This window comes from Scardinius erythrophthalmus (genome assembly GCF_964197995.2).
Source record: "Scardinius erythrophthalmus genome assembly, chromosome: 3".
Taxonomy (NCBI): Eukaryota; Metazoa; Chordata; class Actinopteri; order Cypriniformes; family Leuciscidae; genus Scardinius; species Scardinius erythrophthalmus.
This window is the reverse complement of record NC_138223.1, coordinates 60447078-60511853: the sequence shown is the minus strand read 5'-3', so window position 1 is coordinate 60511853 and position 64776 is coordinate 60447078. Positions and strand designations below refer to the sequence as shown.

The 64776-nt window shown below is 42.2% G+C and overlaps 5 protein-coding genes across 5 annotated transcripts in view; 4 read left to right on the top strand and 1 right to left on the bottom strand.

Annotated features, from left to right (window-relative positions):
• Window positions 1–5076: 5076 nt before the first annotated feature.
• On the top strand, window positions 5077–9503 carry LOC308688005 (uncharacterized protein; the record flags this gene model as incomplete). The annotated part of the gene is made up of 6 exons (XM_081360824.1): window positions 5077–5136; window positions 5503–5527; window positions 5745–5793; window positions 8908–9027; window positions 9111–9323; window positions 9486–9503. The coding sequence occupies exons 1-6, from the start codon at window positions 5085–5087 to the stop codon at window positions 9501–9503; spliced, it is 477 nt and encodes a 158-aa protein (XP_081216950.1). The 5' UTR covers window positions 5077–5084.
• A 435-nt stretch (window positions 9504–9938) lies between these two features.
• LOC308688004 (uncharacterized protein) lies at window positions 9939–25827 on the top strand (the record flags this gene model as incomplete). Its single annotated transcript, XM_081360823.1, has 38 exons — window positions 9939–10031; window positions 10180–10254; window positions 10362–10606; window positions 10704–10788; window positions 10888–11031; window positions 11145–11347; window positions 11453–11553; window positions 11639–11748; window positions 11917–12093; window positions 12188–12219; window positions 12295–12386; window positions 12541–12563; window positions 12663–12684; window positions 12774–12801; window positions 12890–12965; window positions 13127–13285; window positions 13374–13585; window positions 13670–13755; window positions 13914–14032; window positions 14166–14342; window positions 14865–14896; window positions 14987–15084; window positions 15202–15236; window positions 15412–15433; window positions 20745–20772; window positions 20862–20937; window positions 21099–21257; window positions 21346–21557; window positions 21642–21727; window positions 21854–21972; window positions 22100–22273; window positions 22504–22535; window positions 22621–22718; window positions 22802–22830; window positions 22928–22949; window positions 23061–23248; window positions 23341–23517; window positions 25698–25827. 36 exons carry the CDS (start codon window positions 9939–9941, stop codon window positions 23090–23092), a joined length of 3513 nt encoding a protein of 1170 aa, XP_081216949.1. The 3' UTR covers window positions 23093–23248; window positions 23341–23517; window positions 25698–25827.
• Window positions 23105–28605, top strand: LOC308688003 (uncharacterized protein; the record flags this gene model as incomplete). Its single annotated transcript, XM_081360822.1, has 12 exons — window positions 23105–23248; window positions 23341–23517; window positions 25698–25894; window positions 26046–26146; window positions 26266–26378; window positions 26848–27024; window positions 27105–27136; window positions 27310–27407; window positions 27532–27554; window positions 27643–27664; window positions 27886–27913; window positions 28446–28605. The coding sequence occupies 12 exons, from the start codon at window positions 23105–23107 to the stop codon at window positions 28603–28605; spliced, it is 1272 nt and encodes a 423-aa protein (XP_081216948.1).
• Window positions 28606–28625: 20 nt separating this feature from the next.
• Window positions 28626–45643, top strand: LOC308687686 (uncharacterized protein). The gene is made up of 31 exons (XM_081360398.1): window positions 28626–28776; window positions 29007–29215; window positions 29295–29398; window positions 29476–29588; window positions 29676–29831; window positions 30283–30491; window positions 30573–30658; window positions 30730–30857; window positions 30973–31098; window positions 31196–31389; window positions 33366–33454; window positions 33546–33673; window positions 33805–33923; window positions 34407–34524; window positions 34609–34824; window positions 35963–36133; window positions 36210–36359; window positions 37497–37546; window positions 37635–37764; window positions 37849–37931; window positions 38020–38149; window positions 39080–39270; window positions 39795–39885; window positions 39959–40091; window positions 40223–40410; window positions 40509–40664; window positions 40808–40944; window positions 41839–41987; window positions 42098–42192; window positions 43100–43343; window positions 45410–45643. The coding sequence occupies exons 2-31, from the start codon at window positions 29046–29048 to the stop codon at window positions 45502–45504; spliced, it is 4149 nt and encodes a 1382-aa protein (XP_081216524.1). The 5' UTR covers window positions 28626–28776; window positions 29007–29045; the 3' UTR covers window positions 45505–45643.
• A 3601-nt stretch (window positions 45644–49244) lies between these two features.
• Window positions 49245–64776, bottom strand: part of LOC308687553 (NACHT, LRR and PYD domains-containing protein 1 homolog) — a 206430-nt gene continuing 190898 nt past the window's right edge. Inside the window, exons 8-12 of the mRNA XM_081360156.1 lie at window positions 60151–60197; window positions 58002–58584; window positions 54898–55829; window positions 49590–49865; window positions 49245–49423 (exon numbers count right to left, since the gene is read on the bottom strand). Of these exons, the coding sequence (XP_081216282.1) occupies window positions 49383–49423; window positions 49590–49865; window positions 54898–55829; window positions 58002–58584; window positions 60151–60197 (1879 nt within the window). The 3' untranslated portion in view covers window positions 49245–49382. The remainder of the gene's footprint in view (window positions 49424–49589; window positions 49866–54897; window positions 55830–58001; window positions 58585–60150; window positions 60198–64776) is intronic.

The window sequence follows — 64776 nt, the reverse complement described above, 5'->3', positions numbered from 1 at the left end:
CAAGTCATAGATTCACATGTTCAGCGTGAGCCTATAGTGATCTCACATCTGTAGAGTTTTCACGTGTTATAAGTTTATATAAATAAGTTTATCAGTTATGTGTGTGAACATTAAACCATTAGGAATTATATTTGAATCACATAATAGTTTCCACATTTACAAAACAGAGAATTAAAGGTTAAACAAGAACACGTGGGGAACAAAATCACCAAAATGACGATTTAAGTCTTGCAAGTTTTAGTTGTTTTCCTCGTAACGTTGTGAATGTGCAGAGCTGAAAATAATCCTCCGGGACAGTAGTGTGCAACAGTGACGTCCAGCCGGAGGGAAAACCTCTGTTCAAAGATGATTATAAATGTGTTTGCAGTCGATTGTTTTATTTGTGATAATAACACAGTGAAACATGACAAATTGTGTGACATCATTTTTGGCCAGACTGCCACACAAAGAAATGATGAACACAAGCAAAAACAAGAAAGAACCAATGAAATATTAATAACTGATTAGGATGTAATCAATGTTTGCATATAAATCAAACCTGTAGTTTTAGGGCCCTATAAAATCCGTTTTATTTTTTCCCAAATTCCGTTTTTTCCGTTTTAATTTTTGGGAATTCATTTTTTTTTTACCCTTTACTGTTATTTTAGTCGTAAAAATAGTGTTTTTTAATGTTAATGATTGAAATGTACACAAATAAATTAGGAATGACCCTAAATTTATTGAGGTAACAAACAAAATTCTCATTTTAAGAGATGTTAAATGTGGTTTTGTTTACATTGTATGTAATTAGGCTAACTAACATGAACCACGAGCAATACATTTGTTACTGTATTTATTAATCTTTGTTAATCTTAGTTAACCCTAACCCTGTATTTTTATTGTTACTTCACACAGTACATTAAGCTAACTAATGTTAAATTAAATAATGTAGGCTACTAAATGGTGAAATTAACATTAATAAAGATTAATAAATGCTGTAGAAATGCAGTTTATTAATAGTTAATGTTAACTGATCTAGTTAACTAGAGTTTAATAAATGGAACCTTATTGTAAAGTGTTACCGATTTTGTTATACACCGATTCAGTGTTGGACAGGGGTGCGTTTCCCGAAAGCATCGTTGGCCAACTATGGTCGCAAGTTCCGTCGTTACCAATAGAGTTCAATGGACATTGCGATGAACTTGCGACCATAGTTGGCCAACGATGCTTTCGGGAAACGCACCCCAGATCAGTTGTTTACCATTCATTAAAGTGAATCGGTTCAAATGAGTCATTAGTTCGCGAATCGGACGTATCATTAGCAGACTTGTACGCGTTGTGTGATTATCCCGGCAGTTAGGACATCGCACAAGATTTGTCAACACAGAAAACATTTCATCATTGGATAGGTTTTGTTTAGTTGATTGAAAGTGTTTTTTATGTCAGCTGAATGGGCGGAACGCTTTTCAGAGAAGAAGGCAAGGTAAAAAAGTTTTTTTTTTTTGCACAATTCACACCCAGCGGTAGCCTAATTCAGGAAACAAATATCCGAATGCTCCAGGTGAAACTTCGTTCTTCCGATCTTTTACCATTGTGTACATTCTCAATTGATTTAGATTAATAAGCGCGAGGGAGTGAGAGAGAGCAGGACAGTTTGAAGACGCGCGCGCGACCGGCCTCTCTCTGCTCGTTCTTTCAGTAATATGCGATTTTCCTCAGACATACGGTTTTCTCCCACACAAAAACAGAATTTTATTCCAAATATGCGAAATTCCGCGTTGACACTAGATTCCGCGTTAATTTGCCAATTCCGCGAGATTCCGCGATCGCGGAAATTATAGGGCCCTATAGTTTGCCTTTTTTGTCCAATAATTTTGTTAGATAAATACCTTAACCGAGTTTAGTGTTTTGTTCTTCTCTCGTATTTAAAATGTTTTCAAAATAAATAAATAAACGTCCTCATATTTTGATGGTTTAATGTAACTTGTAGGCTCATTAAAATCCTCATCACAGTTTCAGCCACTACTGTAAATCAGTTTACAGAATGAGGATGATCTGTCCACATATCGTCTTTCCTTACGGTTTATAACGATAACACTCTTCCTTTTTCCTTCCTTTGTCATCTGATGTTTTATATAAAGTGATGTGTTTTCTGTCCATCAAATCTAAAGATTGAAAACATATTTTTAGGAAATTATAACAAACTTTATTTTCCAGAACGTCACTCTATTTTTCACGTTTGTACCTGTAAAGTTTCATTTCTTATTCACGGTTTCCTTCCATCCCAAATAAACACGGACACTTTTATGACATGTTTCATGTGTCCGTCATGAGAAATCAAGAAAAGACATTGCAATTTTTGTTGTTGTTATTATTCGATAATTTCATTATACAGTAATAATGGGTAATACTGTACACCTTGAGGCCTGCTAATGTTAGCAGCTTGTGAAGTGTTCGTGTATTCCCTGAGACTGAGACCTAATGTTAGCAGCTGAGTGTGTGTGTGAAGTGTTATAGAGTGTTCGTGTATTCACTGAGACTGAGACCTAATGTCAGCAGCTGAGTGTGTGTGTGAAGTGTTATAGAGTGTTCGTGCAGTGTATTCCCTGAGACTGAGACCTAATGTTAGCAGCTGAGTGTGTGTGTGAAGTGTTATAGAGTGTTCGTGTATTCCCTGAGACTGAGACCTAATGTTAGCAGCTGAGTGTGTGTGTGAAGTGTTATAGAGTGTTCGTGTATTCACTGAGACTGAGACCTAATGTCAGCAGCTGAGTGTGTGTGTGAAGTGTTATAGAGTGTTCGTGCAGTGTATTCCCTGAGACTGAGACCTAATGTCAGCAGCTGAGTGTGTGTGTGAAGTGTTATAGAGTGTTCGTGTATTCCCTGAGACTGAGACCTAATGTTAGCAGCTGAGTGTGTGTGTGAAGTGTTATAGAGTGTTCGTGCAGTGTATTCCCTGAGACTGAGACCTAATGTCAGCAGCTGAGTGTGTGTGTGAAGTGTTATAGAGTGTTCGTGTATTCACTGAGACTGAGACCTAATGTCAGCAGCTGAGTGTGTGTGTGAAGTGTTAGAGTGTTCGTGCAGTGTATTCCCTGAGACTGAGACCTAATGTCAGCAGCTGAGTGTGTGTGTGAAGTGTTATAGAGTGTTCGTGCTGTGTATTCACTGAGACTGAGACCTAATGTCAGCAGCTGAGTGTGTGTGTGAAGTGTTAGAGTGTTCGTGCTGTGTATTCCCTGAGACTGAGACCTAATGTCAGCAGCTGAGTGTGTGTGTGAAGTGTTATAGAGTGTTCGTGTATTCCCTGAGACTGAGACCTAATGTCAGCAGCTGAGTGTGTGTGTGAAGTGTTATAGAGTGTTCGTGCAGTGTATTCCCTGAGACTGAGACCTAATGTCAGCAGCTGAGTGTGTGTGTGAAGTGTTATAGAGTGTTCGTGCAGTGTATTCCCTGAGACTGAAGACTGAGTCTGACTCATGTGATGATCATGCTGAATGAACACCGCGCGGCCGGTCCGACTGGCTCTATTGTGTTGCAGTGGAATGAAAGACAGAGATGTGTGTGTGTGGGAGAATCTTTTGTGTGTGAAATCCAACACTTGATGCCGGTCCGCCCACAGCTCCACATTACAACACACACTTCAGCTCTGATTGAGTTCTGCCTGATATGCATATTAACAGCTGGAATGCATGCTTTCAAAATGCCCTTTGAGTGCATGTGTTTGATTCGGCTTGACTTGTTGCGTTGGTTATTACTGAATGGATTTTAAATATAAAGGGCCGTGTTTTAACGATCTAAGCGCATGGTCTAAAGTTCACTTAGGGGCGTGTCCAAAAAGGGTCCGAAAATCCTAAAAGGGTTGTTCTATTCTCTTAATGAGTTATGGGTGTGTTTTGGGATTTACGTGCGTTAAACCAATCAGAGTCTCATCTCCCATTCCCTTTAAAAGGTTGTATTTGTTAACATTAGTTAATGCACTGTGAACTAACATGAACAGTTGGATTATTATTAACTAACATTAACACATATTAATAAATACTGTAACAAATGTATTTATCATTGTTAGTTCATGTTAGTTAATACATCAACTAATGTTAACTAATGAACCTTACTGTAAAGTTGTACCCAATTTCTTTATGCTTTTGAAAGAGTCTCCTCTGCTGCATTTATTAGATCAAAAATACAGTGAAATATTATCATAATGTAAAACAGCGATTATATGTGAATGTGAATATATAGTATAGTGTAATTTAAGTGTAAGAAACATTCATGATTATTATCAGTGTTGAAAACAGTCGAGCTGCTTCAGGCTTTTTGTGGAAAAACTCATACATTTTATTTTTCAGGATTCTTTGATTCTTAGAAAGTTGAATTATTAACTAATATTAGTATTAGTAAAGTATTAATTTCTCCTCCCTTTTTTATCTTACCACAAATGTTTTGAATGCTGTCATTGTTTACAAGGCAAGGCAAGTTTATTTATACAGCACATTTCATACACGATGGTAATTTAAAGTGCTTTACACAGAAAGGAACTAAAATAATCACAAAAAAGCAAGAACAATTAAAACAGTTAAAATAATTAAAAGAGAAAAATCTGCAGACAATTTCCAGAAAAACTGTTTTCAACATTGATGATAATCATAAATTGTTTCTTGAGCATCAAATCAGCTCGTTAGAGTTAATAAGAGCATATCCTAGAGGTGTTAGTTTTACATAATATTTCACTGTTTTTATTGATATTTTGATCAAATAAATGCAGCTTTGGTGAGCAGAGGAGACTCTTTCAGAAACATTTTTGTAATGTTTTCAAACTTTGGCAGGAACTGTATTCATTTATAGACCACATCCTTTTCATTTTACTGGGCCGTAGTGTGTGTGTGTGTGTGTGTGTGTGTCAAGTCAAGTCATCTTCATTTATATAGCGCTTTTAACAATGTAGATTGTTTCAAAGCAGCTTTACAGAGATAAACGTATAATTTAGGGTAACAGAGATTGTTTTGGCTTTATAGCGGTTCTTACATTGATCTGGCACTTTGTTTGTTTCTCTCAGAGTTTAATATATTTTACATGAACGTCTTCAGAGGAGAAGAACTGTCCTCATGAGAACGCCTCTTATTTTCCCACTCCTGTGTGTGGGAGTGATGGCTTTCGGTGAGTCCACAATCGTCATTCATGTTTAAACTCGTTGATTAAAACGACACACTAATCAAACAGGTGCATAATGTTCATGTCTGTGTTAGAAAATGTACAGGAAGACTTGATTGTGATTGGCCAATGGTGTCATTCAAATATTTAAGTATAATGAATGTTTAAGTCATTTCCTCTATAGCTGTGCTAGTTTCATGTGTTGTATCGCTCCATACTCTCTCTCTTCTCACAGAATAAAATCATACAGACTCAATATTACATGTGCTGATTTTACAGTAGGCATGTGAAATGCAGGTTAGATGCGGTGATCTCTCCATCAGACTGTACTTCACCATTGTAGATGATCTCTCTCTGTCTCTCTGTTTTCAGCCAGCACATGTTCAGCAGTACAGACGTGAGTGAAACTCTTCAGATCTGCCCATTATGCAACCTAAAGAAACTTTTGGGACAAAGGAACCCACCCAGAATGCAGTCTTTCCTGTGCTTTATGTTGTTGTTGTGAAATGACTTTAGCATTTCTGGCTTTTGTTAATCAGTGTGACCTATAGCTCACTTTCCGTTCACTCTCCCATTTCTCTCTGTTAACCTCCTTACCATTTGATTATTCACAGTAAAACCTGTGGAACGAGTGGTGGACTTACAGCAGAACAATGCACTGATGTGAGTTCACACACATACACACACACAGATATTTTTAGGCTGTTCTTTGTTCGAGAATTATGTTTGTTTTGGTAAGTCAGCAGCTAAACACACAAACTCAACATGAACTAAGCAGTAATGTAACATGAGCAAAGCAACATATTAAACTCATTAAAATAACTAAAATGACTCAATCAAAGAATCAAGGCTCTCAGAGGATCTACAAAGACTCATCAAAACCATCAACAAGATACATGTAAGAACAGACAAACACTGGAGACAGACACGATCAGACTGATTAGACAACAAAACTCCAGACATGAAACATGAAACCAAAGGGAACACAATAAAAGTACCCTAGACAAAAACAAGATTGAAACCTCACCAACCCTAACAGTCACTGGGGAAAGTCTATGGAACGTGTTTTAGACTTTAAACCCATCTAGAGAAGCTTCTCCTGTCCAGCATGCCAGGTAATGTATGAAACAGGAATTACAGATTCTGTTGAATTTGGAACAGTAGTCCTCCAGTTAGTCAGTTGGGATGATTGATGTCTGTGTTCAAGCCCTGAGACAGGCAGGAGCTCAGGGGCCAAAAACAGGAACCCAGTGGGTAATCACAGGAACCCTTGGCTTAGGAGAACACAGGCAGAGGAGGAAACACAGGGAACCAGGGCAGGGATAAATAACTACAGGGATCAGGACAAGGATAAATAACTGCAGGGATCAGGACAGGGATAAATAACTACAGGGATCAGGAAAGGGATAAATAACTACAGGGATCAGGAGAGGGATAAATAACTACAGGGATCAGGACAGGGATAAATAACTACAGGGATCAGGGCAGGGATAAATAACTACAGGGATCAGGAGAGGGATAAATAACTACAGGGATCAGGACAGGGATAAATAACTACAGGGATCAGGAAAGGGATAAATAACTACAGGGATCAGGAGAGGGATAAATAACTACAGGGATCAGGAGAGGGATAAATAACTACAGGGATCAGGACAGGGATAAATAACTACAGGGATCAGGGCAGGGATAAATAACTACAGGGATCAGGGCAGGGATAAATAACTACAGGGATCAGGACAGGGATAAATAACTACAGGGATCAGGAAAGGGATAAATAACTACAGGGATCAGGACAGGGATAAATAACTACAGGGATCAGGGCAGGGATAAATAACTACAGGGATCAGGAGAGGGATAAATAACTACAGGGATCAGGAAAGGGATAAATAACTACAGGGATCAGGAAAGGGATAAATAACTACAGGGATCAGGGCAGGGATAAATAACTACAGGGATCAGGACAGGGATAAATAACTACAGGGATCAGGAAAGGGATAAATAACTACAGGGATCAGGGCAGGGATAAATAACTACAGGGATCAGGGCAGGGATAAATAACTACAGGGATCAGGAAAGGGATAAATAACTACAGGGATCAGGACAGGGATAAATAACTACAGGGATCAGGACAGGGATAAATAACTACAGGGATCAGGACAGGGATAAATAACTACAGGGATCAGGAGAGGGATAAATAACTACAGGGATCAGGGCAGGGATAAATAACTACAGGGATCAGGGCAGGGATAAATAACTACAGGGATCAGGAAAGGGATAAATAACTACAGGGATCAGGACAGGGATAAATAACTACAGGGATCAGGACAGGGATAAATAACTACAGGGATCAGGGCAGGGATAAATAACTACAGGGATCAGGGCAGGGATAAATAACTACAGGGATCAGGACAGGGATAAATAACTACAGGGATCAGGAAAGGGATAAATAACTACAGGGATCAGGGCAGGGATAAATAACTACAGGGATCAGGGCAGGGATAAATAACTACAGGGATCAGGACAGGGATAAATAACTACAGGGATCAGGACAGGGATAAATAACTACAGGGATCAGGGCAGGGATAAATAACTACAGGGATCAGGGCAGGGATAAATAACTACAGGGATCAGGGCAGGGATAAATAACTACAGGGATCAGGACAGGGATAAATAACTGCAGGGATCAGGGCAGGGATAAATAACTACAGGGATCAGGGCAGGGATAAATAACTACAGGGATCAGGAAAGGGATAAATAACTACAGGGATCAGGAGAGGGATAAATAACTACAGGGATCAGGGCAGGGATAAATAACTACAGGGATCAGGACAGGGATAAATAACTACAGGGATCAGGACAGGGATAAATAACTACAGGGATCAGGGCAGGGATAAATAACTACAGGGATCAGGGCAGGGATAAATAACTACAGGGATCAGGAAAGGGATAAATAACTACAGGGATCAGGAAAGGGATAAATAACTACAGGGATCAGGAAAGGGATAAATAACTACAGGGATCAGGACAGGGATAAATAACTACAGGGATCAGGACAGGGATAAATAACTACAGGGATCAGGGCAGGGATAAATAACTACAGGGATCAGGACAGGGATAAATAACTACAGGGATCAGGGCAGGGATAAATAACTACAGGGATCAGGACAGGGATAAATAACTACAGGGATCAGGACAGGGATAAATAACTACAGGGATCAGGACAGGGATAAATAACTACAGGGATCAGGGCAGGGATAAATAACTACAGGGATCAGGGCAGGGATAAATAACTACAGGGATCAGGGCAGGGATAAATAACTACAGGGATCAGGACAGGGATAAATAACTACAGGGATCAGGACAGGGATAAAAAAACTACAGGGATCAGGGCAGGGATAAATAACTACAGGGATCAGGGCAGGGATAAATAACTACAGGGATCAGGGCAGGGATAAATAACTACAGGGATCAGGGCAGGGATAAATAACTACAGGAATCAGGGCAGGGATAAATAACTACAGGGATCAGGGCAGGGATAAATAACTACAGGGATCAGGACAGGGATAAATAACTACAGGGTTATTGTAGTCCCATGTAGTCCTCTACGACACCATCGCTCTGATGGAAAGACCGCTTTCTCTGTAACACAGTAGCTGACTGAACTGCAGTACAGGTGTACACACCTTGGGGAAGCTAGCAAAAGTCTTAAGTCAGCGCTATAAAGAACTGAACCGTTGTAAACTCATGTTCTCAACCGTACTGTTTCTGTCGCCTCAGATGGACGGCCCCACGCAGAGATTCCTGACGTGTGCTGGCATCCCATCAGAGCCTGACGCTGACCACATCATGAACCTGAAGGGCCTCATCAGCGCTGCTCTGGACGTCTACTCATTCATGGTACGCCAGAACACACACACACACACACATATCCCATGAGCCTTCGCTGCTGTGGTTCTGCTGTGACACGGTCTGTCTCACAGCGCTCCAGTGTGACCGGGGTTCCAGTCGTGGATCTGTCGGGAGGGGTCAGCATGAACGAGGATCACGTGATCAGAGCGTGGCTGGACATCAAGCTCACTCCTCTGCTGTCGACCATCTCCAGAAGCTTCCTCACATGTCTCAGCAACAGGAACTTCAGCTGCAGCGCCTACCAGACTGTGTACGGCAACACAAACGAGCACTGGTGGAATACCGTGAATGACTTAAGTTCATTGTGCATGTGTGTGTAAATGACTGTGTGTGTGTGTATTGTTGGGTGTATATAGTGTCAAGGAGTTGAGTCAGCATTTCTCCGGTCTGGATCCAGGGAGACAGAAGTGGATCTATTCTTTCTTCATGTACCCATTCCTCTCTAGGAACACATCCTCAGGTAACACTTCTACTTTAGGGTGGAGTGTTGGTCGTCAGGTCATGCTGTGTGTGCTCTGTGAAGGTTTTGCCCATGTTTGATTGTATGTTGTTGTAGGTTGTGTAGATCCAGAGGACAGCACTGAAGACTGGCTGATGAAAAACTTTGGCTCGTTCGCTGTCGTGGCTCAAGTGCGAGACTTCTCGTCCATCAACATGCTCTTCAGCGGGGTAGGAACACTGCACCTCCTGCATCTGAGGGTCATTTGACAGCCCCAGTTTCACTTCAATACTATGTTGATGGCCTGGAGATATTCTGAGGTTCTTCCCTGTCTTGCCAGTTGGAGGTTTTGCACCTCTTGAGTCCTGAACAGAAGGCAGAGCTTCTCCTTCACCCAGAGGTGGTCGGCTTGACCGACAGCTCCCTCGGCCTGGTGTATCAGAGTTTGCTATCCTCTCTGATGCCCTCTGAGCATCCATGGACCTCAAATAACAGCAACACGTATTATATGAGCACTGTTCCATCCTCTTCACCGCAAGACCCCCTGGGACAGGCAAGAAAGACATCAATCACAGTCTCATGGATGTAGTAGATGACTAAATGTGTTGCAGTACTTTAAGAACACTAGTAAAGTCACCCAAATATGCTTATCTATTGAGATATTGAATGATTAATTTAGAACGTCTGATGTGTGGTTACAGGCAGTGAATGGTTTCATGACGGCATTTAGACCTGTCGGGAGTTTTGTGAGAGAATTTGTGTCCTTGACACAGCAGGTAACGACACACACACACCCACACACACACACTATAGCATTACAAACCTAAACACCATGTCCTGAGTTTGAGGAATTCTTCTGTCTGTATCTGCTCTCTTCCTGAAGCAAAACTTGAGCGGCATGCGGAGCGCCACACTTTTGCAGGCCGTGATAAACCTGACACTCGCCGAGATCGCCGCTCCTTTCAAGCAGAACACCACCCAGCAGCAGCAGGTGGACCTGGGTACTTTTGACCCCATGGATGTTAACGACTGGTTCACACATGTGGTCTCTCCCATACTCCGGCGATACCTTCCTGACAGCCAGATAGAAATCCACCCCAACCTCACGGCTGTCTTCCATAACCAGTTGTGAGTTTGCCATGCTAGAATTGTCACCGTTATCCACAAAACACCTCGCATAGAGTAATGAATGTTCTTCTGGTGTGGTTTGGGGTCTTTTTTTCAGCTACATCGAGACAGGGATGGGATCTGGAGCCCAGAATGAAAGTCAGGACATCTGCAGCGTCGTTATTGATAATAGAACATGTGGGGTGAGCTGAAAGAATTTATTATTCCAAGTATCTTCTCTGCTGGGATGAAAATATGTTCTCATATTGAATCTCACACAATGTGTGTATATGTCTCTCAAGCTGACTGACTTGGTGGAACATGTGGCCACTGTCCTGCACTGTGCAGCTCGCTCAAACCTCACGCTCAACGAGGAGACGCTCTTGAATGTTGTCCTGCATCTCTCCCAGAACCTCAACGCTCTACTGCAGCAGCTCTCCATGACTGTAGGAACCAACAGATTTCACATCAGTGCTGTATAAACCAGTCGGTGCTCTTGAGGAGGAGCATTGTTTAAGCCTAATTTCTGCTTGCATATTGCTTCTTGCCACTCTCCTAGAACTTCAGTTCCCAGAGTTCCCCCTTCAGTGACATCCTGGACCAAATCGTTGATGACACCTTCACGATGAGCAACTTGCAGGATGCGTCGTTTGTTAGATTATGGTTCCAGGTCAAGTTAAAGCCTCTGCTCTCCACACTGACTCCAGAATATCTCACGTGCCTCAGTCACAAAGAGTTCAGCTGCCAAACCTTCCAGATACTGTACGTCCACGGCACGCATTCTCACCTCTAAACGTTGATCTCATGTGAAGACCTCTCTTGTTAACTGACCTCCACTCTCACCTGACTTTCATTCATCACTTTCAGTATTTCAGAGCTCAGTGACAACATGCTCCTGATGTCGGAAGGAGCGCAGAACGTTTATAAGTATTTCATCTTCTCCTTCCTGAGCCGACAAAATGTTTCAGGCACGTCTGTCCATTCGTCCATCTATCTTTTCATCCATCAGTCTATCACTTTAGCTATAAAAATATGTTATCAACATGTTTCCAGGTGGCTGCCCTGCTGAGAACAGCAGCATCTGGGTTACTCTGAATCTTGGCAAATTTTCCCAGTTTGCAACATTGAGGGAAATGTATCAGCTGAACCAAGACTTCAACGCTGTGAGTTACACACATTCCCACTGTCAAGAACAGCTACTATATTTCAACTTGTTTTATTATGTTTCTGCAACAGAGATTCAACTCTGTGTGATTGATGAATTGGATTTTATGCATGCTCTGCACTTCAATGCTTGTCTGTTAATGAAATCTTTTCTTTGTGTATTTCAGATAGATGCACTGGTGGCTCTTTCCCCCAGACAGACAGCTGAACTGATAGTTGAGGATTTTGCAGGTCTCCCAGAGAAAAGCGTCACCATAAACATGGTCTTTGATCATATCTTGGTTTCTCCTGAAGACCGTGGTCTACTTGAGATGCTCAGTTATCTGATCATTCTCGCTGGCGAGGTAAGACTGTCTCTGTCTGTGGAGAGATTGCAGTACATACAGTATAAAAGGTTTGCAGTAAGTTGAGTTGTTTCATGTTTTATTTTGATATCAGATGGGTTTGGAGTGCTCATCATACCAGCAGATGTGAGTAATACACATAAGCTAATGTTCCACGGTTTCTGAACTGCTTCCGTTTCACATAATTGCTCTTTCTTTCAGAGTTCAGAGACTGCAGGAAGCTGTGGTTCCTCCACTTATGATGCAACCCATCAAGGACGACGTGAATCAGCTGGAGAAGATGGCACCTCCTGGTACGCACACATTTAAAAAAAAAAAACAATGGCGTACTAACTAAATATCTGAGGAGGTTTTTCAACATTTTAGTTTCTAAAGAATAGTTAGGATTCACAGACACACCTATTTCTAAACAACATTTTTGAAATTGTACTATTGTGTTTTTAACAGGCTGCTTTCCTCCACTTGTTACGGTAAGAAACACAAGTCTATTTCTCATGTTTTTTTTTTTTTTTACAAACATGAAAAGTTGTTCATAATCTACTATTGTTTTGTGGTCATATCCTTTCCAGTGTATTTCAACACCATTCAATGGTGAGTGAAATATGGAGCTGTAAAGTACTATAAAATATGCATATGTTATTATCTGTTTTTCTTAATTTCCTTTTCTTTTACGTTTACAGAAACAAACATTTGTGATGGAATCAGCAGGTAGTGTTAATTTTAGACTTTTTACTAAATGAAAATAAAACTCAGTCAAGTAAATCAAGTTAATGAGGAAAGTTTACCTACCCCACAGTAATGAGACTCTGCTGTCCGCTGGTCTCGTGAGCGCCCCCTGTAGTATCGACCTGCTGCAGTACGCTTGCTCTCCGGTAAGAAGACGACAAGCAGAAAACTCTTTTACACTGAGCTGATATTGATGACTTTCTGGGGATCCACGTCCCTCCAGAGAGCAAATGTGCAGCAGTTTCTGGAGTCATCATGATATTTCCTGAACTGTGATCTCCACTGATGAAGTCCTTTGTGTTCGTAGCTCACAGGCTTCACTGCTGAAAACCTGGCTGGACTTCTGAAGTGTCAGCTATCCAGCAGCAGCAGTTACTCCAAGGAGATCTGGAAGCTGCTCTTCACCAAAACAAACAGTGTTCTCGATGGAGCCCTCAGCATCTTTTCCAGCACGGCAGCAAATGTGGTAAATACGCCTTGTACAACTCTGCTCTAGTGTTACTTGGAAGACTGACTGGGAATATGGCAATAATTCCTGCTCATGACATCATCAGTCTCAGCCAATCAGAGGTGATGTGGTGTCCCAAGTGCTGGATGTGATTGGGGAGCTGAGACTGGAGCGCATCAGGCCTGACCAATGGAGTGACGTTACGTTCATCAGCATGTTGTTGGGTCAATATCTGAAGCCGCTTCTGCCGCTCGTGTCTCCATCCCTACTGCAGTGCACTAGCAGCAAAAACCTCAGCTGCCAAACTTACCAGCACATGTAAGAAAAGCAGTTCCTCAACAATAGCTCAAGACTATCCTTGATAAGATGCTTTGTTCAACATTATTTCCAACCATTTCTCAGTCTGGCAGAGTTCCCGCTCATCAATGAGACGCAAGGAAGGAACATGGTGGAGTTCTTCATCTTGCCCTTCCTCAGAAACGCAACAGGTGAGGTGGAGGTGTGCAGTGGTCTGAGGCAGACTGTCCCTCATGTTGAGTTTCTGGAGTTCATGAAGCTGATGTGACTGTGTGTGTGTGTGTGTGTGTGTGTGTGTGTGTGTGTGTGTGTGTGTGTGTGTGTGTGTGTGTGTGTGTGTGTGTGTCAGATGCGGGCTGTCTGTCGAGTGCCAACACCAGCACTGAGTGGCTGCTGAAGAACTTTGGCTCGTTCGCTCAGTTTGTGTCTCTCACAGAACTGCTCTCCATCAACGCACACTTTGATCCCGTATGTATCTTCACATGTGATATAATCAAAAAACACAGACCACAAGAAGGTTAAATAACCTCCAACATCATCAGTGTTGTCTGTAGGACTTTTCCACTCAGTGTTGCCCTCTTGTTCTTCTGTGTGTCTTTAGTTGGAGACGCTGGCCTATCTGTCTCCAGTGCAGATGGCTGGACTGATGGTTGTAGATCTGCCTGGTCTTCCACAGAAAGAAGTCATCATCAATAGAGTGTTTGATCATCTGCTAGAGTCTCCTGTGGATCGAGGACTTCCTGATGTTCTTCAAAACCTGCTCTTACTCTCACAGACGGTAAAACTCACTGGGATGTTTTCAATGGCTCTGCTTCAAACCGTAGTGAGATGGCCATCCAGAAGGCAGTTTTGGGCATCATGGGTGTGATTGTGACGAAGTCATTTCCAAACAGTGGACAGCAAAGTTATGAGGACTCGTCCAATATTATAACAGAATTATGTGTCTCGTTAAACAATCCCAGAATACATTAAGGCAAAATTTTTGCATTTTTTTCAACTAACGGACGTTATTCAGGGTAGACACCTTATTTTATTTTTCCACAAATGAAAATGAGGTTTTGTGGGAGAGACGTACAGTCTAATGCGACATTCAAAATGACTTATTAAAACAATTCCGGGTGACAAAAGACTCTTGAAAACATGTTGTGAAAATGAAATATTACACACAAGTCACCCGGCCCTAAATCAGAGCAACCCAAACAACAGACTGAGATGTGATTGTAGGTTAAATACGCAGTGGTCAGAGTTTGATGAACCAGATATGTGATGAAGGCACTGACGCCTGTTTGTGTTTCCTCAGACCGTAATACAGTGCAGCTCCCTCACACTGATGTAAGTGTACTTGAGCCTCTCCTGTCATGCTCTTGAGTCTCTGGTGTCCCTTGTGATGAAATCTCCTCTAATCCTGTGTTTCTTTCTCAGCTTTGAGAGGCTGTTTCAGGCTCTACCTTCCCTGCCGTCAGACATGCAGACTCTGGTCTTCCACACAACTGGAGAACTCAAGAAGAAAGCGGCGCCAGGTGATTCTCAGTCTTGGTGTCTTCATCATCTCTCACTGTTGACTTCACTGGAAGATCAGCATGTTTCTCTGTATTTCTGATGGAATTCATGATCAAATGTGTGTCTCTTATTTACAGACTGCTCACTTCCTGAACCTCCACCTGCTCCAACAGTAAGAGATTGTTTTAACAAAAGTTTCCTTCTGAATCTCTTACAGTCCTACAGGATTCCTTTCATTAAATCACTCTTTAAATCCTCTTCACAAAGCTACAAGATACACAGTACATAAAACATTTTTCATTTACATTTAGTCTTTTATCTTGTTTTCCTGTGTTCATCTGTTTCAGTGTGTAATCACTCCAGTGAATGGTAAGTGCATCTATACTCTAAGTTTGTTTCTAAAGTAAACTATTTTACTTATTACTTATGTGAACTTATTACTTTTTCTTAACCTTCTTGATTGCGCATTCGTCGCGTCTGAACACGTTGTTTTCTTTGGAGCTCCATCGATTTGATTTATAATTCTTGATTTTACTCTTTAAACTTACTTACAACGAACATTTTCTACTTTTCCTCACTGAGAAGCACTACTGCTCAAACCTCATAGTTACAACGCGGACTGTTGAGCAGACGCGTCTCAAGCCTGTTAGTGATCCAACGCTGGATACTCTTATAGGTTACGTCCGTGGATCACGGCTGAACGCGTCTTCTCAACACTCACTTACAAACATTTTTTCGCCTATCGTGCGTCTACTCTACACCCGTACCACTTAAAAGATGGATTATATCCAAGACTTCAGTCATAAATTTGTATTAATATTGATAGCATCACTGGTGGTGTCGTTGCTAACTTAACTTACTGTCCATCTGTTAAAATGGCGAATATATCAGATGTAAGTAGTCTACCTTTTGGTGCAGGTGAGGACACATTTGAGCTGCACGCGGTACAGTCTGAGCTGGAAGCTGTTGAGAAACAGATCCACGACCTTTTAGTAAGACAGGCCGAGCTGATAGACCGGCAGTTAGCTCTTGAAACATCGCGCGCCGATGCACACAAATCAGAGATTAATGTTACTAACCCGCTGACTCCGACCTCGTCTACTCTGTGCATTTCTCAACATCGGTCCCGAGCGCCAAGGTCGCGATCAGCCATGTTCTCGTTCACTCCGGCTCCAACACGCCACCACGAAGCCTGGATATTTCCGCAGCGGAAGACGCGAGTCAGGTCTAGACCAAGACCCTCTCCGACCCTCCCGGTTTTCAAGTTATCCACACTAAACCGCTTCTCCCCTCCCGCGAAACAGAACGCGATGCTTTGATCATCGGCGATTCCATCATTCGACACGTACACGTTACGTTAAATAAAAGTAAGGTGCACAGTCACTGCTCTCCTGGGGCTCGTGTTTCTGAAATCGCTGCTCGCGTTCCCGAGATTCTGAACGGTGACGAGCGCGTCGGAACTTTGGTATTGCACGCGGGAGTGAACGACATCAGGCTGCGCCAGACGGAAGTTCTGAAGAAAGACTTCAGGAATCTGATCGATACGGTACGCAGCACATCGCCCGAAACAACGATCATCGTGTCAGGACCGCTTCCCACGTACCGACTAGGTCATGAAAAGTTTAGTAGATTATTCACGCTAAATGAATGGTTAACGTCATGGTGCAATGAGCAGAAACTGCTCTTTGTAAATAATTGGAATCTGTTTTGGGAGCGTCCTAGGCTTTACCGTGCTGATGGCTTACACCCAAGTAGATTCGGATCGGATCTTCTGTCAGATAACATCTCCAAAATGTTAAATACCGTTAGATGACTAGTTACCAAAAGTCCAAATCATAGTCTCTGCTGCACCAATTTAACTGATATAAATACTAGTGTAGAACATTGCATAGAAACTGTGTCTATTCCTCGTTTAGTGAGATCAAATAATAAATCTACTGCAGGATCTAGGAAAAATCTAATAGTTATTAAAACAGAAAATGTTGCTATTAGTAAACAAAAACAATTTCTAAAGCTAGGTCTTCTAAACATTAGATCACTCACACCTAAGGCAGTTATTGTAAATGAAATAGTCACAGATAATAGCATAGATGTATTTTGCCTTACTGAAACCTGGCTTAAACCAAATGATTATTTCGGTCTAAATGAGTCTACTCCATCAGGATACTCCTATAAGCACGAGCCCCGTCTGAATGGTCGTGGCGGCGGTGTTGCAACAATCTATAGAGATATTCTCAATGTTACTCAGAAAACGGGTTATAAGTTTATTTCATTTGAAGTACTTGTACTAAATGTTACGCTCTTAGATGTTTGAAAAACATCCCTATTATCTCTAGCCTTGGCTACCGTATATAGACCGCCTGGGCCTTACGCTGATATCCTAAAAGAGTTTGCCGATTTTCTCTCAGACCTATTAGTTAATTTCGATAAAGCATTAATTGTTGGAGACTTTAATATCCACGTAGATAATTCAAATGATGCGCTAGGGGCTGCGTTTACAGATTTATTAAACTCGTTTGGGGTCAAGCAAAACATTACCGGACCGACTCATCGATTTAATCATACACTCGATTTAATTATATCACATGGAACCGATCCAACCGATATAGATATCATTCCACAAAGTGATGATGTCACTGACCATTATATGTTAACTTGCATATTGCGTACTCCTGTAATATATCATGCTGCGCCGCGTTATCGATCAGGCAGAACAATCCTTCCATTCACCATAGATAATTTCTCAAATTGCTTATCTAATCTGTCTCAGCTGCTCAGTGAACCCAAACAAACAGATGAACTAGACAAACTAACTAGCACTATGAGCTCCATTTTCTCTAGAACATTGGATATTGTTGCACCCATTAGATTAAAAAAGGTCAGAGAGAAAATTAAAGCACCACGGTACAACAATACTACGCATGTTCTAAAGAGAGAAGCCCGTATTTAAGAGCGTAAATGGAAACAAACTAATTTAGAGGTCTTTAGAATCGCGTGGAAAGACAGTATGTCACGTTATAAAAAGGCCCTAAAAGCGGCCAGGGCTGAGCATCTCCGCAAACTAATAGAAAATAACCAAAACAATCCAAGGTTTTTATTTAACACCGTGGCTAGACTAACAAATAAATAGACATCACATCCCGTTACAGTTTAGTAGTAATGATTTCATGAAGTTCTTCACTGAGAAAATAGAAAACATCAGAACCACAATTGTAAACGTTCAATCCTCAATCGCGCCTTATAATTCAGCCTCAATTATCACCCCGCAAGAACAATTACAGTTTCATGGTTTAGGAGAGAACCCAATTGCAGACCATTTGCAGACATTTCAAGGGTTTATTACTACCCAAAACAGAAAACAAAACCCACGAGGGGGCAAAACAGGACTGAGGGTAGAACACTTAGGCTAAGACAAGACTATAAACAAAGACTAAATACTGACTAGACAGGAAACAAACTCACAATTCTTCATATAAACAGGAATCAGACAATGTACTCACAAGACTGTATAACATGCAATGTTACACACACGTTTGACAATGAACCGACACAGGACAGAAAACAAGAGGGATTAAATAGGGAAGCTAATGATGAGGGCAACAGGTGAAACTAATACGGTAATGATTACAAAACGAGGATAACAAGGGGGCGGGGTTACATGACGAGACAACGCAAGCACATGACCAAACAAATGGCCATGTGCTGCACATGAAACATGGGCCTGTCATGATTCTGCTGCAAGACAAGAGAAAATCAAGAACAAGATGGCACAATCAAGACATACAGTGCTTTACAGCTATAGAACAAAAAGAGTTAAATAAACTTATCATTTTATCTAAAACAACAACATGTTTATTAGATCCTATACCAACTAAACTATTAAAAGAAGTGTTACTTGTAGTGGAAGAGCCTCTCCTCAATATTATTAACTCATCTTTATCATTAGGTTATGTTCCAAGAACATTTAAACTGGCAGTTATAAAACCTCTCATTAAGAAACCACAATTAGACCCACATAATCTAGCAAATTATAGACCCATTTCAAATGCATCATAGCACTGAAACTGCGCTCGTTAAAATCACAAATGATTTACTTTTAGCTTCTGACCAAGGCTGTATCTCAATATTAGTTTTACTTGATCTTAGTGCTGCGTTCGATACTATAGATCACACAATACTCTTAGATCGGCTACAAAATTATACTGGTGTTCAAGGACAAGCATTAAGCTGGTTCAGATCGTATTTATCTGACCGCTACCATTTTGTATATTTAAATGGAGAAAGATCGATCATAACTTCAGTAAACTATGGAGTGCCGCAGGGATCTGTTTTAGGCCCTCTGTTATTCTCAATATATATGCTGCCACTTGGAAATATTATAAGGAAACATGGAATTAGTTTCCATTGTTATGCTGATGACACTCAAATCTATATTTCATCACGGCCAGATGAAAACGCTAAATTATCCAAATTGACAGAGCGTGTTAAAGATATAAAAGATTGGATGATGTGTAATTTTCTTTTATTAAATCCAGACAAGACAGAGGTAATACTTATCGTTTCAAAAAAACACCCACAATACCTCTCACAATACAACTTTAACATCGTAGGATGTCCTGTTACTTTATCCTCTACAGTAAAAGACCTGGGTGTTATACTAGACTGCAACCTGTCTTTTGAAAATCATATTTCATATGTTACAAAAACATCCTTTTTCCACCTAAGAAACATTGCTAAGTTACGTAATATGCTATCTGTTTCTGATGCAGAAAAGTTAGTTCATGCATTCATGACCTCGAGACTAGATTACTGTAATGCTTTATTAGCTTGTTGTCCTGCATCCTCAATAAACAAGCTACAGTTAGTCCAAAATGCCGCCGCTAGAGTTCTTACTAGATCAAGAAAATATGATCATATAACACCGATTTTATCATCACTACATTGGTTACCTATAAAGTCACGTATTAATTACAAGGTATTGCTACTGACTTATAAAGCCCTAAACGGCTTAGCTCCAGTCTATTTAACCGATCTTCTATCGCCCTATAATCCATCGCGCTCTTTAAGGTCACTAAATTCGAGGCTTTTGGTCATACCTAGGATATCCAGATCCACCAAAGGAGGGAGAGCATTTTCACATTTAGCTCCAAAACTCTGGAATAGCCTTCCTGATACTGTTCGTTGCTCAGACTCGCTCTCCCAGTTTAAAACTAGATTAAAGACGCATCTTTTCTCCAGGCATTCATATAATATTTTTAATCTTACAGTTCAAACTACAATCCGGCCTCTAGTTAATAAACGCCAGAGGAGAACTGGCCTCCGATTGAGCCCGGGTTCTCCCAAGGTTTTTTTTTCTCCATTAGGTCACTTGATGGAGTTTTTCGGTTCCTTGCCACTGTTGCCTTTGGCTTGCTCAGTTGGGGATATTTTGGGGATATTTAATTTTATTTTATCAATCAATAAATTCCACTAGAAACAAACCTTGTTGTATTTTAATTTAATACTGTGAAGCTGCTTTGATACTGTATTGTGAAAGGCGCTATACAAATATACTTGACTTGACTTGACTTGACTTGACTTGACTTGACTTCTTGACTGTCACATTGTAATTCAATGGTGTTATTCTGAGTCCTAATGAAATCCAGTGGCACTAATCAATGTTTTCTGATGAATTTAACAGCTACCAGAGTTTGTTCAGGAGTCAACAGGTACGAGCAAACACTCTTTTCTCCACTTTGACACTGTGACATCATCTATGAGACTGGAAGTGTTCATGAAAGTGTAATGTCTTCCACAGTAATGAGACTCTGCTGTCCGCTGGTCTCGTGAGCGCCCCCTGTAGTATCGACCTGCTGCAGTACGCTTGCTCTCCGGTAAGAAGACGACAAGCAGAAAACTCTTTTACACTGAGCTGATATTGATGACTTTCTGGGGATCTACGTCCCTCCAGAGAGCAAATGTGCAGCAGTTTCTGGAGTCATCATGATATTTCCTGAACTGTGATCTCCACTGATGAAGTCCTTTGTGTTCGTAGCTCACAGGCTTCACTGCTGAAAACCTGGCTGGACTTCTGAAGTGTCAGCTATCCAGCAGCAGCAGTTACTCCAAGGAGATCTGGAAGCTGCTCTTCACCAAAACAAACAGTGTTCTCGATGGAGCCCTCAGCATCTTTTCCAGCACGGCAGCAAATGTGGTAAATACGCCTTGTACAACTCTGCTCTAGTGTTACTTGGAAGACTGACTGGGAATATGGCAATAATTCCTGCTCATGACATCATCAGTCTCAGCCAATCAGAGGTGATGTGGTGTCCCAAGTGCTGGATGTGATTGGGGAGCTGAGACTGGAGCGCATCAGGCCTGACCAATGGAGTGACGTTACGTTCATCAGCATGTTGTTGGGTCAATATCTGAAGCCGCTTCTGCCGCTCGTGTCTCCATCCCTACTGCAGTGCACTAGCAGCAAAAACCTCAGCTGCCAAACTTACCAGCACATGTAAGAAAAGCAGTTCCTCAACAATAGCTCAAGACTATCCTTGATAAGATGCTTTGTTCAACATTATTTCCAACCATTTCTCAGTCTGGCAGAGTTCCCGCTCATCAATGAGACGCAAGGAAGGAACATGGTGGAGTTCTTCATCTTGCCCTTCCTCAGAAACGCAACAGGTGAGGTGGAGGTGTGCAGTGGTCTGAGGCAGACTGTCCCTCATGTTGAGCTTCTGGAGTTCATGAAGCTGATGTGACTGTGTGTGTGTGTGTGTGTGTGTGTGTGTGTGTGTGTGTGTGTGTCAGATGCGGGCTGTCTGTCGAGTGCCAACACCAGCACTGAGTGGCTGCTGAAGAACTTTGGCTCGTTCGCTCAGTTTGTGTCTCTCACAGATCTGCTTTCCATCAACGCACACTTTGATCCGGTATGTCTTTACTTCTTCATCAAAGAACATGATAGAAGAATAAATACAATAATCTTGACGAACATCATCAGTGTTATCTGTACTTTTCCTCTAATGTTTGCCCTCTTGTTCTTCTGTGTGTCTTTAGTTGGAGACGCTGGACAGTCTGTCTCCAGTGCAGATGGCTGGACTGATGGTTGATGGTCTTCCTGGCCTTCAACAGAATGATGTTATCAACAGAGTGTTTGATCATCTTCTAGTGTCTCCTGTGGATCGAGGACTTCCTGAAGTTCTCCAGCTCCTGTATGTTTACTCCACAAAGGTGAGCAGTGTTTCAGAGTTATGGCTGGAAGTCTTTGGCCATTTCTAGGTTCATACAGTAGTCACGGTCCATACAGTAGAAGTTTTTCTGCAAACACTTTTCTGTGATTGATTGAACTGTAATGTCATAGCTCTTCTTTCCTATTATGCTATCGATCTTATGTTTCGTGTTATTGCTGCTTGGAAATAAATGAGTTTAATGTGTTTATGCACACTGGTTTTCTGTTCTAGAGTCCACTCAGCTGTCAAACCAACCAGATAATGTAAGTGTTTGTTTATCAATAACCAAGAGAGGCCGAGACATCAATGTTCGGATCTTCATGGCTGCTTCTTCTCTGTTATGATCAGCTTCACGCGACTCGAGCTCATCCTGAGATCAGCAGTGGGCGATCTGGAGCCCGTCATCTGGGCGAGCGTTTATAACCTCAGTCTCTCGGCTCCAGCAGGTCAGCGCCGTGCCATCTGTGCTTCTCTGAGCCATCATGTCTGTTCCCCGTGTGCCTTAATGCTGTTTCTGCCTTTCCCACAGGTTGCTCTCTACTCCCAGTTGTGGATGAGGTGTGTCTGTTATTTAAAGTGAATCACGTTTTATGTTTACAGATTTCTATCATTTAGTTTGGTACATTTCTCACCGTATTTGTCTTTTCCTCCACAGTGTCCTTTGACTCCATACAACGGTAGTCAGCGACTCCTCTTCATCTCTGTCTGTGCGTGATCATGTGTGAGTGTGCAGGAACGTGTTGTGTGTATGTGTGTATGTGATGTGTTCCTCTGTTTGTGTGTTTCAGAGACTCAAGTGTGTCGTGGAGTGGACAGGTAGAGTGAGGTTTTAATGACTGCTTTATTGTTTCCCGCCTCGACTTTGATTAATTGTGTCATCTCGGTCCTCAGTTCTGCATTACAGCTCTTCCTGAACAACGGAGATGCTGCAAAGAGGCTTTGTGACTTCAGTATCGCAGAATATGCGTGTACCCCGGTAATCAGACATGAGTCTCTCTGTCCCAGAATGCACCTCTCTGATCAGGCATGAGGCAGTTGTGTGAACAGTTGTGTTCGGATGTGCTCCAGGTGCTGAATGTCAGTGTGGAGCAGCTGGTGTCTGTGCTGGACTGTCACCTGTCCGCTGATGTCACCGGGTCACCTGACCTGTCCGCTGATGTCACCGGGTCACCTGAGAGCTGGAAGCTCCTCCTGACCAGAGTCTCGCAGCTGCTGGACGCCGCACTCCTCACGCTCTCTAATAGGGTACGAGACAGCTTGAACACATGAAGCATGGGAAAATGTCAATGTCTAAAACTGTCATAAAAACGTGAAGCTTGGGAGCACAGACTTAAGTTTGGTCTCATTTTAAAGAAGACCCTTGGCAAATTATTGTTGAAGTAAAAAGTTTAAAAAGTAAAACAAACAAAAAATTGATAGAGGTTTAAGTTTATGAAAATGATTCATAGCTGCACAATTTATCCAATTGGCTCTATAGGACACGCAATAGGACAGCGCTTCAACCAACCAGAGTGTTTTCCCAACAGCGGAGCTAGTTGATAGATTCAACTTTTGCACGGTTTTGCAAGACAAAACCGACGAACACATCTTCCTTTTTTTAAGAATGACTTAAGTGCCGTTCTTTGCTCTTTTCTCAAAGAAAAACTAAACTCCAAGTCCTCCAGAGTCTCGGCTAAAGCCGATTCGAAAGACTGTTCTCCAGCAGCTCCGCCATTCTTTGTTTTCAAGTAGCAGGGAACCGTCGCAACTCTGTCGTCATTATGTTAAGCCCGCCCCGCCTACTCTATACACGACGTGATTGGCCTGACCCAATTTAGGTTTTTGCAGCTTGAAGGTCAATGGAGAGTTGCTAGACTGCCCTGGCTGCAAAATACAGACCTGTGCCGGCAAAATGATAAAAAAATATTAGGGCTGGGGGAATTAACGCGTTAATCTGTGCGATTAATTTGAAATGTTTAACGCGTTAAAAAAAAATAACGCATTTAACGCAGCACTTTTTTTTTTGCCTCGTTTTAATGATTTCCTGTTGCGGCTGCTATTGAAAAGCCGAAAATATGTGCATCGGGTTTCATTCTCGCGCAGCTTTCATGAGCGGGTCTTTTCCGCTCCGTGTGCGCCGCCGCACTCTCCGTTCCGTGTGTCTGTGTGTGTGTCTGTGTGTGTGTGTGTGTGTGTGTGTGTGTGTGTGTGTGTGTGTGTGTGTGTCGGCCATAGGTGTAGGCGGCTGCGCTCTCTGCTCAATGTTCGACTCCGTGTTTGCGCTGCGCGTTCTGCTCTGTCGTTCACGGCCCAAACGCTTCAATCATGTACCGAGCACTGGAAAAGCAAAGTCCGCTCAAATAAGGTGAAATTTCTCTTTAGACTTCTGTTTGCTGAGCTGGTATAGTAGGATATTGCTGGGCAACAAACAATGTTAAAGGGATAGTTCACACAAAAATGAAAATTCTGTCATTTACTCTCCCTCAAGTTGTTCCAAACCTGTATGACTTTCTTTCTTCTGCTAAACACAAAAGAAGATATTTTAAAGAAGGTTGGTAATTAAACAGTTGCTGGTCCCCATTGACTTCCATAGTATTTTTTTTCCTATATGGAATCAATGGGGTCCATCAGTCGTTTGGTTACCGACTTTCTTCAAAATATCTTCTTTTGTGTTCAGCAGAAGAAAGAAAGATATAAAGGTTTGGAACAACTTGAGGGAGAGTAAATGATAATCATACATGCTCTGGTAATAATAGCTTTTTTAGGACTATAGTTTATTTTTATAATTAGTTAAAAAATTGGGAAAAAAATCTTAAATTGATTGTTGATTGATTATTGAAAAAGAATAATACATTGATATATTGATGTTTAATATTATTTTAATATAGGGCTATTTTCTGTTCCTTTTTTTCCGGTGATTCTAAGTTTAATTATTGATGATTACAAGCTTGGAGGAAATGCAATTAATTGCAATTAATTACAGCAAATTGTGCAAGTAATTAGTTAATTTTTTTTAATCGATTCCCAGCCCTAAAAAATATATATAAAAAAACACTGAAAAAGATAAAAATGTCTATAAGGTCACACAAGGGTTAAGAAACATTAGACGAACGTCCAACTAACATGTTTCAAGCACAGAACTTCCATGATTGATGTATAGTAATGTATTTGTGCTAACACCTTGAGAACATTATTAACTCAGATAACTGAACGAACGGTAACTCTGAGAGAACCTTCCCAGAACGTTAGCTCAAGCTTTGGGAACGTGATATGCTTAACAAAGTTAAATCTCAACTCACTTCATCAGTGCTTTCCTGCACACCTGAACTGATATGACTGTGAACATCACAGAAATCATAGGATTCTATAATGTGAATTATGAGTGTTAGTTGTGGGATTGCTGGTGTGAGTGTGATGAAGTGTGCTGCACTGTTCTCTGTGTTCAGCCGGCGTGGTGGAGCAGCAGCTCTGGCTCCGCTCTTCTGGACGCTCTGCGCGAGCTGCGGCTGGACAGACTCCCGGACGATGGCAGCGTCGCGCTCTGGCTTGGCCAGCGTCTCCGCCCGTTCCTGCCGGTCGCTTCGGGGCCGTTCCTGCAGTGTCTGCGCAGCCAGAACTTCAGCTGTCAGAACTTCCAGACAGTGTAAACACCAGATCTTCCTCACAACACACCTAGCTTATGATCAGCACAGGCTGCAATGAGAGCGTTGCTGTTTATGGTGGATCTGTGTCTGTGGAGTGTTATTGACATATGCATATGTGTGTGTGTGTGTGTGTGTGTGTGTGTGATGAAGGGTTGAGGCGTTCAGTGCAGGATTTCTCCATATGAATGACCTTCAGCGACAGCTCACAGTGACGGACTTCATCGTGCCGTTCCTCTCTCGACAGACAGCAGGTGAAGAACACACACTCCTCTCCTTTGTGTTTCATTCCCCTGTCCTGCTCAGACTAGCTCATTATTGATACTCTGCAGTGATGTGATGACTTTGAGTTCATGTGTGCGTGTTTGCTCAGGTGCGGCGTGTGTGTCCAACGACAGCTCCCAGTGGCTCATCCGTAACTTTGGCCAGTTTTCTGCAATCGTCCCTCTGAATCAGCTGATCTCGCTCAACACACAGTTCAACCCGGTACAGGCAAAGTCAAAGACACTGCACAACACAATCACTGTGTTTGTCAGCAATGTGTCGGTTTTCCTTTTGAGAAGCAAAACTGAGTAATATATTGAGATTTAATAATTTTTTAGGTATAGGTTTACATTTGTGAATGGAAGTATCACCAGATCTGTAGGGCAGGTACTTAGTTTTGTGCCTCAGTTGCTGATTGGATGTTGAGATGTGGGCGTGGCACTCAGCAGTGTATGCAGATGAGCGTGAGCTTGCAGGGGGCGGAGCTTAAACACACTCAGTGATTGGAGAATCCTGCATAGGTCACCAGGACTGACGCTTCGCTGGAAGATCCAGTCATGAGATTTGATTAAACATTATGAGGCCAGAACATAACAGAACAAGAAACATATACAGTTTTTCTTCTCAAGTACATGTGACTGGAGATGTTTGTAAGTGCAGAAGAGTGTTAACTCTCCTCCTCTGTGTGCAGCTGAGCAGCCTGATCTCGCTCTCTCCAGAGCAGTTGGTTGGGCTGATGTTTGAGGATGTTCCTGGTCTTCCAGAGAAAGCTGTGGTCATCAATGCCGTGTTTGATCACCTGATCGCCTCTCCACAGGAACAGAGGATCCTCCCCACGCTTCACCTCATGGTGGAGTCATCAAAGACGGTAAAAGGGTTTTCCAGCACACTTTTACATCTCGTTCTCACTGCTGTCCGAGCATTAATGTGTGGACGGGTTTCTTTCAGAGGAACATCTCCTGTGCGTCGTACCAAATCATGTGAGTGAGCTGTCGCATGCTGCGTGTGTTTCCAGTGTTGAATCTCACGCTCTCACGCTCACACGTCTGTCTGTCTGTCTGTCTGCCTGTCTGTCTGTCTGTCTGTCTGTCTGTCTGTCTGTCTGTCTGTCTGCCTGTCTGTCTGTCTGTCTGTCTGCCTGTCTGTCTGCTAGTTTCCACCGTCTGGATCACCTGATGGTCCGCGTGTCTGTGAATCTGGAGACGGAGATTCTGAGGAGCAAAGCCGCTCTGCTGCAGCGAGTCCCGCCGGGTGAGACACACTCCCCTTTGTTTTGAAGTCTCGTAGTCTCCTGAACTGGGATCCCTCATATGTGAGTGTGTTGGACAGTAGTGTGCTTCATATAAGCTCATCAGTGTGTGTTCTTCTGTCTCAGGTTGTGTGAGCTCCAGCAGAGAGGTGAGTGTTGAAGATGCTTTGGTTACGGTTAGTTTTAAGCTGATGATTTAAGCTCCTTTGATGCTCATGTCTCTTCTGTCTCTCCCAGTGTGGCGTGACACCAGTGAACAGTCAGTATTCCTCTCTAAACCAGTTGAGTTGAGATTTCTGTCCTTAATTGTGCAAAATGTGAGCTGACGACTCTCTCTCTCTCTCTCTCTCTCTCTCTCTCTCTCTCTCTCTCTCTCTCTCTCTCTCTCTCTCTCTCTCTCTCTCTCTCTCTCTCTCTCTCTCTCTCTCTCTCTCTCTCTCTCTCTCTCTCTCTCTCTCTCTCTCTCACTCTCTCCCTCAGAAACGGCAGTGTGCAGCAGTGTCAACAGGTGAAAACACTTCCAAGAACCCTTCAGTTATTTTGTAACTCTTACTTTTAATCGATTGATAGATTATCCTAAGAAAGTCGGCAGATTAATTGATTACCCGAAGAAGAAAACAGCCGATTAATCGATTATCAAAATAATCATTAATTTCAGGCCAAGTTCTGATTGGCCATCCCAGCTAACAGAAATACATTCATTTTGCTATTCATTTGCTAACATGTTGCCACCATTACCATTAAGTAAAGTAACATTTTAAATCTTGTTTTTTGTTGGTTATGCGAAAGTTAAATTTTAACATTCCTTGTTAGCTGGAAAATGAGGCGTATCTATCTTCTGATTGGCTGTTTGAGGGCTTTCTGTGTTCTGATTAGCTGTATTTAGAGTGTCTGTGTTGTGATTGGGAGTTTTTAGAGTGTCTGTGTTCTGATTGGCTGTTTTAGAGTTTCTCTGTTCTGATTGGCTGTATTTAGAGTGTCTGTGTTGTGATTGGCAGTTTGATGCATATCTGTCATCCTCATGGCTGTGTGTGTTATAGCTCTGGTCTGCTGGCGTTTCTCAGCTCATCTTACAACGGCAGTCGGCTCTGTGAATTCAGCGTCGCACAGTATGCTTGTGCAGAGGTACTCAAACACACCCGTACACACACTCTCTCTCTCTCTCTCTCTCTCTCTCTCTCTCTCTCTCTCTCTCTGTAAACGTGTGTGTTGTGTTGTGTTCAGTTGACAGTTCTGAGTGCGCAGGACTTGGCGACGGTGTTGACATGCAGTCTCAATGGGAACGAAAGCTCGTCCGCAGAGACGTGGAAGCTGTTCACGCAGAAGGTCAACCCTGTGCTGGGTCCGGCGCTCGACCTGCTCGCCAACACGGTACAGACAACACACTCGCTCGGCCGTCTCTCTCAGTCCAGTTCAGGCTACAGATAAACCTGAAGCCCAGCTGTTCTCCATGTTTACACACTAAGACTGGATTTTATTTAATATGCTCTTCTAAGTGAAGACCCTAACCTTTTGCTTTGAAAATGGCCAAAAACTCTGTAAAGCAAGAAAGCATTATCAGTGAGTAATTAAGAAGGATGAACTGTGTCTGTCTCCATCAGAGGCTGAATAAGTCCCGCCCCTCAGTGTCATTCTTGAATATGATTGGAGAAGTCACTCTGAGCTCTTTCAGCTCCACCAACCTGAGAGATGATTCGTTCGTCCAGCGCTGGTTTAACTCCAGACTCCGCCCATTTCTACCCTTCGCCTCCGAGACGTTCCTGTCCTGTCTGTCCACCTTAGACTTCAGCTGTGACACCTTCAGTAGAGTGTGAGTTTACAACACATACACACACAAACACACACGTGTTGCATGATGACGCAGCTCTAAGACTTCCTCTCCTTCACAGTGTCCAGAGCTTCAGTCAGAGTTTTGACCTATTGTCCTCCGAGACTCAAGCGAACGTCTACGTCGACTTCATCAAAGTCTTCCTCTCTAAGAACAGCACTGCAGGTGGGCGTCTCTCAGGAACAGGTGAAGCTCAGGGTTTGTGGCTAGCGCTCAGCTGTGACGTGTTGCTCTGTGTTTAGGGTGTGTGGGCGTGTCTCAGGGCAGCTCTGATTGGCTGATCAGCAGCTTTGGACGGTTCTCGGTCTTCACCACAGTGACTGACCTGCAGAGACTCAACCCCGGCTTCAGTGTGGTACGCACACACACACTCACAGCACAGCAGACATCCAGCATGTACAGATGTTGACGCGTGTTCACCTGTGTGTGTGTGTTTGTGCAGTTGGACACTCTGAGTCTGCTGAGTGTGAGACAGTTAGTGGAGGTGTCCAGCACTCCTGGAACTCTGTCCAGCGCTGCCGCCGTCTATAATCTCCTGATCCACGTGCCGGACACACAGCTCACCGCTTTCTACACTTCTCTCTCTGCAACGCTACAGGTGATGCACACACACACACTCACACTCACACTCACACACACACACACACACACACACACACACACACACACACACACACACACTCTCACTCACACACACACACACACTCACACTCACACACACACACACACACACACACACACACACACACACACACACACTCACACACACTCTCACACACACAAAGATACAATTCTCTGATTAATCGAATATCAAAAATAATCATTAGTTGCAGCCCTAGTTTTGATCAACTGTTTTTGGAGTATCTGTGTTCTGATTGGCTGTGTGTGTAGTATGTGTGTTCTGATTGGCTGTGTGTGTAGTATCTGTGTTCTGATGGGCTGTGTGTGTAGTACCTGTGTTCTGATTGGCTGTGTGTGTAGTATCTGTGTTCTGATGGGCTGTGTGTGTAGTATCTGTGTTCTGATTGGCTGTGGTCTGTGTGTGTCAGAAACAGGGTGTTGTTCTCCCTCCTCCAGTAAAGGAAGCGTTCCTGCAGCAGGTGTTTGACCGGGCCAATCTGACCACGTTATCAGATGATAATCTGCAGATCTGGATCCTGAACATACTGCCTCCGTTCATAGCGAACATTACAGTCCAACAAGTGACGACTTACTTCAGCGTCGTCCAGCAGCGCCCCTGTCCAATCAGCCAGCAGGCGTAAGACACACACACACACACACACACACACACTCACACACTCAAACTGTTGTGTGTGCTCACCGTGGCTTGTTCTCACAGGGTGCAGCTGCTGAACTCGTCCAGCTCCACCTTCCAGCCCGCAACACAAGATCAGATCTACCAGCAGATCCTCGGCTCTCTCACAGGTGTCCGTCCACCCGTCCCTTCATCATCCATGTGTTCATCACTCCATCCGCTCACCCCTCTGTCTCCACAGGCCCCGCCCCGCTGCGCTGCTACAGCAACCAGAGCTACTACGCTTTCCTGACCTCATCCTTCATGAGTTTCCAGTTCCCGAATCTGAGCACCTTCCTGTCCCTGATGCCTCCCGCCCGTGTGCCAGAGGTCAGACCCGTCAGACCGTCTCCATCCAGTGATCACGATTAGATCCGATGATAGAGTCCTTCACGTGTTGACTGTTCAGTTGATGAGTGCTTCTGTTGTGTGACGTGTGTCTCAGCTGATGGAGTCGATGTCTCCAGTGGAGGTCAGCAGTCTCCTGAACCGCCCGAACGCTGTGGACGATGTCACCAGAATCTGCCAGTTCTTCACCATCTACCCGAAGACGCCCCAGTACTTGCAGACGGTAGAGACATCTCACACTCCCTCGTTTAACAGCTTATGATTGACTGTGAATGGCCGGTTCGCTGCAGTGCATGAGTCTGTGTGTCCGTGTCCCGCAGGCGCCGCTGGGGTCGCTGGCTCTGGCCCGGCAGGTGTTGTCCTGCGTGTGGCCTCAGGTTCTGAATGTGCAGGTCCGGTCTGAGGTGGACCAGTGGTTCGAGTCTCGACTCGTTCAGTACCTACCGCTGCTCACCTTACAGTTCATCAGCCCAGACGTCATGCGAAATTCCTCCTGTCTCTCCTTCAAGAAGTTGTGAGTAGCACGTTTTCAACATCATGATAATATGTGACTGTGCTGTGGAGCAGACACAAGACTAAAGGTGTGGTCGTCACATAAGTGGGATTTCGGTGAGATTTACATTTACATTTATTCATTTAGCAGACGCTTTTATCCAAAGCGACTTACAAATGAGAACAATAGAAGCAGTGAAACTAACAGTAGGACAACAAAATGCAAGTGCTATGACCCTTCTCAGTTTAATCTAACGCAGAACTTTTTTTTTTTTTTTTTTTTAAGAACAGAATAGAATAGAGTAGTAGAGAAAGTGTTAGTATTACTGGATCAAGTGCTGTCGAAAAAGAAGTGTCTTCAGCCGTTTCTTAAAAGTGGCTATGGACTCAGCCGCTCTGGTTGAGTTAGGCAGATCATTCCTCCAGCAGGGAACAGTCATGGTGAAGGTCCGAGAAAGAGATTTTGTGCCTCTTTGAGATGGCACCACAAGATGTCGTTCACTTGCAGAGCGCAAGTTCCTGGATGGCACGTAAGTCTGAAGTAAAGAGTTAAAGTAAGAGGGAGCAGAACCAGTGGTTGTTCTGTAGACAAACGTCAGTGACTTGAATTTGATGCGAGCGGCAACTGGCAACCAGTGCAGTTTAAATTCAATTGATCATCAATTACCACACCAAGGTTTCTGGCTGACCTAGAGGGAGTTATGGATGACGAGTCAAGCTGAATGGTGAAGTTGTGGTGAAGTGTTGGGTTGGCCGGGACCACATGTAGCTCTGTCTTCGCAAGGTTTAGTTGAAGGTGGTGGTCCTTCATCCAGCCAGAAATGTCTGTTAGGCTGAGATACGAGCAGCTACCGTCGGATCGCCAGGCTGGAATGAGAGGTAGAGTTGTGTGTCATCAGCGTAGCAGTGATAGGAAAAGCCATGTTTCTGAATCACAGATCCTAGTGATGTCATGTAGATGGAGAAGAGAAGCGGTCCCAGCACTGAGCCCTGAGGCACTCCAGTAGCTAGATGATAACAGTGATGGGAAAAACCATGTTTCTGAATGACAGATCCCAGTGATGACATGTAGATGGAGAAGAGAAGTGGTCCAAACACTGAGCACTGAGGCACTCCAGTAGCTAGATGTTGTGTCTTAGACACCTCACCCCTCCACGATACCCTAAAGTACCTACCTGAGAGGTAAGACTTGAACCATTGGAGTGCGGTTCCCGAGATGCCCTTCATCTTTAGGATTGACAGGAGGATCTGGTGGTTAACTGTGTCGAAGGCAGCAGACAGATCCAGCAAGATTTCAGTGATATTTTCTGTTGTCAATCATGTAGCAAAGATGAAGCACTGCTCACAGCAAAGTCACTTTCAAACCAAGCTGATTTTTTGTTGGTGAACATGACGTGTTCACGTGAACACAAGCGAGATCTGCTCGGGGGTCTTTTCACCCTCATGCTAAACTCCTGTTGAAATGACTGGATTCCACCCATGAGACTTCGCCAAGCAACTCTAAATGTGACCGTGGCTCAACTTCGTGCGTCAGTAGCGTAACACTCTCATTAAGTTAAGAAAACATTATTTCTAAATGTAATCTGGACAATCAAAATGTCCAGTTTTTTGAATTATTAAAAAAAGTTTTTTTCTTGGTTATGTGAACGTTAAGGGGAACATTCCATAGTATCATTCCATTCAAACATTATGGGAACGTTACTTTTGAATGTTCTCTGAACGTTCTGAAACAAGTAGTTACATTTAAAAAAAAAAAAACGTTCCAACAATGTAGAAATAATGTTTTTGTGCTAACGTTTTGAGAACATTATTAAAGACCAGATACCTTTGAACAAACGTTATATTAATGTTAGTGGAAGAACATTTGTTCATAACTTTGGGAGAACCTTTCCAGAACTTTCCCTGTTCACTGGGTTTGCTTTGCCGATGAAGGAAAGATCTTTTTGCCCCTAGACTAATTTCCCCCTAATGCCGGATTTCGTGTGTTTCTCTGTTCAGTGTTTCAGTGATGGCTAAATATAACTTCAGTGCAGCAGAGTTCACTCAGAGAGACGTCTACAACACCATCCTGGTCTACCTGAACACCTGTGAGTTACGGCTGATGGATTGCATGATTGATTCTGCTGTCTAATGATAATGCAGATTCGTCGGTGAGCCGTGTTTGTCATGTGTTCTCAGCGTCAGCTCCTAGATGTTATAACGCCTCGAACCCCGATCTCAACTCCACCGCCTGGTTCGTCGACTACATCTCCGTCTTCTTGAGCTTCGTCACGCTGGATGACCTGCTCCTCTTCGGCTCCATTCAGGTGTGACAACGGTTTGAAGAGCTCGACCAGTTCAAGATGATAACTTTCTCCTCATTTATTCACTCTCATGTTGTTCCAAACCGGTTTGACTGTTTTCTTTTGTGGGACTCAAAAATGTGTTTGTTTTTCAGCCGTTCCTGGAGAACCTGGAGAACCTGCAGCTCTTCGGTCAGATCAGCGTTCCGGGCGACGTCATAGATTACTACATGAGTCGGCTGTTCGAGTTGGATCCGTTCTTCAGCGCCTACTAGTGAGAGACACCAACAATAACCATCCTTAATCACATCCCACTAATCTACACTTCGGTTTCTAAAGGGGGTTTTCATAGCAATGTCATAGAAGAACCATTTCGGGTTCCTCAAAGATCATCTCAGCGATCAGTTCTTAAAAGAACCTTTTTTTTCTTTGAGTGAAGAACATTTCAATAATCTATACAACCTTTTCCCACTATAAAGAACCTTTTGTGCAATGGAAAGACTCTATGGATGTTAAAGTGTCTTCAGGGATCCATCAATACCCATCAAGAACCTTTTTTTTAACAGTGTACCATTTGAAAAGACTGCTCTGGTTTGATGGTTTTAGGGAAGTGTTGGCCACTTGTCTGTGGGAAACCAACGAAGACTGGTTGAAGCTGTTGTTTCAACAGAACTGGCATTAGTTTGAAGCTAGAGTGTTTGTAGAAGACGCCCTGATGAGCTTTAACAGCTTTATCGTGATGTTTGTGTGTTTACAGTCTGCCTATGGCGTTCCGCTGCTCGGCTCCAGCGAGCTCCTTCCTTCAGTTGAGTGCGGAGCAGTTGAAGAACGTCTCTTCCAGCATCCATCAGAACTGCACCAACATCCAGCCCGACGTACGTACAAGAGTGTGTGTGTGTGTTTATGTCGTCAGAAACTAGCTCTATACAAGCTAAATGCATGTGTGTGTGTGTGTGCAGGTGTCGGCGGCTCTGGCGAGCAATGCGGCCGTTCTGACGGTGGACTCTCTCCAGGCTCTGGGTCAGTCGAGCACGGGTTTGAGCACGGCTCAGATCAGCGGCGCCGGAGGGAATGTTCTGCTCAGCGCTCTGTCTGTGCTCACACTCGTACAGGGCTGGAACCTCGATCAGGCCATGATGATCATACAAACCCTGCTGTCGTCTGGACTCTACCAGGTACAAACCCCAGTGACCCTTTAGAGCCAACGCTGAATCAACCGCTTGCGTCTCAGAGGAACTCCTGAATGGATCAGTGTTGTTGAACAAATCCTCATATCAGTGATTTATTGAGTAGGCACTCTTTTGAGTAGGCAGTTATTCTGAATAAGTACTACTTTGTGACCGCTAAAAAGCATGTTCTATATAGTGTTAATCTATTTCGGAAGTAACACATTTAGCATGTTGTCATTATCATGTGATCTACCAGTGTCTCTTCACTGCCATTCATTAATCCTCTCCCAGGGCCTCATGGGATAGTAAAGTGTCCATCGTATGCACACTTCAGAATCTCACCGGAAGTAGTAGGTCATCCGATTACTGTGATTTCGGACATGCTGTTTTTGTTGTTGTTGCCTATTATATAGTAGGGAAGAGTGTGATTTCAGATGCAGCCTCAGTGTTGTTGAACAAATGGGTTGAGTCAATGATTCAGTGACTCACTCATACAGACTCGTTGGCCTACCTCAGTCTACTCGGCCTCAGTTACAGATGCTTCAACATTCAGCAGCCAGGTTATCAACAGGGACTAAGAATGGATCATATCTACCATGTCCTTGCCTCAGTGCACTGGCTCCCTATAAAGTTTAGAGTACACTTTAAGATTCTTCTTTTCGAGGCACTGCACAGTTCGGCCCCGGATTATATTTGTGATCTTGTTAGGCCATACTCAGCCTCTAGGTCATTAAGATCTTGAGATCAGTCACTTTTATCTGTCCCTCATTCTCGAAGTAAATCAAAGGTGAGCTCTGGAATGGTTTAACTTTAAGCATCAGGGCCTCTCCATCGCTGGATGCTTTTAAATCCAGTTTAAAGACTTATTTTTACTCTCTAGCATTCTAGTGATGCTGTGTATGTGTTAGCTGGTGTTATACATTATATGTGTGTATTTTTATACATTCAGATTGATTTTAATACTTGATTTGTATCTCCATTTCTGTCTTTATTTTTCTACTCCTTTGGTCTCTTACATTTTTATTTATTTGTATTGTGTTGTAAAGCTCACTGGATCAACTACGGTTGTGTTAAACTGGAGCTGTATAAATGAATAAACGTGACTAGATGTACCAATACACATCTGTGTCTCTGTCCACGGCAGATTGATAGTGCGGACGGACTGGTGGGATTGGGTTCGCTGATCATTGGTGTACAAACATCAGTCATCAACAGTATCTCAGGAAATGTGTTGCTTCTGGCCATGAAATCTCAATCATTCTTGGCCAATGTCATCGGCGCACCCATTATTCTCCAACAGACCATCGTCAGCCAGGTAACTAACACACACACACACACACACACGAGTACGTCTCAGGTTTGTCTCGTGACGTCTCTCTCTGTCTCTCTAGATCATCTCTGTGAACAGCTCGTCTGACGGCATCATCACAAACGTTCCTGACCTGATGGCGACGGAGATCCCGCGCAACTTCCTGCTAAGCGTGTCGTCCTCCTCCGCGGTGGTGCAGACGGTCAATCAGAAGAAGTGGAAACAAGAGCAGGTACGTCAGGCTCGTCACCAATCTTAGAAGAAAGACCCTTCATCTGTTGGACCTTTCAGAGTTTCCCATCAACAGACCAGTTTATGGATTTAGTTTTAATTAAAAAATATATATATTTATGAATTAGACAGCTAGTAAACATACTTCATATGTTCAACAACATGTTATTTTCCTCATATTTATCCTTAGCTTTGATTCCATTCACCTATTTATATGCACGTTTTGCATAAAAAAAATGCCAAGATGCGTGTAAATTCAAAAAATGTGCATAAAAGCGTATGCACTCAATTGAGCCAGATACATTTTTTATCCATAATGAAAACATATGCATAAACTACTATGGAAAACATTTACCAAACAAATTCCTCGATGGACATCAAAAAAGTCATGTGACTGCGATGGGACGGCATAACCGGACCAACCAGCGGACCGATCTCACTGCACAGCATCTGAAATGCCTGAGCAAACTCTGTTGTTAGTGTGGTTTGGTATAATCTCCTCGCAGAACTTACACGACTGAGTTCCCAAACAGCGGGATCTGCCTCAGAAAGCAAGTTCGTTTATTATCGTTAACTCGTTTATTGAGCTTCGTCTGCGCGCTCTGATTAGCCATTGTTGCGGCTCCTCTCTTCCCAGTCTGTCAGTAACGCTCTGTTCACTTCCTGTCTCTATGAAGCCCCTCCTTCTGAAAGCACACTGTGCTCTGATTGGTCGGCTGGAGCAGTGTGTTGTGATTGGTCGAGCGCTTCGAGTGTGCTTGGGAAATGTCCCGCCCCTTACCATAACCGCCAGTTTAACAAACTACTAACTAACTCAACCAGGCCCCGCCCCTTTATTCTGCGTATGAATTAATATAATGAGGAATATTGTGACATGTTTGTTCCCGGAAGAAATTCAAGACTACAATGGAGGCGTTTCAGGGAGTTCAGAAACACTGACACTGATATAGAGGGAGGGACCTGCTGGAGGGACTTTTTCATGCTCAAACATCAACATTACACACTAAAGAAAGTGGAACATGTGGAGCATGATAGGGCCTCTATAAGACACTCCTCAGGAGCGCTGGAGTTCGATATTGAACCCCATTGAACCTTTTTCAAAAATGGAAAATGACATGTTGAGATTTCTTCCTCTCAGGCCGTTTTGCTCTTCGAAACCGTCGCGGCGGAGTTCAGCGACCCGGACGCGTGAGTGAATAGAGTTATCATCATTATTATCATCAGTCAGTCTGGATGGTGAGGCTTTAGCTCTGACCGGATGTTGGTGTTTGTGCAGCATGTCTTTCCAGGTGCTGCAGGGGTTCACCTGTTCTCGAATCCAGAGCTTCAGCATTAGCAAAACCATGAGTCTGATCCGCGGCTGCCGGCAGCGAGGCAACCAGACGCTCGTCCTGCAGGAGTCACAGGTGAACACAGACACTATTCTCAGAAATCTGCTCTGGGTGACCTCAAACCCTGTTTAAAGATCTGTGTGTGTGTGTGTCCTTCAGCTGACCTGCATGTACTACTACATCAAGAGTGCTGACCTGAACGCCTTCTCTCAGTATCCCGCCGAAGTGCTCATCTACTACAAGTACGTCAGCAGCATTACTGGTGCTCATGGAGGAGCTGCTGAAGACTGGCTCATCACACGCTTGTGTGTCTGCTTGCTTGTGTTGCAGTTACTCAATGATTGACAGATCTCTGTGCCGCTCGTATTTCTCGTCTCTGGGAACGGCCAACTTCTCAGTGCTGTCCAGCGCTCTGTCCTTCAAGAAGCAAGTCCTGTTCAGCAGCGCCAGGGAGTGTCTGGTGAGCGCAAACACACAAATCCTGATCATATTTCAGCTTATTGTATTCATTTTTACAGTCCAAAATATCTAGGCCTAAATGTAAGATTTATGCATAAATACAAGGAATGGAAAAAGTGAACTTCAGGATCTCGTGCTCTTTGGGTGTAGGGATGGTTCCACTCATGAGGAAAAACAATCCAAGGCACTCGAGTAGTTAGTTTTTAGAAAAATATAAAAAGCCTTTATTCTTTCATGGCTTAGATTTTAAAAACGGGTGCCAAGCAACGGCACACCTACATGTTGTGGCCAATCAGCCTTCATCAGGGTGTGTGAGACAAACACATTTAGAGTATTTTAAACAGCAATCAATGAATCACACAGCAATCATGCGGCACAGGGCAAACAGAAGAGAGGAAGCTCAAATATTACAAACAATATATATCTCACCAAAAACATGACTAAACCAAGCAACAACAACAAACAAACGTATTAATTACACATACATTATCATAGATAAATACATTAGAATATATGTATCAAAATCCACAAGTCAAAAATATCATAAATGAAATAATGTATACAAATCAGAATCAACAGATCAATAATGTATTCTCAATTCCAAAACTTTATATTTAAGGAAAAAAAATCATAATTATATACAGATCAGATTTATGCATTTGAATTGCATATAAAATGTCCATCACTTTGTATCACACAGTTTGAACATAAACAAACTAATAAACTTATTGTGATGTGTGTTTGTCAGTCATACTTAAATTCAAATGGATTAGAATCAGCATAAATCTGTTCATTGTGAAAACAATTAACCTTATACAGTTAAAAAGTATAAACATGGTTCAAATATGGAACAATATTCCTTTAGTTGGAGTGTTCCCACTGTAAAGTGTAAGGCTGCATTAGCATTAGCTAACGTGAGCTGGTGTTTCAGGGAATCTCGGGCTTCAGCATCACTCAGGCGCAGCTGGAGGTTCTGGGCGGCATGTGCTGCTTCCTGAGCGCCGACTACATCCAGAACTCAGAGCCGTACGTGCTGGAGAAACTCAAACAGTGTCAGGATTTATCGGCTCAGCAGATCTCTGGGGTCGAGACTGTCCTGCTGAGAGGAAACACCACCTACGGGTACAAACTCACTCGCACACGCCACTCAAGGCCGTTCCCACCAACGACGATAACTATACCGATAACCGTCACGATATAGTTTAAATAGGGCGGTCAGAATTAACTTGTTAACGCATGCCATTGATTTTTTTCAGTTTAACGCATTAAAAATATTGAATGCAATTAATGCAGCATCTGTTTTTTAGTTATAATTGTTTTTATAGTTATCGTTATAGTTATCGTTATAGTTATCGTTATAGTTACAGTTATAGCTGTTGTCTGCTGGTGTGGACACTAATAAAGTTATCGTGTCTAAAATAGTAATTTTTTTGGTAAATCTATCGTAGTTTATGCATATGTTTTCATAATGGATAAAAAATGTATCCGACTCAATTGAGTGCATATGCTTTTATGCACATTTTTAAACTAAACATCGATATATTGTCCCGGCCCTAATAGTCATGGTTCTTGGTGTGAACGGGCCTGACAGCAACACATATCACACACTTCTGCTGTCATTACATGATGTGAGATGTTCCTCTCAGGTCTCCAACCAGCTGGAACAGAGCGACTCTGGAGAACCTGGGGATCCTGCCGCTGTACATCACCGCAAACATATGGAGCAAATTCTCACAGGTAGAGTACGGTAAACACAGGTAAACACACGGCTGTTTGTGTGCTTCACTGGTAACTGTGTGTGTGTTATCAGGAAAACAAGCAGAGGTTCCTGAAGACGTTTATCCGTGACCTGAGGAACAATGCAAAGGCTTCAGAAGTGAAGATCCTCAACATGATGAACGAGGTCAACAAAATCACACGAGTCAAAATCAAGAGATCCGCAGGTGAGAGATACCACAGAAACATTATCACACTAAAGCTTACGTGTTTACCCAGCAGAATAAACACAGCAAGAACATCACTATAATCACACTACATTATTAACTGACGTGTGTGTTTCTGTCGTGTCCTGTAGAAACAGCATGCACTGCTGGAGAAATAAAGCAGGTTCAGGTTTACAGCGACATGTTTCCGTTTGCCTACGACGTGACGCAGTTTAACGCGTGTTTGAGCGTCCAAACTGTGAAGGACAACCTGGAGGCCATCACTGATAGAGTTCACGACAGGAGCTTCCAGAGGATCGTCCTGGACAGACTCAACCAGGTAACAACACACACACACACACACCTGAACACTGCTGTAACTGTGCTGTCAATCACAGTGTTGCCATAGAAACGCTGAGTGTTTCCCGCCCCTCGCAGGCGTATCCTGACAGACTGTCTGACGAGGTGCTGCAGGTCTTAGGCTCCGCCTCCCGCACCGCCACACCTGATGATGTCAGAAAGTGGATCGTGACGAAGATCGACACGCTCTCGTCTCTGATGGACCAACGCAACGGAGACTGGGACCCTGAGATGGTACTGTGTGTGTGTGTGTGTGTGTGTGTGTGTGTGTGTGTGTGTGTGTGTGTGTGTGTGTGTGTGTGTGTGTGTGTGTTTCAGCAAACCAAACGTCATGAAGTCGGGCTGGTTCAGTGTTCTGATGTGTGTGTCTCTCTCAGGTCCAGCTGCTGGTCAGTAAGTATCTCAGTGTGAGTGGAAACACTCTCGGCACTTCTGAGCTGAACGCACTGGGAGGAACTAACCTGTGTGTGCTGACCGCGAGTGTGCTGAACAACATCACGGCCGCCAGTGTGGAGTGAGTACACACACACACACACACACACACACACACACACACACACACACACACACACACACACACACACACATACACGTCTTGTGGAGTGAGTACACACACACACACACACACACACACACACACACACACACATACACGTCTTGTGGAGTGAGTACACACACACACACACACACACACACACACACACACACACACACACACACACACACACACACACACACACACACACACACACACACACACACTAACCTGTGTGCGCTGACCGCGAGTGTGCTGAACAACATCACGGCCGCCAGTGTGGAGTGAGTACACACACACACACACACACACACACACACACACACACACACACACACACACACTAACCTGTGTGCGCTGACCGCGAGTGTGCTGAACAACATCACGGCCGCCAGTGTGGAGTGAGTACACACACACACACACACACACACACACACACACACTAACCTGTGTGCGCTGACCGCGAGTGTGCTGAACAACATCACGGCCGCCAGTGTGGAGTGAGTACACACACACACACACACACACACACACACACACACACACACACACACTAACCTGTGTGCGCTGACCGCGAGTGTGCTGAACAACATCACGGCCGCCAGTGTGGAGTGAGTACACTCACACACGTACATACACACACACACACACACACACACACACACACACACACACACACACACACACACATACACGTCTTGTGGAGTGAGTACACACACACTTAGTTTGTTTATTGATCTGTTTTCCTGTTGGTTGTTCTTTGTTTTTTGGGACTTTTGGACAAATGTAGTTTAAACCTGTAGACTCATATGTGCGACATGGATGTGTGTGTGTGTGTGTGTGTGTGTGTGTGTGTGTGTGTGTGTGTTTCAGGCGAGCTTCTGCTCTCTCTTTGACCAACTGCAGCTCAGAGAAGAAGTCGATTCTGTTCAGTATCGCTCTGAACGCATTCAGCGCAACGAACACACGCAGTACAAACAGCGTCAGCATCCCGACGTACCAGCTGTTGCAGAACTACCTCGGTAACAACACACACACACACACACACACACAGACACACACACTGACCTCACACTTCTGCAGTCAGGCTCAACTTGTGTTTGTGTGTGTGTGTGTGTGTGTGTGTTTTCAGGTGGTGCCGATTTTACGTTTATCCGTAGACTTGTAAACTCCAGTGTGAATATGGACGTGCCGACCTTCATGAGTCTGAACCAGAACATCATCAACGTGAGTCTCTGTCACTCCTGCTGCTTTAACCTGCGCTTGGGAATCATCAGTGTGTGTGTGCTAGATTCACTTCATCATTTGTAGACAGGAATTTACAGCATTCCCATATTCCAAACATGACAGCTTAAGGATTTGATAAGTTATAAGCTCAAGGCTTTCAATGTGGAATTGTGGTGGAAAATAAAAATACCGTATTTTCCGCACTATAAGGCGCACCTTCAATGAATGGCCTATTTTAGAACTTTTTTCATATATGGGGCGCACCGGATTATAAGGAGCATAGAATAGAAGATACTGCAGTCAATGCGGAGGCAAAAATGACGCCATTGTAACAGCGCGCGCGCGCCTCCGCATCCGAAGATGCATGACTTTGAGCATTATCTGCCCGAGCAGACGGATATTAGTAGTACATCTCATCACACCGGCACCCAGTTTGCGCGTCTAAATCAGTTGTATGGTCTGGTGTTCAGTCTAAAACAAAACAGTTGCGTCAAGTATAAATGCCTCGTCTGTATGGGGAGTTGTGCGCGCACTCAGCGGAGGCTCGCGCTCCGTTGCCAGGCGAAAGTATAAACAAGGTTTAAGTCAGCGGTTGTTTTATCCATATATAAGGCGCTCCGGATTATAAGGCGCATTTCGCATTATTTCGTTTTTTGAAAAAATACGTTTTTTTTTTTAATAAATAGTGCCTTATAGTGCGGAAAATACGGTACTTAACACACATTTAATGTCAAAGGGGATTGGCTGACAGAGCAGTTTGGGAACCCCTGGTGTAAATGCACAGGAAACATTAGCGAACAGACACTAATGTAATCTGTATGTGGGCTGCTTGTTTTTGCGTCTGCTCGGCCTCATTGGTCGAGGTGTTTATTGATCATTAATAATGAGCTGGTGTGTGTTTGTGCAGGTGCTGAACGTGCCTGATGTGAAGGGTTTGCTGGGAGTGAATGTAGGCGATCTGAAGACGTATGAAAACACGGCACCGGTGCAGCAGTGGATCAGGCTTCAGCCTCAGTCGGATCTGGACTCGCTGAACATCGGCCTGACGGGCGGCAGGAACTCCAGCGTCACTGAAACCAGTACCAGCACCAGCAGCACCAGCAGCACCAGTACCAGCAGCACTAAAGCCCCGTCAGCCAGCGCCACCACAGGTAACACTCACACCCCACCAACACCAGCGCATACACACACCGTATCTCCTGCGTGAGACTGGAATATCTCATGAAACATTACTGCGTCTGCTAGACTCTTCACTGGGACTCGTAAAAAACACTGATTTTAGCCTCACTTCATTGGTTGCCTGTTTAGTTCAGAATTGATTTTAAACTACTGAATTTTGTATACAAAGCGTTGCATAATTTGCCCCCAGCATACTTAGTGCATCTCCTTTATATACATAAAGCTTCTAGGTCTCTCAGATCAGCACATCAGATCATCCTAGACATTCCAAGGACTGGACTGAAATTGAGTGGTGATCGAGCATTTGCTGTAGCAGCTCCAATCTACCTCTACATCTCAGACTGGCTCCCTCTTTAGCTTACTTTAAACCAAACCTGACATTACATTGGCTAGAATTAGCATTTGGTTCAGTTGGTTAATTGTCAAGAGGCTCTTCACAGATGTGTGTTAGTCATTGTTTTGTCTGAAAGTACATTTTATTTATGTCATTTTATTGTGTGACTGTACAGCACATTGGTCAACATTATGGTGTTTTAATTGTGCTTTATAAATGAAATAAATGAAATGAAATTACTGAATAAAGCAGTGTTTCCAACCCATGTGATCAAGAGAACAAAATCATCACTTCTTGGGAAACTGGCGCAAAATATCAGTAATAAAACTGTAAATTTCTGCAATTGGGCCATTGGTCCGCTGGTTATTCCAGTGATCCAATCACAGCCTCTGCTGAGGCGAAGTCACATGAGGTTTGGGGGATTTATTCAGTAAATGTGTTTCCATAGTAGTTTATACGCATGTATTCTTATCGGATAAAACAATTATCCCCCTCAATTGAGCGCATACCTTTTTTATGCACATTTTTAGAATGTATGCACTTCTTGGGGTTTCCATCCAGATTACAGACATAGATTAAAAACTTAATCTATAATAGACTACAAACATAATTACATAGACTACAAACATAGGGCCCTATCTTGCACCCAGAAAAGAGGAGGCATGTTTAATCAATTCCGCCACTGACCAGGAGAAACCTCGTCTAAAGTCAGGAAAATGAGGGAAATCATTGTTGTGTCCATGAAGATGTGAAAAATAGGCATAAATCTATTTTACACATTTACTCAAATTATCATACGCCTGTTTAACCGAAGCTAATCTGGGTGTGTTTGTTTCTCCATCCCCAATGTCACTTCTCTGTGTTTTATGGCCCTGACGAGAACGCCGCTCTCCTCGGCTGTGAACCGCTCCTGGCAAATCCGCCGTTATAATAGCAATCCGCCATGGAACAAGCACGCCTGCTCTTAAAGGGAATGTGAGATGTCGCTCTGATTGGTTTATTTCACGTTACGCCCAAACCACACCTATGAGTAATGAAGCTACTTCAGACCAACACATTTTAGATTTGCATCTTGAATTTCAGATCGTTAAAATAGGGCCCATAGACTACAAACATAGATAACATAGACTACAAACATAGATAACATAGACTACAAACATAGATTACAAACATAGATAACATAGATTACAAACATAGATAACATAGATTACAAACATAGGTTACAAACATAGATAACATAGATTACAAACATAGATAACATAGATTACAAACATAGATAACATAGATTACAAACATAGATAACATAGATTACAAACATAGATTACAAACATAGATAACATAGATTACAAACATAGATAACATAGATTACAAACATAGATTACAAACATAGATAAGATGATGACAAGCTGCACTGCTCTTCTGATGGCCTGTTATTAATGAGAGTTATCAGGAACTGAGAGGGGAGTTTCACTATATAAAATGAATAAATTTAAGACTGAGTGCAGTTCAATCATCAAAGGTGTGGTTGTGCTGTAGATGTGGAAATCAGCCTTGAACTATCATTGTTTGTGTCTGATGTAGATCTACAGATGTCAAGTGTCCATTAGTCTTTCTGAAATGCTCAGTTCGGGTGACTGAAGAAATGTGCTGAATGTGTGTTTGTAAACAGTAATTTGATCTTAATATCTGTGTGTGTCTCTGCAGCTGCCGCATCCAGAGTTTGGGCACCGGCCATTCTGCAGCTGCTCCTATTGGCTGTTACCATGATGACACTGATGACATCATCCTCTCTGTACTGACCGTCTCTCCTCTCTGTGTCTAGTATTTAAAAGAGTTTCTGCACTTTCGCCTGTAATGCACTTTCACTTTTCACAAATTGTTGTGAACTGTTTCTGTGTGGAATTGACGAATAAATCATATTTAATTCAGATGACACACATTTGTCAGGATCAGTCATTCATTTACTGCTGATGTTTCAGAGAGAACGCTTGATGTGCTCACATCTGATTTACATCAACATTGTTAAGATTCGACCCAATTCAATTCTAAATCTCAAATACATTTAGTTAAAATAACTGAAAATCGTTTTTGTTTTGCATATGTGTGATGAAAATGAACTTTTGCAAGTGTAATGTAGAGGGCTGTAAACTGTTGAAAACCTTGTAAAGAGATTATCCATGAACCATCAACACTGCAGGTCACTCCACAAGATCTGAAACTGTAATTAATGTAAAAACTGTGTATGGATAACAGCATATGATAGATGATTGAGTCTTGGTTATCATTTTCACACATTTCCTTCCATGTTAAAATAAAAAAATCAATATAATTTTGTTCTCTTTTTAATCATTCAATGAATTTTATTTCTAATTCTGCACACCATTTTCTTCACACTGTAGAGTTCAGTATGGGTAGGCAGAGGACATAATGTGCTGGGCTTTAAGATGTGAATTCTGGGCGCACTATATCTTCTGTCGAGGAGAGCTGTTGCTTTATGTCCATTGACTCCCATAGTAGGAAAACAAGTCAATGGCTACCGTCAACTGTCTAGTTACCAACATTCCTTAAAATATCTTTTTTTGTGTTCAACACACAGTTTGTCTTGTATATTTTTTATTATATCAGATAACATTTTAATCTGTCATATGGTCGTTACAATATACTCCACACATGGGGCATGTTGTCACATTTCACTTCAATTCTTTCGGGATGAATAAATAAAAGTATACACTGTGTTAATAAAACAAAAAACACACACAATTGTACTAGACATGAAGGAAATTAACATGGGAATAAATAAATACTCTGAACCCAAAGTGGATTACACAAACTGAGAAAGTCTAAAAGTGTCCCGCTCTCCCCTATATTCTCTTCTAAGTCTAGCTTTTCCAGTCTGTGATGGTGCATTTTAATTTCACACACCAGTGTCCGTTCTGTGTGTTTTCCATGTTGCTTAGTAAAGTTACATCCAGAACACTAAAGCAACAATGCTAGTCATTAAAACATCAAGCAAGTTCAAATCCTTAGGGCTGAACGAGCTGGATTTCCAGCAGACCGGATGTTGATCGCCGGATAAACAGTGAGTTTGCAGAAGCTGATTTCAGGGAAGCTCTTCAGCGTGTTTCTTCTGATGGCTCAGGAAAACCCCTGAATAAGGGAACCTCTCTCCGCAGACGGAGCACTGGCATGGGAACAGATGATTACACCACAGCCATGATCTACTAGAACGGATAGAGAGCTTCTATCCTCCTATAGTGTGACTGCAGGGGGCAATAGGGGGAGCTCACTGGCTTAGAGGGGCAGTAGATGTCAAGTGGTGGAGCTGAGCACTGAAAGACTGGTGTGCCGACTGGACATAACACCAGGCAAAGGTTGATTTGGCAGTGTATAGGCTGGAGGCATGTGTGTGTTCAGCATCAGGGGTTTGCTCTCTCTCAGATGAGGCAGGCGAGTGATGTGAGGAACACCCGTCAGCCCGACTGCGGATCCAGCGTGTGTGTGTCTTTTCAGCGCTTCAGTGAAGTTCACTTAATGTGTTACAGTTTAGTTTCAATAGCACTTTAGCTCTGTGCTTAACCTGACTCCAGTTTCAAATAATTATCACATTTAGATTGTGTTTCTAAATATAAACTAATCTCTTCTGCTCACAAAGGCTGCATTTATTTGATTTAAAAAAACTGTAATATTGTGAAATATTATTACAATGTAAATCATCTGTTTTCTATGTGAATATACAGTAAAGTGTAATTTATTCCTGTGATCAAAGCTGAATGTTCAGCATCATTACTCCAGTCTTCAGTGTCACATGATCCTTCAGAAATCACTTTAATATGAGGATTTGATGATCAAGAAACATTTATGATTATTATCAGTGTTGAAAACAGTTATTTACATGTTTATTTCAGGATTCTTTGATGAATAGAAAGTTGAAAAGAACAGCATGGAAACAGCAAAGACTCTCCAACTGTTGGTTTATTACGCTTCAATAGAGGACACATAAAAGACCTGCAAAAACCTGCTATAAAGTGCTAAACATTTCCTCAGTAACTCTAGTTGTCTAGAGTTAATCTCCAAACACTGAAATTCAGCTGAAAATAATGTAAAAACAGAAACTAATGTAAAGATCAATGCTATAATAAGAGCTCTACACAGTGTGTAATTATATAAACGAGACTGTCAGTAGCCATAGTTACACAAATGAAGGAGATCAATGATTTATTAACATTAATGAGAAAGATTGAGAACTGTTCTCCTCTCTGGGTGATGTCTCTTCCAGAAAGCAGAACAAAAGCTCCTGGAGACACAAACTGTGCTGCAACTACAGACTAAACCATGACTTGATGGAGCAACATGAGAAGAAATATTCCAGCTCTACGTGACGAATCTCACATTCGGCTTCTACAGCATCAGAACGCTCAGCTGCTGTCATGGGAAGAGCATCACTGGACACTTCTTTTCTGCTCTTTGTTGAAGTGATTTAGACACTCCAGCTGAATAATGTTTAATCGGACAGATTTTGTGGAGCTTCGTTCAGGTGTCCTGACGTTGGAGGAAGGCTGAGACTGTTGTAGAGGACATGAAGCTCAGAGAACATATTCTTCACTGCCAAATATCTGTGCTTCAGCATTATTATACAACACATCATATTTCAGCTGTCTTCTATCAGGACAAATAAAGGAAAGGATCATAAGGACACAGAAATAGAGCTAGTGACACAGAAGTGGCTCAACTTACCCACCATTAGGGGTATAGTATGTTGTCACTGGAGAATTTGAGTTCAAAATAAATGAAATATTAGTTTTTTTGTGCAAATGTTAAATTATGACACAACAAAATAAACTTATAAAAAAAAAGCTTTTATTAGATAAAGAAAATATTAAATGTCCCTCATTGCAGTTCACCAAACTTCGTGTGTTTGCAGAAGAATATAATCACATGAAAAGAAGAGCTGGATTATATTTGCCACAACTATGTTTTTTAAGAAAATTCAACATTTCATTGTTTATGAAAAACATTTTATAAAAATGTACATAAACAATTCAACAAGTATGAAATACAGTCAGACAACTACAAATTTTGCTACACATTTACTTTAACATTAAACTTGTTTTACCTTCCCTGTATTTGAGTTCAAAATAAAAAAGGGGGAAACGGTCCATTAACTCACGACAGTCTTACTTTACAGCACATTATTCAGAGTATATCATTCAGAATATTTCCACTTCTGTGACTGAAGTGACGTCGACGTCCGGGTTAGCAGTAGCATGAGCCGTCATCAAGTGTTATTTAAATAAACTGCTGATGTACTTACAAACTTTCCAATGCCTTGTTTTATGAGTACAGAACCTATTTCTACTACTGTAGAAGTTTGGTACCATTCTGGGCATTATTAGTGCGGTAATTTACCAGATACATCATAGGATCCATTAGCGCCTGCACTAAGCCATCCGGCTGATATCTCTAAATAAGCTCTTTTATCTAATAAAATAAGCTTAACTTTAATAATGTTCGACCAAGGGGAGAAAAGGCTTCTGGGGGGTGTTTGGCTCGATGTCATGGTGCAAAGGACCCTAGGTTGATTTTACTCCGAACCATCCCTTTAAGTTCAATACTTGCATATAATTATGTGATAAATATGTAGTTCCAGGTCCATTATTTACCCTGGATCTGTTTTGAATCAACAAGTGGAAGAAGCCTTCATGTTGCCCTCAGTCCGAGCTGTGAGAGAAAGATGAAACATCAGATTACACAAACACATCAGCTGAGCAAAGAGAAACATTTGAGTTTAACAAGGACTTCATTTTTCACATTGAATCCCTCACAGTACTAAACAATCACTCCTTACAATGAAAGAAAACATTTAAATGTAATGTTTAAACATTACCTTCCTTGTGTTTGTTCTCCAACTCTTTAGCCAGATTATTCTGGTTCATCTTCCTCAGGATGTTCACTGTGATCTTCACAGCTTCTTCTGGTCCTAAACGTGCCACTATCGTGTCCACTGTGTCAAAGACATCTGCGTTCTGCATTTCAGAAGTTGAAATACACTCATGATTCCTCAAGTACCACTGAAAGCACTTCAGGTCATCTTTTCCTAGATCCCTCAGTGAGTTCACGAGCAGCTCTTTAACAGACGCCATATTCCTTCGCTGATTCACTTCTGCAGGACAAAAAGAAAAAGATCTATAGTATTTTTCACTCTAAACAGATGATTCGAAGTATTCAGATGTTAGGGTTAGATCAGGTCTCGTCTCTTAGAGGCATCTCATCCAAACTATTGTCGAACAGTCAGTGATTTTTCAGCGAGTCACACACAAAGCAGGAAACAAGATTAAATAAAAAGGTTTTTACGAGTAGTGCAATTAGTAGTCAGAGGTGCAAAAACATTATATGTTGCCATGGAAGGACTGAATAACACATTTACATGATCTAAATGAATTATTTGAGCTAAATAATGTAAAATTATTGTGTGTGTATAATGTAGATATATTTTAGCTCCTCCTATGAACTTTATATAACTATAAATGAACTTGCCATAGCACATTAATTGTAATATTCATTTTACAACAGTACACAAGCCCAAGTTTTACCACCTCCCTACAAAAAGGAATCAAATTAGTAAATAAAGTTGCATAGAACTACTCAGAAGAATGATGTGTTGACGTAATCAATTACATTAAAGGGACAATGTGTAGCTTTTTAGGTATTTTATTATCTAAAATCAATATTTTTATTCATACATATGTCCTCAATGGTGTACAAAAACCTCTGCCAATTATCTGACTTATCCTCGTAAACGAAGAATTTATTATCTTTATATACATGGGACGGGTCGGTCCATGGAGGCTTCCATGTAGTTCCGCCATCTTGAAAAACTATAATAGCAGAGAGGGACAAAAAGTTCTAGGCCAACACGTTTCCACAAACACCACACACGCTTTCGTTCAGAGCCAGGCGTCACGTGACTGAAGCCAGCAGGAGTGGAGGAGCAGAGAGAGGCGCTTGTCACTGCCCCGGCAAGTTTAAAAGGCTGCACTGTACGGTTATTTATAATGGAGGACCATACATATGCTGAGTCACAGGATAAGGAGTCCTCGTCGTCAAAAAAGTCCAAAATAGACGTGGAAACGTGACCGGAGATTACAAAAACAAGGGTTTATGTCGGGATAGCTAATGCAGGAGAAAGCTTTCAAAAGAGACCCTGAAGTTGCCTGCTTTCTTCTCGACAGGTAAGTCAATGTTACGGTCTTAATTACAAGCTTTTTTTTCATTGCTTGGTTGTGTACTTTATTATATAGACAGTAGAACATTTATAGTTACAGTAAAAGTTAAACAGGCTCTTTGATGAATAGCAGCTATTGAGTAAAGTAGAGAAGGCCCTAAAAACAAGGTTGTATGTTTTGTTTGTTCAAAACTGTAACATTCGTTTGTTCGTTGTGTCAAGTTGCAGTTTGTTTGAAATAACAAACCAGTTCACCCGAAGGAAAACTCAATGAAGTGCTATTAGAGGACATCCTGTCATAGCTTTTTGGTACATAACGGCTACCGTAGATGCAACGCGCATTTTAAAAAAAGAGGCAGTGTAGAGCACTATTCATTTGAATGCAAAATACAATTTCACCACTAGATGGGAGAAATTCCTACACAATGTCCCTTTAATTATGAAAAAAACGTATATTTGTGTGGAATGCACCAAAGTGGCACAGTGTCTACATTCATCCCTAACAGTGGCGGCGCCAGGGAGGAGCTAGGTGGTGCCATAGCTCCCCCCTATAATAGCCATAGTACCTACCCAGCACCCCCAAGAAATATCTGTAATTTTTAATATTTATATTTTAATGTCATGTTTGAATAGTCTTTTCCATGTTGTTAAAAATAGGAATTAAATAATAATTAAAAAATCGCGAGCGGGCACGGGCTTTATGAGCGCTGAGCGAGCAGGAACGAGTAACGTTAGTGACTGTTGTCGTCGAAAAAGATGGATATAGCAAAAAAGCTGTCGGGGACTAAAAATAGAAAAAGAAAGAGGGAAAATGAGATGGCATGTCAATTGATGCGACAGCAGCTAAATAAGTGGATGGTGAAAGGCAACAGGTAGGATTTAAAGTGTGACGTCCAGGCATGTAGGCTACTGGCCATCGGGACTACCGGGAGATTCCTGGTGGGCCGATGTGCTTTTTGGGCCGATACATCTCATACTTTTTTTTTTTTTTTTTTTGTCTTAACGGCCCATAAAACTCGTACATCGGTGGCCCATTAATTTTGTTTCGCTTTATTGGCGGCACTGGGTTAGTACGTAATTATTGTGTAATGCATTGGTCAAAAAAAAAGTCAGCGTTAGTTTTTTTTCTGACACCCTATGAAACACGAAGATCAGCGGCCCATTGGTTCTTTTCTTGATTGACACTGGGCTGGCCCAATCACATCTTTAATGTGAAGTATAGAAATATACTCTTTCAAGTATAGAAATTAGTACAAAACTAATTATGAAAGTTCCCTTTATTTTGCAGTGCATTTGTTTTACAATATATGGCTATTACTATCATGGGATTAATATTATAACTATTATTATGTAGTAGTGTAATTTAGATTGACACTGTAACTAAAAAAGATTTGAATTTTTCTTTGTTTAATTTGCATACTGAATATGGGTTGAAGCTTTTAATTTTTAACTCTCAAAGTGCACTAGATTGATGATTGCCAAAATTGTTGCTGCATACCCCTCTGACACTTGGTAGTTGTGCTCCTGTCTATAGCCCTTGCGTTGAATACTTTTCCATATATACACAGTATGCTTGTAGTCGCGTAACGAGTATAGTTAATGCGGGCGTGTACGCATTTGTATACCAAGGGTGGTCTGATGCGACCTCCATAATGAAACGCCCCAAAATTCAAAGCACCTTCTCTTAAAGGACAAGTTCGGTATTTTACACTTAAAGCCCTGTTTACAGATCGTTTCTGATGAAATAGATCGGTTAAGATAAAAATTTGGACACATGCTGCTGTCCCGAGAATTTTAGGTTTCTTTCGCTTTCCCCCCCACCTCCAGAATGGCAGCCTATGGGCACTGGAACAATCCTTCCAAAAAAGCATTAAACTTTCGTTTACAAAGACGTGAAACTCACCGAGTGGTCAGGGGTGTTCACTGATATGCTCACACAAAAATTGCTGCAAAAGATGCTTTAAGTGTTGAGCATCCCCATAGCACCAGCAACAGAAAATCTCTGGAGCAGCCACTGATCCCTAATCCTGTCATGTTTCACACAAAACAAGACTCACCAGAGCAGATGCCAATTAACTATTAGTTCTTCAGTAATTATTATTAGTTATGCAGTAAGTAAGAAACAGTATTCTAAAGTGTTACCGAGATATTGATTTCAGATAAAACTGTTTTAAAATCGTACCTGTTTGTATCTTATGATCCAACAGTGTACAACACAATAGTCATAATGGCAACAGCTGCATTTGTATGAAACAACACAGAGAGCAAATCCATGATACTGGATGGCATAATTAACTGTACACAAAATATTGATTTGACTGTGTTTAAATATTTTATCAGCTCACCAAATGCAAAACTTCCACAAAGTAAAACCCGTTCCTAGCAGGCGTATAGCGCTGCTGACTTCAGTGACCCGGATGAGTCTCTGTTTCTGTTCTCTGTTGTTAACTGGGAATATCATACCACTGGATTGCATGATTAGATTGCATGAACCAATCAGAATCAAGTATTGCATGATTAGATTGCATGAACCAATCAGAATCAAGTATTCCATACAGCCGTGTAATAAACTCTTATAAAGATTACTCCTCCAATGAACTAGAGAAGAGTACACTTAAAATACACATCCTGAGGCGTAAAACCCCCACCGCTAGATTACGAACTGAAGGTTTGTATACACTGTAGAATCTAATTAGATACTCCTAATTAAAAAACAAAAAACATGCAAACCGATTGCCTTAAAAAAACTAAGTAAAGTGAAATAGAAATAATATGTTGTACTGGCAAATGCTTAGTTAGTATAGTTCACTTACACTAGAGTTCTAGTAACTAAAAAGGACATGTAGAGAGAACTTGATAATTTACTTTAGATTTACTCTTGATTTATTATAGTTACCATTGTTGTGTTTCACATGCTGAATGGTGAAGTCTGTGACTCAAGCATGGGCAATTACAAGATATTGTCACAAATATAGTGGAATTATATCAACCCAATTAAAATTTTCACAAGGTGTTAATGACACAAGTGTTAGCGATACAATTTTAAAAGACCATTATTCAACGTAAAACATAAACTAGTAAATGATTTAGTTAGAAGTTATGTCACCTTTAGAATAGAATTACAATAATATAAATGAAGTTCCAAGTGCCCAACCGAATATAACACTGGTAATCATAATGGTGAGTTCAGACAAAAACATTTTAGGAAAATAAATTTATGAAGTCAGCTTATGTGAAGTTCAATATCAATACAATTCAATATCAAAATTACTATGGGAAGCGAGTGAATGCAAACAGAGAAAGAAAACTGCAGAAGTGGAGGAAATGAGTGAAAAGTCTATTAAGAACTGCCCTGCCTCAGAAACTCTTTTTGCTTGACGAAATGTCACTCAAACCGAACAATTGGTTTTCTGAGTAACCAAGCCTGAGTTTTCTGAGTTTACTTTGCATTGGAAAAAAACTAATTAAATATATAAAATATTTACGAGTTTCTTTGCAATGTCATTAGCAATTAATTGTCTTGTCCCATGTTTAGCAGTTCCCCGTTATGTTTAATGCCTATTAGTCTCCCCAGGTGTCTCTGGTTAACCACAGCCCCTTGGTATCTTGTTTGCCTCTGTACTTAAACCCTGTGTCTTGTGTCAGTGTTTGTGGGTTCTTGACTTTGTATGTTGTTCTGTTCCTGAGTCTTGGTCCTGAGGCTATGTCTGCATCTGTGAAGTTTTGAGTTTATTTAATAAATTTAGCTGCATGTGGATCTGGATTCTGCCTCTGCTTCAACCTCGGCGTAACAGTATGATATCACAGATCTTTCTCACGCTCTCCTGACTGGCTAAACTGTCATGTGTGATTTCTGAATATTGTTCCTCATGAATTAGTTTCTGCTGACAGAGTTTATCTGCAATGATCTGGACATTTGTAACCCCTGAATGAGATCTGACCAATGCTTATCAAAGAAACTGTTATTTACCTTCCTCACTATTCAGACGCGGCTCGGCTCTCTTAGGACGAATCAGATCGAGTTCATTTTTCTTAATCGTTGTAGTCCAGACAGTCTTCTGATCCTCTTCTCTGATAAGAGTTATTTGAAGATCATTCTCCAGACTTGTGTTGACCCTGAAGAAGTTTGGGGGAGTTTCTCTTGTGAGTGTGATCCCTTCTTCAGGATCGATAGAGACACCAGGAACGTCAGGAACATCAAGAATGTGTGGCGTTTCCATCCGAAATGGCCTGCCAGGTCTGGGACGCCTGATGATGCATGATGAAAAGGATTTTTCAATTTCCTCAACCTTTTCTTTTGCACGATCATCAACTGGAAAAAAGTAGAGATGTAGAATGAGAGGATCTTTAGAACACATGTAGAGAAGAAGATCGCAGTGTTCGTGAAGATTTCCCCATCCAATTAACTGACTTATTAAAGTTGTAATAGAGAAGGATGGTTGGACAATCTTAGCATGGAATCGGGTCAACTGCACAGGTTCTGTGGTTATTCCCTCGTCTTTTACGGTGAGGACTTTCACAGCATCTTTGAGAGAGGGGTCAGACTCTCCTAAACAGGCGTAATGGGGCAGATGAACTTCCTCCAGTTTCCCTGAGATCACCGTCACGTCAATCACTGGACCGATCCGGTTGCACTGCAGCCTCTCCAGCTCTGCGTTGAGGAAGAGTCCGTCTACGGTACGGTACTGAAGGGTGATGACACAGTCACAGACCCATCGCATTCTGGTCCTGACACACTCGTAACGGCCTGGGTCAGTGCTGACCCTGAACTTTGACCCTCCTTCATCTGTACAGGCCGACGGCTCAATCTGAAGCCACTGATCAGAATCAGCTATATGGACACAAGACTGACAGTTCAGCAGCGGGTGAATATCCAGCCCAGAAGGTTTGGGCTGAGAGAACCTGTGAAGAACCAGAAGAAGGCAGAAGCAAAGAGTCAGCTGCTTTTATTAATCTCAGTTGATGTTATTTTCAATGTTTATTAATACATTATTAACATCAAAAGTTGTATCTGTCAATATTATTTAATGGATCTGAACTAACATGAACTAACAATGAACAGTTGACTAACTAACGTTAACAAATACAGTTAATGAATTAACGAATGTTAACTAATGGGACCTTATTGTAAAGTATTACCAACAATTCAAAACCAACAACATACAAACAGTTTACTATGAAAATTATTTTTGACAGGCAGTTTGACAGAGAAAATATAAAGCTAGTATATAATGCTGCGACTGACACCTGTGATGTCACTCACTAATAACAAACAATCTAATATAACAAACACATGCATACTATAATGAGAGTTTAATTCACACATAATTGTCCAGTTATGTTTATGTTTAACTAGCCAACATGAACTCTATATTCTATGGAAGCTTGTTTCTGCCACTGAATAATAAATAAATAATAATAATTGCGACTTTTTCTGACAATTCTGACTTTTTTTTCTCACGATTGCGATATATCAAGTCAGAATTGTGACTTTTTTTCTCAGAATTGCGAGATATGAAGTCAGAATTGTGAGAAATAAAGTCACAATTCTGAGAAATAAAGTCGCAATTGTGAGATATAAAGTCGCAATTCTGAGAAATAAAGTCGCAATTGCGATATATAAAGTCGCAATTCTGAGAAATAAAGTCGCAATTGAGAGATTTAAAATCGCAATTCTGAGAAATAAAGTCGCAATTGGGAGATATAGTCGCAATTCTGAGAAATAAAGTCGCAATTGGGAGATATAAAGTCGCAATTCTGAGAAATAAAGTCGCAATTGGGAGATTTAAAATCGCAATTCTGAGAAATAAAGTCGCAATTGGGAGATATAAAGTCGCAATTCTGAGAAATAAAGTCACAATTGGGAGATATAAAGCCAGAATTGCATGATATAAAGTCGCAATTGCGTGTTATAAAGTCAGAATTGTGAGATATAAACTATTCTGAGGTAAAAAAAAAAAATCAAAAAAGTATTTTTTTCCCTTAGAGTTGGACTTTATATCTCAATTCTGAGAAAAGTCAGAATTGCGAGATATAAACTCGCAATTATGTGTTATAAAGTCAGAATTGCGTGATATAAAGTCGCAATTGCGAGAAAAAAAGTCAGAATTCTGACTTTATAACACGCAATTGCGACTTTATTTCACGCAATTCTGACTTTATATCTCGCAATTCTGACTTTATAACATGCAATTGCGACTTTTTTCAAGCAATTCTGACTTTATTTCTCACAATTGTGAGAAATAAAGTCAGAATTGCGAGATGTAAACTCGCAATTGTGAGATAAAAAGTCGCAATTATCTTTTCAAAATGTTTTATTTTGTGGCGGAAACAAGCTTCCATAATATTCAACATCAATAAGCTCAAGATGAATAATGTGTCAAGTCTTCTATAAATCAGTGTTTTTAACTGTGGATATTTTCACAGAGGTGGACAGATAAAGACCATCAGCAGTCTGGGGTGGACAGAAATGTTCATTATCAAACATAATAAATAAGTTTGACTATAAAGAACTGGACTGTTTTACTGCTTACAACACAACTTTCTACAGTTAATTGTGCTTGATTGTAATTGAGGGAGTGCTGGAATAGATCAAGTAATACTGAGTGAATTTGACTATTTCTGTCTTATTCCTCGTCTGCAGGAATATTAATAGAAAAGAAGATCACACTACAGCTAGAAAATTACAGAAAATGAATAGCAAATTACAGTTTAGAGATCGTGTGTGATCAGGAGCTTTAGAGAAATACCAGTAAATCAGTCTTAAGCCCTATTCACAGAGACCTCACAACTCTGAAACTGAAGGAGAAACAGATTTAGCTCTAAACTAACTAAAATGAAGAATAATGTGTTTATAGTCTCTGCACAGGAGAGACTCTGTGTTGTTTCAAAACAAAGGAAAATATGTATTTATTGGTACTGGCCAAAACATGTTGTGAAATATCAGCATATGGAGTATCAGCACAAACCCAATATGGTGCATCTCTAGTGTTTAGTGATGTATGAAGAACAGAGGATTGAACTATTATTCAGTCTGGAGAAATCCTTCACTAAGACACAGTATATTTCACTCACCCGGTTGTGTGTGTATCACTGGTGTTTCTCTCAGGACGCTGTTTAATGGCACACAGAGACACTGAGGAGTTATAATCATAAAGTCTAAATCCAGCATAGAGGGGTTCAGTGAATGTGGTGTTGAGTGTGTGTAAGTGTGTGAGTGTGTGTGTGTCAGAGACGCTGTAGAAGGACAGAGTGCCGGCCGACACGTCCACATACACTCCTGCTCTCTTAGAGGATGAAGAGACGACAGGAATAACAGTGCTGTACTTATTGTGGCAGACAGAGAATCTGTTATCAGAGCAGTCCAGACTCCAGGATTTGTCATTTAATCCAAACATACAGTGTTCTATCCCTCCTTTCCTGCCGATTCCTTTATATGACACTGATATAACAGCTCTATATCCGCTCCATTCAGCCTCCCAGTAACAGCGTCCAGTCAGACTCTCTCCACACAGAACCTGAGGAACATCCTCATCAAATCTCTCTGGATGACGAGGATACGGCTGACGCTCAGACACACACGTCACTGTCCTGTTCTCATCAGACAGAATGAGTTCAGTGTGTGCTGTGTTTGGATCCAGTGTGAGATCACAGTCATCTGAATAAAAGAGGAGAAACATTTCACTAAATGGCACAAATCAACAATAAATCACTAAATTATTGTGTGTGTAGACCAGAGTTTCCGCAAGAAAAAAATGGTGCCGGTCAAAGTGACCGGCAGAGGTTTCGTTTTCCGGACATTTTGATGATATGCCGGTCAAATACCGCCTCTTAATTAGGGGGGCGGGATTATTACACGATTTATTATTTATAATAATAATATTACCATGCATCTTACGTGACAGTTCTCCATTACGGACGTGTCGCGACCGTTCAAAGCGGCACTAAAAGACTGTTTTAAAACTTCCACAGAGACCTCAAACAGAAAGCACAAAGCCCTTCTTTAAAACGAATTTCGTTTTGTATTAATTGTATCTTAATTTTAATCAGTGTTTCATTATCCAAATTTCTCGATTTAATAAATAAAAAGTAAATATAGCAGACAATAAATAATCACGACATGGAGGCGCCAGCGCCTGAACTGTCTGGAGCTCACGTTAAGCTATCATCCATGAACCGAAATTTAACGTATAGGCCTAAGGTAGCCTACTCGCCTCACACACCTAAAAAAAAAAAAAAAAAAGAAATATACTGTATCTATTATCTACAGAAATCTCTACTTTTAAACAGAACCATTCAAAACAAAATAAAAGGATGTAATCTGTATGAAATGTCTATCTCTCTCCGGCGCGTTCACTACTGCGAAGATCGCGAGTCAGACTTCATCTTTGCAGCCGACAGAAAACAATGTTTATTAATAGACAATTAAAATGTCTCATTGCAATATTTTACATATTCATAATCATTACTTTTGCTGGTTCTTTGTGACAGTTATGAAAAATTGAGTGTGAGGGATTTGTTCACTTCACACAAAAAGATCTTGGAATGAGATGGCTAACTGTAGTAGCGTTTAGTCCACTGCCTATAATAGCCTAATTTAGAGATCACTTTTTTTTTTTTACAGACTACTGACTAGAGAGTAAACATGAGGCACTCGCAAGAAAATGGATAAGTAGCTACATAATAACATTCACAGATATTACACCATTTAAAAAAATACATAGGCTACTGAGTTACTAAAACATTCTTTGTCAAATGATACACCTGTTTGTTCACAGTTTTAACGTTCATGTTTCCATTTGTTTAATTTCAAGATCTGAGGTGAATTATATCCATTGTTGCTTTTACAGCTTCAAAGCTGGAGCACTAAATGATATTCAAAGTCACATTTCACGCTTTTAACATTAAATAAAGCACATAAACAGTAGCCTACCAGAGATTATCATTGCCACACTTTGTGTTTGATGTTCCAGCGCGACGTCGCAGAAAAATAGATACCGTTTCTAAATTAGAAATGTTGCGTGTCGCCGTCGCGTCTGGTTAGGACAAAAACTCTGATTAACATGGAAAAGATAGGCCTACCTTTTATCGCGTCTCATGTAGTTAGTTAGGACACGGTGTTAGGCAATTTGACCGGAGAGATTTAATTTTGTCGGACATTTCATTTTTTTTCTGGCCAATGTCCGGCAATTACCGGACAACGGAAACCCTGGTGTAGACCTACATTTGTGTAATCCTGCTGTCATTCTGAACTCTCCACAATGATCCACACTATAAAACACAAACATGATTCACATTAATTTCTAAAGGAAACACAAGAAAGTGTGTGTGTGTGTGTGTGTGTGTGTGTGTGTGTGTGTGTGTGTGTGTTTGTATGTGTGTGTGTGCATCATCCTCCCTTTGAACGCGAGAGTGTGTGTGTGTGTGTGTGTGTGTGTGTGTGTGTGTGTGTGTGTGTGTGTGTGTGTGTGCGCATCATCCTCCCTTTTAACGCAACAGTGTGTGTGGGCATCATCCTCCCTTTCAGTTCAGTTTCTTTATTTATACCCGTAGGTAAATTAAGTTCCAGAGAACAAGTTTAGGCAGTTGCTCAAACATATAAACGATAAACACCATACAAACAAAAACAGGACACTAAAATAAAAAAAAATCACACTAAAACAATTTACTCCATCTTAGTACTATTCATAAAATGAATCACTACTGGAGCAAAGCTGTTTTTGTATCGTTTGGTTGTACACCGCAGTACTCTAAACCGTCGATTGGACGGCAGACACTGGAACTCATAATGCAGCGGATGCAGCTGGTCACTCAAAATTGAAATACCCATGCGCTGTACCTGCCTGGTATACAGCGAGGCTGGGTTCAGTAGTGGTTCGCCAATCAACCTACTAGACCATTTCACAATCTGGTTGATAGAGTTCCGGCTCTTTAAAGTCAAGTTCCCGTACCAAGATACCAGAGAAAAAGAAAGTACAGATTCAATAAAAGCACGATAAAACATACTCAGCAGTGTTTTCTCAATTTGAAATTTACACAGTTTCCTTAAAAAGAACAGACGTTGATGCCCCTTTTTGCACACCGTTTCACAGTTGGCTTCAAAACTCAACTTTGAATCAATGATTGTCCCAAGATATTTGTAAGACTGCACACACTCCACTGTTTCACCCTTAATGCACGTGACTTCATGCATATAGACATTCTTTCTGAAATCAATAACCATATCCTTGGTCTTCAGTATATTTAAATGAAGGTGAGATTCCTCACACCACTCAACAAAGTCATTAATAATAGGTCCATGACTATTCTCATTATTCTGAAGCAAACTGACGATTACAGTATCGACTGCGTACTTCAAAACAACACGATTTTCCAAATGACTTTGGCACATATTTGTATAAAGAATAAACAGTAGAGGAGAAAGTACACATCCTTGTGGTGAACCAGTGGAGGTAGTAACCTGTGCAGAGATTGTGTTATTTATTTTCACTCTTTGTGTTCTCTCAGTTAAAAAATCTAAAATCCATCCGACTAAATTATTACTCAGTTTGAACTGTTCTAAAAGTCTACTTATTAGGATGTGAGGTTGAATTGTCTTAAACGCAGAGGAAAAATCTACAAATAGAAGCCTTGCATGAGACCCCTTCCCCTCCAGATGTTTCAAAAGCAGATGTATCAAGGTGACCGTTGCATCCTCTACACCTCTTTTTGATCTATAAGCAAACTGCATTGGGTCTCGTGATCCCATGTTTCAAACTTTAGTTAGTGTGTAATGTTGTTGTTAGAGTATAAATAATATCTGTAAAATTATAAAGCTCAAAGTTCAATGCCAAGCGAGATATTTTATTTAACAGAAGTTGACTACAAAAAACGGCTGGATTGGACTACATCCCTCTACTTCCTTCTTTAATGACGTCACTAGAACCGTGTTTTGACTAACCTCCGCCCACATGTCACGGTTCATGAATCGGCTGTCTCATGCTGATGTGTCTGTGTGAATGTAATTGTGTGGGTGTGGTTACTCGTTGTGTTGATTAGTGTCTCCAGCTGTCATCAATCCCAGTTCCCTTTATATGCCCAGTAATTTCCCTCTCATGTTGTCAGATCGTTGTGGTTGTTCCTCGGTGTGTGTCCTGTTCCTGTGCCTCGTCTGCAAAGTTCTTCGTCTGGATTTCGTCAGTTTCTTCGTGTCGTCTGGATGTTCCACGGTTCCTGGTTGTTCACTCGAGCACGCTGTTCACCGCACCACCACCGGATCGCCATCTCGTCCCTGCTTCATTTCCACCTGAGTGTTTGTCCCCGACCTGTGTCTTCATCTGACCGTTTACAAATAAACTGAGATTTTACTTGCATTTTGCATCCTCCTGTTATTTCCTCACAGAACGATCTGACCACATCATGGATGCAGCAAGCACGTCCCAGATCAACGATTTCATCGCTCACAGTATCTCACGTATGGACCAACAAGAGGAGAGCGTCTCGGGCACAGGTCGTGCGGTGCAAGCACTCGTGAAGCAGGTGTCCGAGCTCACCCAACAAGTACAACTTCTACGGAGTCCCACTGCGCCCCCCACACCGACCGTTCCCCCACCATCAGCGCCCGCAGCAGCGGAAGGATCGGAGCCACACCTACCCCCACCAGAGGGATATTCCGGTGAGCCTGAATATTGCAGAGCATTCCTCACGAAATGTTCCATGCATTTTGCCTTACAGCCACGCACTTTCCAGAGCGAACAGGCAAAGGTGGCATTTGTATTAACCCTGCTGTCAGGGAAAGCAGCGCTTTGGGGAACGGCGGTGTGGGAGAACGGAGACAACTGCTGCACCTCGTTCCAGGCACTCTCCGAAGAGATGAAGAGAGTTTTCGATCGTGCAGTGGCGGGTAAGGAGGGTAAGGAGGCGGCCAGATTACTCGCCGAACTGCGACAGGGAGAAGGCTCGGTGGCAGACTTTTCCATTCGGTTCCGCACCCTGGCCGCAGAGTGCCGTTGGAACGAGGAGGAGCAGTGGGATAGGTTCCTGCATGGGCTGGCTGACCGCGTTCAGAGAGAAATTTACACGATGGACTTACCGGAGACGTTGAACGGACTGGTGGAACTAGCTCTGAGAGTGGACGCTCGACTGAATCGTGTGACCAGATTGACGCGTCCCAGCCATCCACAGTCCAGCACGGAGGACCACCAGCCCGGTGGTGCGAGCGCGGTCAGCCCCGCATTCGACCACGAGCCCATGCAGGTGGGGAGAGCTCGGCTTTCCCGGGAGGAGAGGGAAAGGCGGAGATCCCAAGGACTCTGCCTATACTGTGGCCGGGCGGGCCACTTCATCCACTCCTGCCCGGTAAAGGAGCAAGGCCCGGTAGTAAGTATGAGGCTACTATCGGGTGGGATCTCCGCCGAGAAGACCTCATCACCATCATCGACCCTCCTCCCGGTAAGACTGAGATGGCGAACGTCGACGCACTGCACCAACGCACTATTGGATTCGGGAGCGGAGGGAAATTTCATGGACTTCAAACTTGCACTTAAGCTTCAGATCCCCGTCACTCCCCTCTCGCACCAGATTACCGTCAACGCACTCAATGGACAAGAGCTTCCCCGGATTACTCATTCTACTGAAAACATCACCCTCATCACTTCTGGCAATCACACAGAACTTATCTCATTCCTGCTCATGGACTCACCACTTGCACCAGTGGTTTTGGGACACCCGTGGCTTTCCAGACACAACCCCCGTGTCGACTGGTGCACTAACACTGTTTCCACATGGAGTAACCACTGTCATGAGTCCTGTTTAGTGTCTGCCTGTCCCTCTGTGTCTGGTTCTGTGTTTCAGAGTGAGGCAGCGGATTTGTCTAATGTGCCCGCGGAGTACCTCGACCTGAAGGAGGTGTTCAGTAAGTCTCGTGCTGCTTCTCTCCCTCCGCATCGTTCCTATGACTGTGCAATAGATCTACTACCAGGTAAATCTCCGCCTAAGGGCAAACTTTACTCTCTTTCTGTTCCCGAGAGGGAGGCCATGGAGAAATATATTTCTGATTCTCTAGCCTCTGGGTTCATCCAACCTTCCTCTTCTCCTGCGGGGGCGGGGTTCTTTTTCGTTGGGAAGAAGGATGGTTCTCTGCGACCTTGCATTGATTACCGAGAGCTGAACAACATCACGGTAAAGAATTCTTATCCTTTGCCGTTGATGTCTTCCGCTTTCGAGAGGTTGCAGGGAGCATCTATTTTCACGAAACTGGACTTACGTAATGCATATCATTTGGTTCGCATCAGGAAGGGGGATGAATGGAAAACCGCTTTTAATACCCCTAGAGGACACTTCGAATATTTGGTTATGCCTTTCGGGCTTTCCAACAGTCCAGCGGTTTTCCAGGCACTCGTTAATGACGTGTTGAGAGACATGGTAGATCAGTTCATATATGTTTACCTGGATGACATATTGATTTTTTCTTCGTCTCTCCAGGAACACGTTCAACACGTCAGACGAGTGCTCCAGAGATTGTTAGAGAATGGGCTTTTTGTCAAGGCGGAGAAATGCGTGTTTCATGCACAGTCTGTTCCCTTCCTAGGGTACATCATCTCCTCTGAGGGAGTGCGCATGGATCCTGACAAGGTTAAGGCTGTGGTAGATTGGCCAAGTCCAGATTCCCGTAAGGCCCTACAGCGGTTCCTGGGGTTCGCCAATTTTTACCGGCGTTTCATTCGCAATTTCAGCCAACTAGTCGCACCTCTGACTGCCTTGACCTCCCCCCGAACGACGTTCAGGTGGTCGAACACTGCCGAGGCAGTGTTCAACAACCTCAAGAGTCGCTTCGTTTCGGCTCCCATTCTTGTCACCCCTGATCCCACAC

Bases quoted from the DNA above. Each gene is read 5' to 3' on its own strand.
- LOC308687686 (XM_081360398.1), top strand. From the start codon at position 29,046: ATGATTGGAGAAGTCACTCTGAGCTCTTTCAGCTCCACCAACCTGAGA. The intron at 30,492-30,572 runs GTAAGACACACA...TTGTTCTCACAG, and splicing joins TGTCCAATCAGCCAGCAGGC to GGTGCAGCTGCTGAACTCGT. The intron at 40,411-40,508 runs GTAACAACACAC...CGCCCCTCGCAG, and splicing joins TCCTGGACAGACTCAACCAG to GCGTATCCTGACAGACTGTC.